The sequence below is a fragment of the Ailuropoda melanoleuca genome, chromosome 9 (genome assembly GCF_002007445.2).
Source record: "Ailuropoda melanoleuca isolate Jingjing chromosome 9, ASM200744v2, whole genome shotgun sequence".
NCBI lineage: Eukaryota > Metazoa > Chordata > Mammalia > Carnivora > Ursidae > Ailuropoda > Ailuropoda melanoleuca.
In genome coordinates this window covers 2,660,388-2,732,476 of record NC_048226.1, presented here as the reverse complement: position 1 = coordinate 2,732,476, position 72,089 = coordinate 2,660,388, and the positions used below count along the sequence as shown (strand labels likewise).

General features: G+C 44.4%; 1 long non-coding RNA gene across 2 annotated transcripts; it reads left to right on the top strand.

The window, feature by feature from the left end:
* The first annotated feature begins 43,502 nt into the window (after positions 1-43,502).
* Positions 43,503-60,033, top strand: LOC109489596. Of its 2 annotated transcripts, none has more exons than XR_002142628.1 (3): positions 43,503-43,654; positions 46,822-46,945; positions 59,731-60,033. It is a non-coding gene; the product is annotated as an uncharacterized LOC109489596 (long non-coding RNA). The 2 variants fall into 2 exon arrangements; XR_002142627.1 differs by lacking the exon at positions 59,731-60,033 and adding an exon at positions 47,041-47,075.
* Positions 60,034-72,089: the final 12,056 nt, after the last annotated feature.

The window sequence follows — 72,089 nt, the reverse complement described above, 5'->3', positions numbered from 1 at the left end:
TAATTGTTCGATAAGATGACGTACAAAGTCCTGTGTCTATCCTCATAATCTGGATTGAGATGCAGGTGTGACGTTATGACGCCCGTGCACAGTTTATAGCAGCTTAAAATATCCTACGAGCTACCTTTGCGGCTACATCAGGGATCTGAATTTTTACTTATTCAGCGTATTTACTGAAGCGGCCCGCGGTTAGTGGCGAGTGAACAAGTCCATTTCGACAATAGTCACGGATCACAGGGCAGTCATTTCCCGATGATGATGCCTCCTGGATGTTGCTCCTTGGGCCTTTACCTTTAACATGAAAAGTAACGAATTAAATTGAAAACCTCTCCCTTCCTTGCCATCCTCGGAACCAAACCAACCTCGGCCCGTGACACATGTGACCCTCTTGGAGCCGAGGTCCCTATGTTTCAATTCTGGAGTCTGGCCTCCAGGATTTAAACATCATCAGGGAAAAATCATTTAAAGTGAACCTGATTCTTCACTCTGTCACACATGAAAGGGATCCAAGTCGGGACGCCCGCTTTTGTATTCACTTTCAGTCCCCAATTCTCTCGGGTGCCATGCTCTGGGTTCTCTTCTAGACTCTCTGACAATGCCCTAGCCTTCCCGCGTCTGTGTCTCCTCTTTCTCTCCTTCTAGTCCTCTCCTTCCAGTTCTGATCAGACAGACACAGGGACATGCATATGGGCACACATGCACACACAACCCTCCAGAGAAAGTAGGAAAGGGGGAGAAGCTCAAGAGGCAAAGCCAGACTCCAGCTGGCGCGGAGGTCAGAGAGCTGCTTGTCTTCCCAGAACACTCACTGGTGTTGTCTACAGCACTCCCTTCCACCCACACTCACCCAGCTGGCCATGAATCCTGCCGGGCATCCCCCACGTGCATCTTAAGGCCATCTGCCTCCTCATCCACTTACCCAGTCCCCATCTCCAGTGCCTCCCACCTACGTGACTTCTACGAGCTCCCCCAACACGACTCCCACTCCTCTGGGTTCGCCTTCATTCAATGGACATTCTCCAAATTAATCTTCTTAGCGTACACGGCACTCTTGCACCCCCAAGTCATCAGCACTCCTCTTTGTTCTCAGAACAAGGTCCAGAACCTCAGAATGATGTTCAGCTTCTTCCAGGACCTGGTCCCACCTCTGTTTTGCCCTTAGATTCTCTTCCAACAACTTCCTGAATATATTTTTCCTCTTTGCTTCCCACCCGAGCTCCTGACTTACTTCCCCCACCTTCGCCCACCTGCGTCTCTGCCTGGGCAGGCTGTTCCCCACTCAATTTAAAGTCTTCCTCATCCTGCAAGCTCAGCTCCAAATATTACTTTTTCCATGAAGCCCTCCTGGTCCTTCCAGCCAGAGAGACCTTCGCCTTTCCTGTAATCCGATAGTCCTGTTGCTTTCAGCTTTACTTCGTTTTACCTTGGTCTAGTTACTTGTACTTTTATCTCATGTCCTTGGAGGAAAGGATATTGTGTTCATCTTGGCATCCCCAAGTCTAGCACACTGTCCTGCACACAGCGAGTGCTCAATTGTTCATCTCTGCAAAATTAAAATATAAAGAGCTGAGAAGTCTTTCTGTTTACAAGAAATATATATCCTCTGCGTATTTTCCCTCAATAATAATCTTACCTGTTTTGTCAGCAAAAGCATTCCCTTCAATGCGGCCATCTAATTTAAAAGTGAGTGTTTGGAGAACAAAAAGTGTAGAGCTCGGGTAACATGATATGATCCAGTACTGCATTTTGCCGTGAGTCCAGTTTTTCTTTCTGTTCTAATTTATCTGTTCTCTAAGCGGGGATGACGAGAGGTTGAGACCCGTTTCCCTGCCTCTAAATGCCTGACAAATGATCAATTTAGAATTAGGTTATAGCTCTCTGGAATCCGTCCATGTAATTAATTCTCTCTGGGAACCTCTAAAATTTAGACTCTTACCCTGGTCCACGGACTGTTGTTTATTATCATAAAAATATTGAAACAATTACTCTGTGTGTGTGTGTATATATATGTATTCCCCCATTACTATGTAATTATATATTCTAGTCGAAAAGCATCATTCTTATTCATCTCCAGCCTATCTTGAATTAGAACTATTGGAGATATAATTTAACTTAAATCAAAATAGATTTTAATTTTTCAGGCCCATTTAACAAAAATTAAAAAAATTATTTTTATCCCTTGTGGTATCGGGGAAACTATAATGGGTGACAGATCCGCAGGTGTGCCCGCATGGCTGGCGCATGTTGGTCTTGAGGATGTCTTTAGTATGTGATTTGAGACTGCGGTACCAGACTCCGGGGAGCAATGCGTAATTCATCAGCACCATCATTTTTACAGAGCAGTACTTAGGAAGCTTTTCCTTGGGCTTGGGGCCATCTTGGCTGTTTCAGGATTTTGGTGAGCAGATTGAGTGATAATTTTAGGCTTCTAAAATCAGTCTGTGTCCCCTCCGTCACATGATGCCAGAAGCAGCTGGTGTTGCCTTGGCAACTTTACAGAATAAAAGTGCTGCTTTTGGTAAAACTTTGAGTCATGTGACCTAGCTCTGTAGCTGGGGAAGACGACACAAAATTATTACTTACTTCCCCACCAAAACAAACCCAGATTCGCACAAGAGAAAAACAAATCCAGAACTCGAAGTCCCGCGTGAACTAATTACCCGCCCTGCCAACATCTGAAAGCCAAGTTCTCTTGACTTTGTGATCTCGACACGCTCTGCTCCGCGAGATACTTTGAGGCTTGTCTGCATCTTTCCCTGGTCCTCCCGATGACGCAGGGAGGTATGTTTCTCAGCAGTTAGCATGGCCAAGAGAACAGTGACAGAGCAAATCAATCCAGAGGGTTCTGGCGGCTGGCCTTAGGTCCAGTGTCACACCAGAGTCCCTTGCTGTGTGGAGTTCAAGCATTGCTGTCGACCTGCTGTGTGATCTGGGGACAGTAGATTTGTCTTCTTGGGTGAGGCCCTCCTCCTCTGCAGCTGATGAGGAAACTTCTGCCAAAAAATCACGGCGTCACTCACTGAAGAGCTAAACCAGTTGTCCACGAAATCCAAACAGCCAACAGGAATCCCTCAGACGTCCACCTTACATCGCTATTTAAAGTGATAAAAACACTTTATGTTTAGAGTTTTAGAAGTACCAGCTTTTAAAAGAATACTGGAAAAATGGGAAAAAATATGAAGAAACAATAAAAATGACATAATCCTGTCATTCAGAGGCCATCGCTATTAATATTTTAGAAATTTTCCTTCCATTTTAAAAGATGTTTCCTTATAAAAACATTATATATTTCAACACAAACACACACACACACAGACACACACAACATTACTGTTCTCATTCCCATAAAAAACGTTCCCCGACAACACCCGTATCTATTTATTTCCCTACTCATCGTATACGAATAATTTATTCTTATTCTGTTTCATCATTTCCATGTTGTTCGGTTTTTCTAATATTGTGCTCTTACACGTAATATGGCAGAAAGTCTTTGCGCTTAAGATAGAGAGTCAAATGTGAGAATACAATATCAAAATTTGTGTAAAAGTCTTAAGGCTGTATACACATTGAAAATTTGCTTTCCCAGAAAAATTGTGTCATTCGCTCCTTCATCGGTAATGGATGAAAGTGCCAGTTTTTTTTTTTTTTAACACATCCTTGACAGCACTGAATCATATCAGATTTGTAAAAAAAAGTAATTAACACCTGGTGTCTGGATCTTGGTTTCGAATTCAGTTCTCCAACTGCAGGAACCAAGGATCCTTCGGGAAGTGACTGATTTTAGGTCTAACACAGAAAATACAGTGAGCCTGGAAGCATCTTGTAGTGCCCGAGAGTAAGGAAGTGCTCAAAAAAGAAAGAGATGGAAAGTGTCAAAGGTCACAGGAACCACGAAAGTGCTCCCAGTGGCCAAAGTGGGAACGATTTGAGCAACTAAATAAATAGTGTTTAGATTAGAAGCCCAAGTATAAAATAAATATCCACAAGTCCGTACTGATATAAATAATGATTGAATAAATAAATACATGGAGGAGAGTAGACAGATCTCCCACGCAGAGGAATTCCAAACAAATGACGTGGGAGCAGGCAATCAGGGAGGCGGAGACTAACTCCCTGCTCCTTACACGTGGCCGCATGGAGTCACTTCCTTCCCAAGAGGACCGCATGGAGATGGGGAGAAGGAGTCACTTCACAGTGGGGACACCTGACAAACACGACCTCAGCCGGGCGATCCCAGTTAGCATGAGAAGTCCCGTTGACAGGATGCCGTAACTCCATATGGTGCAAGTGACACCTCACCTCCGTGCTCTTCCTCCCCAAACAAGAATCCCAGTCTAGTCAGGAGAGTAACAGACAAATTGAAATTGAGGGGCATTCCCCGAAACAGGTGACTAGCATCCCTCAAAGCTCTCGAAGTCCTCAAAAGCATGGAGAATCTGAGAAGGAGCCAAAAGGAGCCCAGGGAAATATGACAAGGTGGCCGTTTTCATTTTCTTGTCTGGTCCCTTTGCTTTTGTGATTTCACAAATTCAAACTCTTGCGTGTTGTTCTAAAGGACTGAAAATTCCGGTAATACATTTGTCCCCCTCCCTAAAGCAATGGCGAAGCCACACATCCCACTGACATTTTCAATTAGGTTGAATTTATTTTGGTGTAAGATTTGAGGTAGGGTCGCAACTGAATTTTTACCCAAAGGAAGAGCTTACCCTATTGAAATTATTTATGTATAAATTTATTCTTTCTTCACTAATTTGAAACACTATTATTTATCATGTAGACAATTTCTATGTACGGGTCTGTTCCAGAGAACTTTCTCCTGTCCCCTACTGCAAGTTTTTTTTTTTTTAAAGATTTTATTTATTTATTTGACAGAGAGAGCGAGAGAGGGCACACAAGCAGGGGGAGTGGGAGAGGGAGAAGCAGGCTTCCCGCTGAGCAGGGAGCCTGATGGGGGACTCTATCCCAGGACCCTGGGGTCATGACCTGAGCTGAAGGCAGTCGCTTCACCGACTGAGCCACCCTAGTTGTACTCCTTGGTGAATTTGGTGATAATCGACACATTTACAATATCAAGCCCTCCCATTCTGGGACATGATATGTCCATTTTTCAAATATTCTTTTTAAGTCATTCAATAAGGCTTATAGCTTTCTTCCTACAAGATTAGGTTTTTTTTCCTAAGTATTTTATATTTTTAACTTTATCTTAAAATCAGAATCTTCACTTTTAATACATTTTATAAGTATCATAAATTATACCTTATACATAAATTTATAAGTAATTCTTATTGGTATATGGAAAATTATTGGATTTTGTTTATTTATTTTGTAATCAGTCTCTTTATTAAACTCTAGTATGTTCTAGTAATTTTTCAGTTTATTTTCCTTTGTTTTCCAGGTATACAATTATAGCAGCTTAAGGCAGTAATTATAATTTTTCTTTTTCTATATTTAATTTCTCTTTGCATTTGTTATCGTGGTGCAATATACACAACATACAATTTGCCGTTTAAACCCTAGTTAGGTGTATAACTCATGACATGAGTATATTCACAGTGTTGTGTGACCACCACCATACATTTCCAGAACTTTTTCGTCTTCCCAAACAGAAGTGCTGAACAGTAAGTCCCCATTTCTCCTTCCCACCTACAGCTAGTAACCTCTATTTCATCTTGTGTCCTTGCACCCGCTCCCTCTGGGGAGCTCATAGAGACAAGGTCACCAGAGTTTTGACCCTTAGTGTCTGGTGTACTTTATTCCGCATTTTTTCAAGCTTCGCCTGTGTTGTAGCACGGGTGAGAATTGCATTCCTTTCTACGTCTGGAGAGTGTTTCAGGGTCTGTATGGACTGCATTTCGTTTAGTCCTTCATCAGCTGATTTATAAACACTTAGGTTGTTTCTACCTTTTGGCCTTAGAAAGTGGTGACAGGATTTGTTTGACTCTCTCTTGTGATACTTTCTGTATATATCTACAGGTAAATTGTTGAATCATATAATAATTATATTTAATTTTTTATATACTTTTTTGGCTAGTTGAATAGACAATCTCTTTGGTGGGCAGGAATGCATATTCTTGTCTTGGTTCTCACTTTTCTAGAGTGTTGCCATAAATTGTGATATTTTTTTCTTTCACGAAAGTAGGCATTTAAAAAATAATGTTAACTAACCATGTTCCTTTTCTTAATTTACTAAGGATATATATATTTTTTGATGTCAGAAGTGTAAATTTATTTTTATCAAAGTCCATCTCAGTGTGTATTTAAAAAATAAGAGATTCATTTTTCTTCATACACTCTTGATATTATGAATCATATTAATTGATTTTCTAAAATATAAGCCATTCTTGATTTCTTATTTTAATAATACCTTGATATTAATTCTTTTTTACATGGCACTCAGTCATATTTTCCCCTTTTTAAAAATTAATTTTTAATCTCACAGAAGCTTTGTATGCAAATATGGCCCATATAACTTCTGCTGTTTGAAATTTACTGAACTTATTTTTCTGGACAATGATATGATCAATTTTATGTTTCGTGAATTTTAGATAAGTTGTAGTCCAGGCATCAAATTCTCTTGTTCTTTTACATATTAATTTAAAAATTGTACTCCTATTTCTATATCCTTATTAAGTGTGCGCCTTTCTGATCTATCATGGCCTGATGCTAGGCTTTCCGTCATTTCTGTTTGTATTCATTCCTCCTTTGACTTCATACTCTCTGCAGGTCTGTGGACACACAAGGTTATTCAACACATAAAACTTCATTGTGGTTTTTTTTCATTGTAGATTTTGATTTTTATCAGGGTAAAATAACCATCTCTGTAGTTTGTCGTGTCTATTTCTTTTTTTTTCTTTTTTTTAAAATTATTTTTAAAGGTTTTATTTATTTAGTTGACACAGAGAGAGAGAGTGTGTACGAGCAGGGGGAGTGGCAGAGGGAGAGGGAGAAGCAGGCTCCCACTGAGCAGAGAGCCCCATGGGGGGCTGAATCCCAAGACCCTGGGATCATGACCCAAGCCAAAGGCAGACGCTTAACCGACTGAGCCACCCAGGCACCCCTATTTTCTTGAACTTTATTTTGTGTAAAGTAAATTGATAGCTTGACTTTGTTTTTGCTTGATATACTTTGCTTCTCATTTTGCTTTTAGTTTTTTCTACCATGTTTTAAGAATGACTTATAAACAGCACGTTTAATTTCCCATTAGAGAATCACTCCCATTTCAGAAAAGTTTGGTTTCAAACATCATCATAGTTGATAATATCTGGCCCTCCCCCATTTTTTTTCTGTTTCAAAATTTTCTTTTGTTTCCTTAGAAATGGCTTTATTATTTTTGTCTTTTATATTATTTGGAAAAATATATGGTTATAGGTCTATGAATATCTGCATTTATATCTGTAATTTTGGTTTCTATGACTAATTAATATTAAATTTTTAGGAACTTTCAACCTGTATTTCACCAAATGCCAGACTCAAGAAGGAAGTAATATCTGATTTCAGAAATAGAAATTGAAAAACTTAACTGTACTTCATTGTATTCCCACTTGCTAATCTTTGTTTCTATTATCTGAAATTTTACATCTCGATTGAGATTATTGAAGTTTTACTTCCTAGATACTATTTCCTCTGCAAGAATCATTTTTGTTCTTTGCCTTCCTTTTTGTGACCGGATTTATGACAAGTCTTTAGTCTCATCTTCAGTAAGTGGTTTTAGGGTTCACCACCCTTTCATTTACAACATGGTTTTCCCATTTCTCTGCTCTTCCTGTTGCCCCTTTCTCGGTCAGTTGGGAAATGCCTTTGAGATTGCAGTCAAGGCTGGTGGATTTTGGAGCCCTTAAACACCTCAGGGGGTTTTCTGTTGCCTTGAAATCTGACCAAGATAATTCTTGGGTCACATCATTTAATCCTCACATCTCTGTGGTTTTTCATCCATTGTCTTTTGGCATTCAGAGTTGCAGAAAAGATCGAAGCCAGGATGACTTTGTTTCTTTTTTTGGGGGGGGTAACCTTTTCTCTCTCTCTGCATTTGTACTGGCCTGATTTTCTTGATTCCTGACGTTAAAGCCATATATGTAGGGTGTGGATTCCTCCACTTGACATTTGTCTGAGATGTGGGGTCATGTACTCTATCCCGACTCTTGTATCTGGTGCCCATGCAGGAAGAAGTGTCTGCCTTTCTTCAGGCCAGGTGTGTCCCTGTGACCTACCTCACTCAAGGACACGTTTTCCTTCCAGGTGGGAGCTGTGAGACCCACTCACGCTTTGCCAGGCCCTCCTTTCCCTTGGCCGTGATGACTGGAACTTTCCTACGTAGCTGCTGGGTCATCAGGAACCTACATTGTGAGCAAGAAATAAACCTTTCTTGCAGTAAGCCACTGTGATCTTGGAGGCTTTTGTTCCCATGGTGCAACCCAACCGATTCTGAGTCACAGAAAGGTGACCCCTTCAGCCAGGCACACATGTCTTCTTCCACATGTAAGGCGGTTCCCAAACTTTTTGGTCTCAGATTTAACAATTATTATTATTATTTTTTAAAGATTTTATTATTTATTTGACAGAGATAGAGACAGCCAGCGAGAGAGGGAACACAAGCAGGGGGAGTGGGAGAGGAAGAAGCAGGCCCATAGCGGAGGAGCCTGATGTGGGGCTCGATCCCATAACGCCGGGATCACGCCCTGAGCTGAAGGCAGACACTTAACCGCTGTGCCACCCAGGCGCCCCTCAGATTTAACAATTTTTGAGGACCTTCTCCTGTAAACTTTTGTTCATGTGGTACATATTTACCAATTATTTGCCGTATAACAAATTAAAACCTGAGAATTAAAAAATATTTATTAATCAAAACTGTAATAATAAACCCATTCAATCTTGGCATAAATAGTACCTTTTTTATGAAGACAATCTATATTCTCCAGAGCAAAATAAAATTCAGTGAGAAGAGAGGCATTGCCTCATATTTTTTGCAAATCTCTTTAAGCGGGCATAACTAAAACTTGGTAAATTCTCAGATTTGCTTCTTGCCCACTTGCTGCATCGTGTTGTTTCGATTGAAGTAGACAAAGAGACCCCAGTGACGTGTGGGTCTGCGCTTGGCGGAGACGGGAGCAGTGTTAGGGACTTTCTGTTTATTTGTGGGTGTTTTTCTTTGACACTATACCGAAACTTGGCAAGTGGTAGTTCCTTACAGGTGAGCTCCAACATGGAGTCTGAAACTACATCCACGAGCTCTTCCCCCCCAGTTACATTACAATCCACTGGTCTATCTTGCATTTCAAATGGATCTTTTGTGATGTCATGCGTTGGTCATTTGGAAAATGGTAATTTGCTGAGCATTATAGGTCTTCCAAACGCTGACACATTTCATTATACCATATTAAAAATCACATTAATTAGTTAGCTACTATCTCATCAGAAAAGACTTCATGTGTCAGCAAACTGTCAGACTTACGGTGGCAGATATAAATCTCTCAAAATTCGAATTTCCTCCGAAGAGTCCAAATTTTATCACTGGCAGCAAATGCTGTCAGTTGTCCTTGAAGTGACAGGTTCACTTTGCTCATTTTTGAGAAAAAGTCTGCCACGTGCCTGCTTCTGAGTAATTCTAGCGTATCAGTTACTTATTCAGTAAAAATGCTATTCTATGAAAAGACGTGACTAGTCCTGCCAGCAGCTCTCTTGGAGCAATCATTGTGCTTCTCCAGGGGGCACAGGGCTTCCTGCCTATGTCTGAGGGTACAACAAATTATCCCCAAACTTAGCAGCTTAACACAAACATAAACATTTATTATGTCACACAGTTGCTGTGGGTCAGGAATCTAGGACAAGCCTCACTCGGTGATTCTAGCTCAGGGGCTCTCGTGAAGTTCCAGTCGAGATGTTGGCTGGGGCTTCATCATCTGAAGGCTTGACTGGGGCTGGAAGATCCACTTCCAAGACAGCGCGCTCACATGCCTGGCCAGTCAGTGCTGGTTACTGGCAGTAGAATTCCATTTCTCTCCATGACGACCTCTTTCGAGGGCTTCTTGTGTGTCTTCGCACCATGGTAGCTGCCTCCCTAGAGGGAATGATCTGGGACAGCAAGGAGGAAGACATGATATCTTCATGATTTAGCCTCGGAAGTTACATACCGTTATTTTGCAATATCCTCTTGGTTGCAAGGTTGTCCCTATTCGATGTGGGAGACTACATGAGAGTGTGAATACTGGGAGGTGCACGCCGCAGGGATGTCTTGGAGGCTCAGTACCATAGTGTTGAGCTCAGAATAGAAAAGGGCCAGGATTTCATAACATTTCTACTTGTACTGTTACAGCAACAACATTCTTAAATGAAACTGGCATTAAAAAAAAGTGCACGGGGGCAGAGAATCTGACGGCTAGTTATACAGTTTGGTGCCACTCTGCTGCTTTCTCAATCTTGGGCACTAGAGTTTTACCCACCATTGCTTTTGTGCTGTCAGTGCGAATAGCAACTCCATGAAAAGGAGCAAATAATGTCGTTGTATTGTTATGAGAATTGTTTCAAATTTGTGGATTCTCTAAAAATGTTCTGGAACCCCCCAAAAGTTTGCAGACCACATTTTGAGGATGACTGACCTAAGAGAAACTTCCTTTTACTATATTTAAGGTAATTATTTTCTTATTTAGTGTGGTGTGTTATTCAGGAATCTCAATCATGTATATGTCAGAGTGCCGTTCCACTATCTTCTATGCGTCATTTTATCTATTATCCTTTTAGTCTATTCATATCCCTTCCTTTTAAATCTGAGAATAATCCTCTAGTTTTTTTCCACTATACTAATTCAATTTTCTGCACCATCAATTTTGCCACTTACTCTCTCCAATGAGGATTTTTACTCTTCTTCTATTTTTTTCCCCTTTATTTCTCCTCTTTCCCCTTTATTTGCCTGTTTCAACTCTCCTCTATTCAAACACAATGACGTCTACTCTCTGATATGCTGGACTAGTAGAGGGATTAAGAAGCACAACACCCAGCATGTACTTCTGGGCTTTCTCTGTCTTTCCCGAGGAAGTGCTCCTCACGGGGACTCCTCCACGCCAGCTCGGGTGGTGGTGGTGCTCACGCTGTGGTAACCACCAAGAAAATGCCCCCATAGCACTGCCCAGTGTTGAGTTTGGTATAGACCCTGTCTCTTTGAAGCAGACAATGGGAGAAATAAGACATCCCATCTGTGTTTCCCAGGAGGGAGCCCCTGAGGAGATAAAGTGGGGTTCATCACTGGGTTTCCTCCAAGGTACGGTGGTATTTTTCTCAGCTCACCTCCCTCTGCCTCATGGATGCTGAGACCCCTCTCATGTTCCAGCCTGGGTGTGCTCGTTAGACCTTGGTTTTGGGTGTTGAGCAATTGTATGTGTTTCTTTACAGAGGTTATAGTGCAGATGAGAACTATTATAAACAGGTGTCAAATTCCATTTTTAAAACATTTTGCTCCTCAAAGAACTCAGAAGATGATCAAGATCTATTTGAATTATAAAAGTGACCTCCCACAATTGCAGGGTGTTTTAAAGGGACGATGTAACCGTCAGAAGCCTGCAGCACAGTCTGTTTTGGGTCTTTGGGGGCATTTCATTGCTCTTGTTTTCTTTGATATCAGTTTGTAAAACTTCATTGTAATGGCTGTGCACATGCAGTGTTGGGTTGATTTTTAATAGAAATGTAACTTGAGGCTACAACCCTTGCCCTCCATTGTCAGCTTATGCTCTGTGCCGGGGTTTTGAAGTTTTAAATCCCTTGAACACTTTATAATAAAAAGGTTCACAGAATGCTGGAAGAAAACGTATTCAAATATTAATTGTAGATATTTCTTTTTTTTTTTTTAAAAGATTTTATTTTTTTATTCGACAGAGATAGAGACAGCCAGCGAGAGAGGGAACACAAGCAGGGGGAGTGAGAGGAAGAAGCAGGCTCATAGCGGAAGAGCCTTGATGTGGGGCTCGATCCCATAACGCCGGGATCACGCCCTGAGCCGAAGGCAGACGCTTAACCGCTGTGCCAACCAGGCGCCCCTAAATATTAATTGTAGATATTTCTGAGCAAGAGGATTAAAGTCAATTTAATTTTCTTCTTTATGTGTTTTGTCTTTTTTAAAATTTTTGCTAAGTCATTGGGTTACTTTTTTTTTTTTAATTACACAGGTAATACAGAAAGCCATGTTGGTTTAAAAAAATTCAAACAATAAAGAAGAAATAAAACACTTAAATTTCAATTATTTTCCCAATCTCTTTACCCTTAGCAACCATTATCAATGGGGTATGAATCCTTTCATTCCTTTCCTGGTAAATTTATATTCTTATATGAATAGAGGTGTGTTTTGAATAAACATCTCACTGCACACATGTTTCTGCAGCTTGATTTTTTTCCTTTGTGGATAAGTCTTGGAAAGCTTTCGTGTGAGTATATGTAGATCCAGATCATTCTTTTTAAATGCCATGTTGTACTTCATAGTATGGATGTGTCACAACTTGGCCAATCATCTCCATAGTAATGGGCATTTAGTTTTTTCTGTTTTTGTGCAAACAGTGGTGCAACAGACATATTCATATATGAATTATTTTGCACAGGCACTGATATTTTTCTAAGACAAATATCTAGAATAGGAATTGTGGGTCAAAGGACATGCGCATTTTAACAGGTGTAAGTTGTACACTCTTGGATTTGGGTGTGTAAGAATGCACCTCTAAGGTCCCGTTTCAGCCCTTGGCAGACAATCTTAACGCTCCCAGTGTGATAGCATGCGTAATGAAAATGACAATAGGACGATTGCATAACGCTTTCTACAATGATTATGTCGTCTACCCCTGCTGATGGATGGAGGCGGCAGTTCTGGATGAATTTGCTGTTGTCTCTCAGCACCTGGTGCCACAGAACTCTGCTAAGGCCTTGACCTGTAGTTACCCTCTGATGCAGGGGGATGGTGCTGAGCTCTGAGGTCTTCCCACACACATGGGATTTGGAAATTCCTTCCTTCCTTCCTTCCTTCCTTCCTTCCTTCCTTCCTTCCTTCCTTCTTTCAGGTAGATCAAAAGTATGGAGGGCAAGAAGGCTGGACAAGGAGGAAGGGAGGAATTGGGAGAGAATCAGAGGCATCTGGTTTCATATTTACAGTTTTTCTCTAAAGTGTAACATGTGATAGAAAACATTGAACAAGGATAATCATCACTTTTGATGTTCACTACAATACCCTTACACACAAAGACAATGCTTGGTTTAGAGTTTTGCCTATTCTTTTCCTTCCTTATTTAAGTGAGTAATAGAGCAGTTGTTAAATGTCGTTGCAATTTTTAGTAGTGGAGATTGACATGCTTACATTTACAAAGACCTGCCTCATCTATGAAGTCCCACACTTCGACCTGACACACATACAGCCCAGGGAATCTTTACGCCTTTGCTCTCTTAGTTCTTTCTGTCCTTTTCAAATGTCCTTGATTCTCATCAAATGAAGTCAGCAAATCTTTGCAACTTATACTGAGTTACCTTTTCACCTTGAATCCTCCCCTGTCCATCTTTTTGAGGGGAACGTTTTGTCGATCCCTTTTGTATGCTGGTGATTATGCTCTTCCTTATAGTGAGTTATTGAATGACTATTATTTTTTTAACAGATGTAATATCTGCACATAGTACAAACAACAAGCAGCACAAAAGAGCATAGAATGAAAAGTTGGATGCCTTCCCACCTCTATCAGTATCTATCGGTATCTATCTTTACACGCGTGGCATAGACTCTTCACTTTGCTTCTTTCCTTTCTTATGTGTGTTCTGAAAATTATGTAGAAATGGCTTCTTCTTCTTTTTTTTTTTTTGGTAAATAACAGCTTTGTTGAGAAATAACCCATATACCATAGAGCTCACTCTTTTCACATGTTCAGTCCAGTGGCTTCATGTATAGTCACCGAGTTGGGCAGCCATCGACACGCTCTACTTCCAGAACATTTTCATCACCCTAAAAAGAACCCCCATTCCTTTCAGCACTCACTCCCTATTCTTCCTCCTCCCAAGCTGCAGCAATGACGAATATTCTTTCTGTCTCTCTGGATTTGCCTGTTCCGGGCACTTCATAGAAATGGAATCCCACAGTACGTGGCTTTTTTGTGTCGAGCTTCTTTCATTCATCATAATGTTTTCAAGGTTTACCCACATTGTAGTGCCTATAAATTCTTCATTTGTTTGTCTGTCTGGGTAACAGTGCACTGTATGGACGTGGCACAAACTGCCAGTTCATCAGGTGATGGGAATTTGAGTCATTTCCACTTGTTGACTGTTAGGAATAATGCCACTATTAACATTTCTGTACAAGTTTTGGTAGGACCTATGTTTTTGTTTCTCTGGGATTATATACCTAGGAGTAGAACTGCTAGGTCAAGTGATAACTCTATATTTAACTTTTTGAGGACCTGCCAAACTCTTTTTCAAAGTGGCTGCACCATTTTACATTCCCACCAGCAATGTTAGGAGGGTTCCAATTTCCCCACATCCTTGCCAACAGTTGTTATTGTCAATCTTTTTGATTAAAGCCATCCCAGGGGCATGAAGTGGTTTCTCGTTGTGGCTTTGATTTGCATTTCTCCAATGACTCATGACACAGAGCATTTTTTTATGTGCTTTTGGGCCATTTGTAGATCTTCTTCAAAGAAATCTCTACTCAAATCTCAAATCATTTGCCCATTTAAAAATGTGGGTTGTCATGAGAGACTATGGACTATGAGAAACAAACTGAAGACTTCAGAGGGGAGGGGGTGGGGGAAGGGGATAGGCTGGTGATGGGTAGTAAGGAGGGCACGTATTGCATGGTGCACTGGGTGTTATACGCAACTAATGAAGCATCGAACTTTACATCGGAATCTGGGGATGTACTGTATGGTGATTAACATAATATAATAAAATAAAATTAAAAAAAATGTGGGTTGTCTTTTTATCTTTCAGTTGTAAGAGTTCCTTATAAATTCTTGATACAAGTCCCTTAATAGATGTTTACAGACATTTGCAAATACTTTCTCCCATTCTGTGGATTACCTTTTCACTTGCTTAAAGTTGTCCCGTGAAGCACAATGTCTTGTCACTTTGATGAAGTCAAATTTATTTATTTTTCTTTTGTTTCTCATGTTTTTAGTGTCATATATAAGAAACCACTGCTTAATCTGAGATCACAAAGATTTATTCCTATGTTTCTTTCTCAGAGAGTTTATTGTTTTAACTCTTACATTTAGGTCTGACCCATTTGCAGCTAACTTTCGTCTATGGTGTGAGGTAGGGGTCCACCTTCATTTATTTGCTTGTGGATATGCAGTTGGTCCCAGCACCATTTGTTGAAAAGATTATTCTTTTCCCATTGAATTGTCTTGGCACCCATTCCAAAAATCAATTGACCGTAAAACTGACCAATGACGGGTGATTTCTGGACTGTCAGCTTTATTCCATTGATCTTTATTTCTATCTTTATGCCAGTATCATACTCTGTTGATTATAATAAGTGTTGATATCAGGAACTGTGAGTCCTTTAATTTTTTTTTTCAAGATTGGTTTCATTATTCTAGGTCCTTTGCATTCCCATATCAATTTTAGGGTCAGGTAGTCAATTTTTGCAAAAAAGAGCAGCTGGAATTGTGAGAGTGCTTTGTTCTTTTTAACCATTATGCAAATGCTTGTTTAGATTTTTTCTTTGAATAATTTCACCACATCATTACTAATATGACAGATAGGCAGACTTTGACTTGTTCTGTCATAATATTATATATTAATTTCTGTTTTAAATGCTTTTTGAAAAAACTTTTTTTTAAAAGATTTTATTTATTCATTTGACAGAGACAGACAGACAGCGAGAAAGGGAACACAAGCAGGGAGAGTGGGAGACGAAGAAGCAGGCCTCCAGCGGAGGAGCCTGATGTGGGGCTCGATCCCAGAATGCTGGGATCATGACCTGAGCCAAAGGCAGACGCTTAACGACTGTGCCACCCAAGTGCCCCTGAAAAACTTTTTCTATATAAGCTCTGTGGGTAATAATTTATAGTTATTGTTTTTATTCGGTGTTTGTATTTTTTCCTCATAATTTGGAAGTTTTATACTTGTGTTCTCTAGTTGTTACTTTCCAGTGATAATCTTCAATTTTCAGTTTTTATGAGCAATTTTGAAATCTGTGTATTTCTTCCTTCTTTTCCATCCTCTTCCTCATTTAGTTTTATTGGCTTATGTTATTTTGCATAGCGTTGACTTTTATAGCTTTTATACTTATAACTCTTTAGCACCATTTCTTGATTTTCCAGCTTATAACTGATGAGGAAATTAGTATAGCCTGTAACTTCCTTTCTTTTTCCTTCTCCAAATCTCATTATTTTATATTGTCAGGGTGTATACCATTTACCTTTGCTTTTGGAGCCATAATCTCTATATTTTCTTTAGTTGTAGTCAGACAGTTAAATGGACTAAATGTCCAACACCTGTTATTTCAATGTAGTTTCTCCATTTTTCACTTGGCTCTTCCAGTAGTTTCCTCAGGAAGGTCTCATAGGAAATCAATTCGTCTGTAGCTTTTATATGTGGATGACAGCTTGGCTGGGTTTCACTTCCTTGCCCCACATTGCATTCTTCGAGAACTTCATAGGTATTCATAGGTATTGTGTGACTAGGGCTCCTCTTTGGTTGAGTATTGCTGTGGGGAAATCTGAGGCCACCTGATTTTTTTCTCTCTCCTTAATAGGTGACTTGATCTTTTTTATCAGGCCTGCAAATTAATGATTTGTCTATAAAATCAAGTAATTTTACTAGAATATGTATTGATGTTCATTTTGTATCACTTAACTCCTGCTCCTACTCCCTTCTCTGGGCGAGGAAATAATACGCCTTTCCAGTTGTAGTAGATTCAAGGCTTTTTCTGTTTATATTTTTAAATATACTTTTAATGTAGTCCCTTATTTAAGTTCTCTGCTTCTGTGACAATTTTAAGTATATAGCATGTGATTTGTCTGCTTTTCAGTTAAAATAGAAATATTGTTTTAAATTTTTGATTATTTGCATTTCTCAGACTGAATGTTTTTCTCACTGTTGTGCTTTATATGCATTTACTGAGTTTCCAGCAGTTTCTTTTCTCCCTTCTGCTGTTTCTACTATAATCCTCATGTAGGTCATCATTTCCTTCTCCGTTTTACTTCTTTCCTGAGTTCTGCCAGTTACGATGTTATTTCCTTGTACGATTTTCTCGTGGCTTTCCTAGTTCTTTGTCCCTGCTTTGGGCTCTTGTTTGATGGTTTCGACTGTTCTAGTTTTGAAACTTCATGACGATACCCCGGGTCACAATTACCACCTGCTAACAGCAACAGTTTTTCAAGGGAGCATTTTGTTTGTTCTTTAGGGGCCATTTATCTTTCCAGTTCTTTTACTCACGTTTTGTGACATCTTTGTGTACATTTTTTAGAAAATTCCTGTTCAGTTTTGAATATGACAAGCTTTTTCCTGGGCCAGCTATTTTCAGAAAATTTCATTGGGGGAGGATCCAGGATGGTTTCAGGCTAGCGGGAACTCTCCCTAGGTCCTCATTTCTCAGGTTTGTACACGTGAATGAGTTCGTTGAGGATTCAAACTTTTACCTCGTCCCCAGAGCTTGGCAGAAGTAGGCTGCTTCCAACGCAGATGGTCTTCGCTTCACTCTTCTTCAACAAGAACCTTATTTCCTGCAAATACGTTGCATGTGTGTACGTGTGTGTGTGTGTGTCTGTGTATCTGTGTGATTACCGATTTATTCTTGCCACTTTAACTTCTCTTTTGTCCTAAATCCAGAAGGGCGCCTTGCGCTGGCTCCTGCCCTTGACCCATCATTTCAGTCAAGAGTGTCTACTCATGCCATTTATCTAGGAGGGTTATGTTTGAATGGCTTTTGTCTGAGATGTGCAGGTTTTGGTTTCTCTCTGTAACTTTGGACTTTGCCTTTATGTTTATATTTTCTTTTTTGTTTTGGATGATTTCAAAGAGATCGAAGGGGCAAAGCTATCATTACTCTGAACGAAACTGAACGTCTATGGTACTTATTTATGTCACTATCTTCCCTCGCCTGTTAAATGCTGGAGGGTCGGATCATATTTAGGCATAGCTAATCCTCCGCTTTGTACGTAACACCCATACTCATGTTTGCTTTGTAATTACATAAATATAGAATCCATACAGAGTTAAGTAAATCCCATTTGTATTACTTCACTCCCCCAGTGTTGCAGGGGAGAATCACCCGTCATTTTAAAATAAGTAAATCTCTGCGATACCTTACCTGTATCGGGCTACCTTGAGCTACTCACCGAGAAAGAGCTACCTTGTAAATCAGTTCCTGAAGTTTGGAATGAATACTTGAAACTGGTATTTGTTTCTCGAGTAGCAGGTACTAGGACGTCCTGTTAAACCTCAGGTTTGGCCGGCTCAGCAGAGGACCTACCTCTCAGACATACTCGCAGGCCACACTAGTACATTCCAAGGGTGCCATGTACTCTATAATGTGAGTTGACCATTCCCAACATGGTCTCTTCAATTTGTTGAAAGTCTGTCCAGTCTGGTATAATTAAAAAAAAGGCACAGACAGATAGAAAATTATTTTAGGTATAGATTAATACTGGAAAGAAAACACCGATGCAGTTAGAAACAGTGAACTGGAGAGAGTTGTTGGGAGCACCTGCTGGACAGAGAGGGCCTCCCCGGGGGCCAAGTTCCAGCGAGAGCATCCCACCCCTAACTTCCTTTTCAGTCAGGTAGCTCCTGACACTTGCTAACCACGGGATGTATGGCACTCAGTAAGCGTTTGGATTAATGATTGAACGCCGTAAAGTAGGTCAAGGGGTCTGCAGTGACGTTCAGCCACCAAACTTACGAGGTGCCCATGTACAAACCAGAAGGCAAATTGTCATTTATGAAAATTCAGGCACAGAAAAAAGAAACCTCAACTCATGCTTCTTTGAAATTATGAGGGTGATCTTACAGCATCCTAGAATATTCCAGCCACAGGGACTTTGGAGGACTTCCATCTTCACATAAAGTGTATAGCTAGGAAAACCGCGGGCAGAGAGGGGAAGGGACTTGCCCAAGACCTCCCAGCTGATGCTTGTAAAACTGCCCCCCAGCCTGCCAGCTTGCCTGAGCCCTAACCAAAGCGTGGTTACCTCTTTTTTCTCTCTTTTTCTCCCCCTTAGATAAAATCCCTTATTTACTTTCTGGATATAAACACATAGGCTTGAAAAAAACTATACTTCTTGAGTTAACCCTTATATAAAAGAGGATTGTGTTTATTTAAATCTCCAACTTGGCTTCTCCTCAACCATGTTCACCCACCCCCTGACGAAGGAACACTGTATCTACCATTCATAAGCAGCGCTTCCCTCCTACATTTAAAATACCAAATCTAAAATAAACCTGAAAGTCTTGGTGGAGAATGAGTCTATGGAACTCACACATTTGAAGCTCAGCATTCCTGTGAAACTTACAGCTTCTTCCCTCACCGGCTGGAAATTCACGTGCACTTTGGACCCACATATTCCAGGTCTGCCTCTCGTAACTGGGGCATTTGGTCATTAAGTATTCATAACTTCATCTTTATTCACGTTGGCCAAGGTTTTTAGTGCCCTTCCACTGCTGTTATTAACGGCAAAGTGGACGTGTTTATTTACACTTCGACAGAAAATGTACTGACGTGTCCTGGGGGTCTGGGTCTCACGCCATCGCATCCGCTATACTTACCTTAGTGAGAACAGATCTGAAGCTTCCTTTTCTTCCCTTTCAGAGCTAATGTCTGCGAAGTGCACAAATAGAATTCGGGGATTATAAAAAGAAGATAAAGCTCAATTTGTTGTGCTTATAGTTCACTTTTCCCCCAAAGAAACTGTGTTCTGGTGATTGACACCTAGATGATATGCTGCAGCCCCGAACTGCAGTGCATAAAATGAGTTTCCTCGGCGGCATTCATGATAAGGAGAAATTAATAATTCTACTAATGAAATAAACATGACTTCTTCAATGTTCGTTTAAAGTCCTACAGAGCGGCAAATAAATGACCACGGTGAATAAAAGGAGCAGAACATTTAAATTGCTATTTTAAAATGCAGCAAAACACTAGTACCTGGTCTGGAAACAATGCCAAGTTGAATTTAAAAGCCATACTTAGTTCTTATATGGATTTTCTAATTTTAAACCTCCCTTTTGCATCTTATGTGAAATCCTCCTGTATGTGAAGAATTCAAATACTATAATTGAAATAAACCGAGAGCAATTAATAAGCCGGTAAGGATCCCGAGAGATAAAGACAGCATCGTATCTCTGACTAATTTTTTTAAATAGCATTTGGAGAAACAAAGAAAGCAAAGTGATTTCTCCAGGGTCACATGGCCAACGTGTGACAGAGCTGTGACTGGAAGCACATCTCCAGACGTCGGGTTCATGCCCTCTGCACTGTCTCCTGCTGCGATTAGAACTCTGCTTTCCTCTCCAGTTTTATTCACTGTCTCATGAGTCTGGCAGCTGGCCTCTTTTTAGGTTTATAGGAATCACTTGACTTCTGGTACTTAACACCCACGCAGCATGCTGAAGGCATGGCTGGGTGTGCAAAGAAAAAAAAAAAGATCATCTTTTAGATAAATGTGGAGAACAAAAAACAGGTGCAGGTAGGTTGGGCTTCTGATTGTCCCTTTTCATTCAGTCATCCGTCTGTCCATCCATGTGTCCGTTGTCCATCCATCTGTACACTCATCCAACAATCCAACCATCCATATGTCTAACCATCCATCCATCCATCCATCCATCCATCCATCCATCCACCCACCCATCTCTCCATCCATCTACCCAACACACATCCATGAGTGCCAGTTACTTGCCAAGCTTCACACTGGTCAAAGAAGGATGCGGGGGTGAACAGAACAGATGTGATTGTTGTCTTCAAGGAACTTGCTGACCAGTGAGTGACACAGACATCTATCAAATCATGAATCAGATGCCCAAGCGAGATTCCTGCTGTGAGAAGAAAACACACGGCTCTGGGGCAGGGAGTTTTCTCTGAAACAGTGAATTTGGCCTGAGATCTGAAGAATGGGTTGGTGTTAACTAGGTAGGGTGAGGGTGGTAAAGATCCTTCTAGGCTCAGGGAAGAGCCTGGGTAAAAGAAGGAGGAAGCAGGATGCCAAGGACCTGATAGAACAGGGTGACTGTAGCCCTTGGGACAAAAAGGGAGGACAGGCGGCTGGTAGCAGACCACAGACCTGGAAGAGTGTTGCGGGGGCTCATTAGGAATTCGGTCTTGATTCTAAAAGCAGTGGGAAGATATTAAGGGCTTAGGTGATGGGATTTTGAAAGTATCATTTTGGCTGCTGCATGGGGAATGTGTTAGAGATGAGCAGGGTTGGGGGAGGGACGGGCCATTGCAGGCATGTCAGTGAGGAACAGTGGCAGGTGGAAAAGCGAGGTGGCCGCAGAGATGGAGGCTGGGGAAAATAAACATCTATTTAGAAGCAAAAATGCACAGAACTGGGTGATGGGTTGGCCAGGGGGTTCTCGGTGCAGGGGAGGGGTGATGTTTCCCTGGTTTCTGGTGTGACAACGACATAGACCTTGACTCCACCACTTACTCACAGTGAAATAATCCGCCTTCTCAGTTCCTTAGTTTCTCTATTTGCAAAGTAGAGCTAATAAAGTGCCAACCCTTAGCGTCCTGTGCAAAGTAAGAGATTGACAAACGTCATTTATAAAAAGCCAAGGGCATGGGAAACGGAGCGTGTGTTTGCTTTCATTCTTGTTATTTTTGATATTTACTGAGAGGAGGAATGTTTGAAGGGGACATAATGTGTCCAGTTTGGGACATACTGAATATGAATGATCTCTGAGATATGTGGGTGGAGATTTAAAACGTTATAATCAGGCTCTTCTGAGCTCCGAGAGGAGCTCCGACAGTTTGGATGGTAGCGGAGCCTTGGGCACTGATGTGACTGCTCAGGGAGGCACACAGGGTCATAAGTGGAGAGTCCAGCATTGAGTCCTGGAGGAAAAATGAAGAGGCATGGAGGCCTGTCCAGTGGGACCGAAGGCACACCAGGGCGCCGGGACGGGCACTGAGGGCAGAGTGTCCTCATGGAAGCCAAGGGGTGCAGGCAAGGAGTGTCGCCCATCCTGACGGCTGCTGCAGAGCCTTTTAGAGGAGGACCCAGTATCCGCGGGGTTTGTGGACGTCATTGTTGAAATGATGGGCCCCCCAATCCCGTCTAGGGGGCTTGGGAGTGCAGGGAAGCTGGGAAATGCTGTGAAGGAGAGGAGAGCTACGTCATTCGATCCCTCCGAGTGATGGAAGAAATGCGTGGTCCGTGGGGCAGCCCTTCCCCGTGACTTAAAATCACAGCGTGCTCTTGTATCTTGTAAGTGGCATTGTCTTATTGTCCGACGAATAGTCGTCTTTTCCTGGCCGCGGAGTATAAGACATCTATAATAACAGTAACCAAAGAGAGCCAAGTGGGTCTGGACCCACGTGGTTTTGCTGGAAGCCCACTGTTTCCTGACAAATGCGGGGGATTCGTGCACGTCCTAACCCTTTACCCGATGCAGTCGCTTTCCAGGCCATTCCTAATGCTGGTCGTGGGCACCCCAAAGTCGAAAAGGAACATTCTTCTTACAGGCGCTTGACACAAACACTATTGCTTACCTAACATTTGCTGGATCTTGTGTTCTCAGGACTATGGAATCCCAGGGTCAAGGTTCTCCTGAAGCTGGTGTGTTTTTTACATATAATCTCAGTATAACTGGGCTCTCTGTGACCCCATCTTTGTATAGTATCAATGAAAAGAATTCAAAGTTCCTCAGAATAATAACATTGAAAGCACTGCCAGTTTTGAATTAGTCTCTTGAAAAATCTCCGAGGGCAGGGTGGGAGGTGGGGGAGGGGCGTTCTTAAAAATCCTATCTCCGTGGCTCCCTCTCTGAGCAGCCCCCACAAACACTGCAACTGCTCTCATGAGCCAAGGCTCAGCCAAAACTCTCCTTGACGTCACATCTCTTGCTCCTCTCCCTTTCAATCCCCTGAACGGTACTCTGTTCCTTACAAATATGCTTTCTACTTTTGACCCCCCAGCTGCCAGAAATTCCTTATCTCATCATCCACTTGAACCACTCTTCCCTCAATAAGCAACACTTCTCACTTCACTCCCTTCGTTCTGACACATGAAAGCTTCCTCTTTGGTAATTTCTGCAAAGATATATACGGGGAGTTCCTGTGTGTGAAGACCTTCAACCTGTTGTCTCAAGGAGTTGAACTCCTATGCTACCCTCAGCAGCCCTGTGCATCCTCTCATTTGTAGGGAAGAACATGTGGGGTGAAGAAGGAATAAAAGAACAAAGATTTTATTCATGCGTTGATGCTTCCATTTGCGGGTCAAGAGCGAAAGCTAGATTTTGGCTCGTGGGGCTTGATGGACTATTTACAAGGTTGCTGTAGGGATTACAGAGAAAGGGGAAGGGTGTCTCATGACCGGGCCTAACTGGTACCAGCAGCATGGAATTCTGCATGAACTATGGTGACTTCTGCCCTACAGTGAGCGTGACCTTCGTTGCAGTGCACTTGGCGGGCTTCCCTACCATTCCCTGCAGTGTCTCCAGCTGCAGACTGAGTCGGCGGGAAGCTCTGCTCTGTCCTCCAGGTAGGTGGGCTTGCTGGGGCAGCCCTGAGGCTCTTTGCCCCTTTCTGCCTCCGGTGGGAGACTCTAGAGACACATTCGGACAGAGGCCATTCATGAAAAAAGATGTTTTTCTCTCCCTGGCTAATCAAGGATCTATTTCCCAGTCCCCCTCTTTTTCCCAGGAAAGGCCTGGTTCAACCCGGACCAGACTGTTTGACCAAACTTACTATGCACCAAGCTACCACCTTACTCAGTTCATAGTAACAAGCGCATTAAGTAGGTGGGTACTGCGATGACCCACATATTCCAGGTGGGAAAAACTAAAGCACAGAGGGGCTAAGTAGTCAGCCGGAGATCGCTCAGCTGGCAAAGGACAGAGCCAGCTTCTGGACCTCTCTTCCCACGCAGATGCTGTTTCCCACAACCCTTCATCGGCTCTCAGAGGACAGCTTTGTCCATCATCAGATGAGGCATGAATGAGCGAGATGACCACAGGACCTGTCTCACGGGAGCAAGTGGGGACCGGGTGTGTCATCTGTGTAAAGCATTTCGCACACTCCTTGGGGCACGTCGTTTTGCTCCATACCTATTGTATCGGTCTATTATCGATCTAACAACCTGGGGCCCACAGCAGCGGATTGGCTTATTCCAAGTCACAGGAATAGCTGGTGACCGACTGGGATAAAAAGCCATTTCCCCAGACTGGCCTCGTGGACACTTACGTCATCGCTTCCCCTCTCGGGATGTGGAAGTAAAGTCATTCGGCAAAACGCCACCCGGGCTCCGAGCCCGCCTCTCAAGTTGTAAGCGCAAATTGCAGCGGGCGGGTGATTCTTGTGGTCGCCAACTGCAAACATACGGTTGGGTTTGTGGGTACAAACAGCCAGCAGGGCACGAGCACACTTGCATGCTTTTTAATATGTAAAGAATTTTCTGGGCCTTCACGCCGCCAGAATGTCAGAAGAGTTAATGGCAGATGTGGTTGGGGAAACGTTCTGTATTTTTAGACAACCTTTAATTAAAACACTTTGTACGTCTCGGGGACCAAATCATATGCTGCCACTTGAAGGCTGTCAGAAGGGGAAAAAGTATACAAAGCTTCTAAAAGCAGCTTTGCTTATTTTTATCTGTGATGGAGTTCGGGGAGCCTTTGAAGGGACAAAGCTATCTCTTGCTAGAAAATTATATGAATTTAATACACAGGGCCAATAGGTAAACCGTTGACACATTGTGTTGGATTTGCTACAGTCGTTGCAGCCTTGGGGTCAGTCTGAGGGCAGTGAACTTAGCTCCCCCTCCCGCCCCCCGAATGCCCATGACCTGTAAGACCTTCCCAATAAGTTGATACAATTGCTCCCTGGCGTTGAGCGCCCAGACATAAGGTGATTTGCAAGCCTGCGCTCATGCAGAAGCAAGCAGATTGCTGGAGTTGTGAGCGATCGCAAACGCGTCTGAAGGAGCCGGCACTGGGACCTGGCAACATGTTTGCAAGCAAGGGCACTGGAATGTAGAAATCGTGTTTTTATGGCCAAGTCATGGGCACCGCACAATTCGCCGCCGTCGCTCCGTTCCTGAGCCCCCCGCTTGAGTGGGGGTTTGACAGCGCAGACGCCCTCTTTGATCCCAGCCCCCTCCGTCCGAGGGTGGGCTGCACTTGCCCCCTCCACTTGAAGAGCAGGAGGAGGAGACGACGGTCTCCGTTTCTGAGACCAGCTCATAAAAGGCGTTAGCACTTCCTTCTTGCTTTGTCTTCGGGATCTCTCCTTCTGGCAGGGGTCAGCGGCCCTGTCCCCCGGACACTCCGGGCGCCCTCGGAGAGGCCCATGTGGCGCGGAGCGGAGGCCCCCACCGTGGACAGCGCTTTTGGTCACTGAGTTCCAGGGCCCCGTTTCACGCAGTGCTAGGCGGCCAACGTGCGTCCCTAACCTCCAGCCTCCCTCGCTTGGACGTGGCTCTCACCCCGCACCCCGCACCTTCTTCCTCGTCTCCCTGCGAGCACCGGCGTGTCCCGGGGCCTCACCCGCGCTCTAGAACATAAAGCTGGAGCTAGCCGGCCTTTGGGAGCGAGGGTCTTCATGTCACACAGACTTGGGCAATAATAACTTTTCTGGTGAACTGCAAGTCTGAGCTTTGTAACCCCGGTGGCGTCAAGCCTCCTGCTTTTCTCCTCATGTGGGTAGGTTAAGCAGGACGTGCTCAGCACATCATAGGAGCTCGAAGAATTTTAGTCCTTCCCTCTTGGTTACATTTTTCTGGTGCCTACGGCTTTTTTGGGCAGCGTGTCCCAGCTTTAATGGCAGCAAGTGGCCGTTCTCCACCCTGAGCTACAAAATGAGCAGCCTTCCCCAGGGGCCCGGAATGTCTGCTGATGCGTACGCCAGAATCCTAAAATATTTGGTGTCCTCTTCCCCAGTGCTGAGGGTGCAGCAAGGAGAGGATGAACGGCAGCCCTTCCACTGTGACTATTTCTCACCCTCACATCGATCCCCCGAAGACGGGTGGGAGCCAGTGTATCAAATGTCCGCGCAGAGAGCAGGGCTTTTCCGTGGCTCACGGTACTCCACCGGGCAGATGTTCCTTGGGAAGGTTTTGTTCCCAAGACGAAGTAAGATCACACTCGATAAGAGATAGTATTTAAAAAGAGCACATAAAGAAAATTGGGAATTCTTTGACAAGCTGCTTATAATACTAAAGTCAAGTAGCGAAGGATTTCAGACTCTTTTAATTTTTTTGCAAAGTATTTACATCAGGAAAAACAGAGGCAGCTGAACTGAACCAGGTATGGGGCTTGGAGTAAACTCAGTTGATCACCGATTTCCTTATAGAAATGAACGACAGGGTCAGAGGCATTTATTGGCTTAGAGCCGTCATTCCTGGCGTCTAATAGACGCAGGTAGAGTTTTAAAAAACATGGATAGATCGATCTTCAAGGAAGGAGAGGTGTCAGAAGTAGGAGTCTGGAATACAATAGTAAAGAAATAACTTGAGAAAAATAGAGTGAAAGGATCTAAAGGCTTCGTTTTGATTTGTGGATTTAGTTCATTGAATTTAGTTTCAACGACTCGTGTCCCTTTGTCAACTTTCAGCTTAGTTCTCAAGGTAGAGCAGAGTTCATTTTGATTGCTAATTCAGGGAGCATTATAAGACATGGTGATGCCCGTTCCTACCGGGCAAGCCACATGAAGAGGATTCTGGAATTCCTCAAGCTTCGAGGGGACGGAGCTGATCATGCCCTCTAAGCTCCCGTGGAGGCTTCACAAGTCGGGTGGGGCAGCTCCAGGAAAAGGGTGAGTCTGTGACAATCACAAGCATGGGGAGGATTCCGGGTTCATAAGTGTCAGTGTTGGGGGGAAGCATCTCCAAGGGAGAGGGGCTACGTATCAGTCAGTAGGAGAGTTACTGTTGTAATTCAAGACATGGTTATGGGACCACTGTCCTCAGGCCAACCTGGAAATCAGGCAGCCCCAAAATATACAAAGCACAGATGCCTGGTCCTGGAGGTTATGATGGGATGTGTCTGGGGTGGGACCCAGAATTTCAGTGCTGGCACAGCTCCATGGGTACTGGACTGGAAGGGGCAGCAGGAGAGCCAGCCAAGAGACGGGGCATGGGAGAGGTTTCTAAAACCAGACACCCTTAGTGGTGCCTGATGGAGGCGGAGCTGTGAGCATTTGGGGTGGGAGAAAGGGGAGGACTCGCCACCTCGTTAAGGACTCGCTTTCCAGATTGAGGAGGGGAGCTAGACATTGCTTCTCTTTCCTCTAAATCAGCAAGCAGATCCCCAAAGAAAGCACAGACTCACAGGGTGGGGCTGTGGATATGGGAGAAGCTTAATGCCACCTCCCTTCTTCCCTGTCCCTGGTGGGGAAGAAAGAAGAGGATCCTGGTGGTGTTTCCCCAGCCCAGGGGACCCCCCCACCCCAGGAAATTGGCTCTTTCTCATCGAGTCAGGGAAGAGGTGATACTTCTGTCACTAGATCTGGGTGGGGGCCGGAGAAGTGGCTGCCACTGTGTGAGCCACTGCCCCCACCCACCCCTCCCGGTTTTACAGAGTAAGTGGGTGCGGTCCTAACTCCCCTGAGAAGAGCCAGGGACTGCGGGGCTGGGTTGCGGGCACAAGCCCCTGTTCTTTACGAACACACAACTGAAGCCATTTTACAGTTTACATATTTGTATTTCAAATAAAGCTTTGAGGGCTACACTCAAAGTTATGTCTCACAGCCATCAGCTTGATACTGACGACCTACGGATGCCGAGGACTGAAATGAGCAGTGTGCCGGCTACCGAGAAAGGAAACTTCTTACAGGAGGGACTCACCTGGACGGCGCGAGGGCCTGGGCAGGGGACATCCTCTGGGGATGTCTTCTCAAGACCCAGGGTGATCTTGTGGAAGGAAGGGCATATGCAGGGGGTGGAGCCAGGCAGCCGTGGTGGGGGCGGGAGGCCGACAGTGGACCTTGGGTAATTCAGCTGGAGTTCAGGATGTGGTAAGAAGGGGTAGGAAAGGGGAACACAGGGAAGCTACTGGGAGCTTGCAAAGCATTTGAGGATGAGCCCAAGGGGTCTGGATGTCACTCCGAAGGCACTCAGAACAGTGAGGGTAGTTGTCACGTAGTAACCGGGGTGGAAAGCTGGAGGCGGGCGGCCATGGGTATGCCACCTGTGTGGGGTGTAAGAATGAGGTGTCACCGAGGCAGGGACTGTTCCTTTAGGGGAAAAAGTGAGTCAAAGAAGTCTCCCAAGTTACTGGCCTGGGTGAATGGTGGAAGTTGGGTGTGTATCATGCACAGAAACAGAGAACACTTGAGAAAAGCAGATTTGGGAAGAGAGGAGGGTTCCACTTGGGATGTGGTGAGTCTGTGTTGCTGGGGGGTGATGCTTGGCGAGCCACAGCAAGTCAGGACCAGAAAGAGGCCTGGGAGTGGGAGTGCAGGAGGCATCTGCATCCGGTGAGAGAGGGAGGCTGGTGATTGGCTGGCTTTGCAAAGGTAGCAGCCAGAGAGGGTTCCCATCGTCAGCCACTTACCTCGGCCCCGGAAACAGCTCCGAGACAGACCCGATTGCCCTCATTTCAGAGAGAAGCAAACAGAGGCTGGGCGCTGGTCAGTAGGGCAGCAGTGCTAACACCAGGGGTCAGGTGGCTACGACCCCAAGAGACCTTATTTTCCACATCCAGCATTCTCCAAACCAGAAATCATTTTAAAACCAAAAGATAGGAAGATCGAAAGCCCAGAAGAGAGGATAGTCTTTTGAATGGAGTATACATTCAGCCATATCACTCCCTTATTTACATTTTGAAAATTCATCAGGAACACACGTAAGTCAAGGGCCCATCGGTTGGGAAAGACTAACATAGGCACGAGAACTTCAAGTCTGGGCTGTTCTGGTGCACATGGATTTGAATTTCTACCACACCGCTTACTAGCCATGTTCATTCGATGACCCGAATCTGGGTTTTGTCCTATGAAAGTGCTAACGTATGGGATGCCGTAATGAAACATGTAACAAGCAGCTCATGTGCCCCTTTCTCACCTTTCCCACGATCAGGGGGTTCGGAAGTCCGAGTATTTCTCCCTTATTCCAATGGCACGCACCCCTCGGCCCTAGGTAGGTTAAGGGGAGGTGATGTGCAAGAAAAGGGATTATTATAGAAAGGGCATTTTGTGTTATTGGTGGTAGCAGAATAATGACTGCCCCCACCCCGTCCCCCAAAATGCCTGTGTCCTAATCCCCAGAATCTGCGATGTGATGAGTTAAGTGGCAAAGGGGAATTAAGGTTAGAAGTAAGGTGACCTTAATGGAATCAGATGACCTTGTGACAGGGAGATTGTCCCGGATTATAGGGGTGGGGCCAACTTAATCACAAGAGGCCGCAGAAATGGGAAAGGAAATGCAAGGAGAGAACCCAAGGGATGGCTGTGTGAGAAGGACCAGCCTGACTTTGCTGGAAGAAGGAGGAAGAGTAAGGACTGGGGGGGGGGGCTTTTGGAAGCTGGAAAAGGGAAGGAAGAGGGTCCTCCCCTAAAGCCTCCAGAAGGGATGCAGCTCAGCCAACAAGTTGACTGTAGCCCAATGAGGCCCATTTTGGAACCTCGAACAAATGGCCTGTGGGAAGCGATCACGCAGCAATGTCGTCCAGCCCGTTGGTTGTATAAATGAGGACATGGAGGCTCAGAGCAGTGGAGGTGCCCTGTGCAGACACGCAGGAAAGAACGAGCCTCGTGGCGGGAGGATGGACTTACCTGCGCTTACCTGTGCTTACCGGCACCATGCGGTCAGAGCGAGGCTAGGTGTGTCTGTCTTCCCCACAGCGGAATCGCGGAACTTCTGTAGGGAACGGCGGCAGGGGCCAAGGCCTCTCCAGGGCTGCTGTGTTTTCCCATCTCTCTGAATCATCCTGGTTCTGATTCACTCCCACACCCCTTCCACCTGTCACCCGTTCCCATGGATCATGTGTCCCGATTCAGAATGGTGCCGCCTTATACCTGAGCTCAAGACTCAGCTTTTGAGCTGTTTACCTGTAATAGCGCCAGCTTTCTTTCACTTACAGTCTTTACTAGCCGTACATGTGCATCTTATAAATGTAGCTATTTGGCTTCTGATACGCTACTCCTGGATCTGTGCGGGCCTGAAATTTTGAAGATGTAGGGACGTTTTCCTCTCTCTCAGCCAGTGCTCTGCAAAACACTCGGCCTGCGTGTGCTCGGGAGAGGCTTATCCCCTTTGGGGACCCCAAGCTTAAGGCCCACCTCAACCCCTGTCCTGGCACGGGACCAACTTCCTGAGCTGTCCGGGGAGCTGTCCGCCCTGGCTGCACCCCCCTGGGCGCCCGTCGTGTGGCGGACAGCTCCGTGGCAGGATCGTGGACCCTACCTACGGAAGGAGCTGCTTAAGCTTCCGCGGAACCCTGATTCCTAATCCGTGGAACCCTGATTGCTAAGGCCTCTTCAAGTTTGGAAATGCCTCATTTGATTCCACTGCCATCCTGCTTTCTCACTGGACACCTGCCTTCTTACAAGAGGGGACGACCCCGCAATGTCACGTCCAGCTGAGGAAAGGGCCTTAAACGTTCCGAGGCCGTGTGGTCGAACTCACTCCTGAGAGCTGTTCTGACGGACATGTTGTGAAAAGTCGGTGCTTCCTCGTGTCCTCACCATCGCAAGATTTCAAGCACTAAAATTCTCACCAACAATGGCCTAACACCTCCTGTCCCCAAAAAGCCCAAATGGTTTTACTTAAAAAAAAAAAAAGAGCAAAAGGAAGTGAAGGAATTTAATCAGATGTCAGAAATACGAGGAGTTTCATTATATGCGATTTTAACAACAAATGCGATGTTAGAATATCAGTTTTAAAGGTGTTAAGCCAAAAACCCTAAAGAGTTTTCCACTTGCTTGCTTTCTTACAAAAAAAAAAAGTCATTGTGTTTGCATCAATATTACGTGGTTTTGATGTGAATTGTTTTTCATCCTGAAGACGCTGTCTTTCATTTCATTTTTGACCCTGTGTCCGTGTGCTTCTTGGGTGCTCCCAGCCGGCTTTGGTGATACAAATCTGGGCTACAATTCGGTGTGGCAGCTAACGTCAGTTTACTGCCTCTCGGGAATAGATTTTCTTCCCTCCCTTTGGTGTTCAGCACGGACAGCCACCCTCCGTGCATGGCTGGGCTGGGGGTGGGGAGCCCGGTGGGCTTCTTCCTCACTCTGAACCCCACGGCCGTAGTTTCTCATTGTCGTGGCACAATGTGGGGTGTGCAAGGGCTCCAGCAAGCTCCTCATGTCTCGTGGCCCTTGGCTGTCACTTCTGTCCCGTGGCTCTTGGCCCAGAAGGCCCCGAAATGAATAGCTCCGTTTCCCCGCAAGGGCAAGTGTCCAGTGGTGCTGGATCACCTCCCTGGGTCCTCGTCATCGTCTCAGTTTTGGCCTGTTAATTACTGGGTGAGGAAGTGCCTAAAGCTTCATGGGGGGAGGTGTTTATGGGGTATTATTCGAAACGGAAAGAAGAAAGGGTATTTGACATAGTTATGGCTATTGTGGGTTGAATAACGTCTCCCCAGAATATGTTGCAGTCCTAACCCACAGAACCTGTGAACATGACCTGATTTGGAATGAGGGTCTTTGCAGATTGTCAGGTGAAAATGACATGTTAAGGTCACCAGGGGTGGGCCCTGATCCAATATGACCGTGTCCTTATAATAGGGGACACAGAGAGACACGTGCACAGGGGAAGAGCCCATGGCGACACAGCCGGCTATCTCCAAGCCGGGAAAGCTGAGGCTGCCAGAGGCGAGGACAGAGGAACCAGACTCCGCCATCCCATTCCTGCCGACCCCTTCACTTTGGACTTCCAGCCTCTAGAATTGAGAGACTGTCGATTTCAGGTGTTTGAGCCACCCACCTAGGGGCACTCTGTCGTGGCCGTCCCAGGACACTAATATAATCTTCAGATTGAGACTTGAAAGGTTAAGTAGGAACATTCTAGGCAAACAAGGAGGAAAACACCTGTCAAGGGAAGCATCTCAGACCACGTGGTGGAGGTGGGACTGCGGCCACAGCGGGGCAGCCCCACAGAGCAGGTGAGGCTGGATGGTGAGAGCGTGGAAGGGGGAGGGGCTGGGGGAGCCGGCATGGGCCAGATGACAGATGTTTTTCTCCTGCACTTTGTGCTGAGGACAGTTGGTAGCACTTTGAGAGTTTAAGCGGGGGCGGGTGAGTAACACGATCACAATTGTGCTATATTTTGGATTGTGCTTGAAGGAGTTTTGAGATCGGACTGAAAAGAGGTGGGAAGGGGAGACTGGAGGCAAGTGCCATTATTTAGAGGCTATTTTTGTGGTGCTTCAGGGGAAAAGGACAGGGGCCTGAGCTACGGCAGTGGCAGTGGTGTTGGGGGGTGCGAATATAATCTAGAAATGACTAGGACCGGGGTGGGGGTAACTGACTTGGGAGCAGAGGGTGTTTATCAGTAGCTTGGGATCTCAAGGGAAGAATGGTGTCATTCAGAAAAAAGGGGGAACAAGCTTTAGGGGAATAGGGTAGATGCTGAGTTCAGTTTGGACATGTGGGATTCCAGGTGCCTTTGGGTATTGGGAAAAAAATAGTTAGAGATCTGGAATTCAAAGGAAAGATCTGGGTTGGAAATAGAGTCATCACTTAAAGGTGGTCATGAAAGCTAAGAATGTGACTATGTCAACCCAAGAGAATAGGGTGGGAACGGAAGAGAGCTGAGGATGTAAGCTTGGGAAAGAACAAAATTTTAGAGATGGATCAGAGGAAAGGAAGCCAAGTGAAGGACCCCAAGAAGGGGCTGCCAGGGAGGGAGAAAGAGACCAGCCCAAAAGGCCTGAGACTCAAAGTGCGGTCAGGTTGGACAAGTCAGAGGTTGTTGGTGACTGGAAGGAGAGCGTTTTTTGGAATGCAGTGGTAGGACGAGTCTGGGGCGGTTGGGGGAGAGAGTGGGAGAAGAGACCATGGAGCCGTCTTGTGTAGACGACGTTGTGAAGGAATTTGACTAGAAATTAAGAGAGGGAATTCAGATGGTAGCTGGAGAGGGCACAGGAGGAACGCCACCTGGAGAAGGAGAAGGTGAGGTCTGTGCCCAGGGAGAAGCAGAATCCAGATGTGTGGAGAAGGTGCAGTCTCCACGCTCCACTTGGGCCAGCTCTATCGCGTGGGTGCACACAACCCTACCAAGCCTGTTGTATCCATCTTCTTACGCCTATGCAAGTTTAGATCTCTGTCCCAGGAAGTGTGCAAACAGGGTCAGTGGAAGGCGCATGGCAGTGAGTTCTCTGAGAGTTCCATGCACTGGCTTGTCCATGCCTGCTGCAAGAGGAGACCCAGCATGGCAGGGCAAGGCCGCCAGGGACACGCGGAAGGCGGAAGCGCCATCAGGATCGGCAGACGTTTTATAAATAATTACAGAGACACAGTGTGGCCGTCAAGGACCTTGACTTATAAGAGAATTGCACTGTTCTGGTAAGTCCTTGACTCTGTGAGGTCATGGGACCTGTATGTTGCCTGCATAGACCACCATCCCGCTCTCTCCTGGATTACAGGGTTTTATGGACTGAGGGTTGACCCTGTGAAACAAAGGTTTCACACGGAAAGCTTGACTTTTTCAAAGTCATCTTCCAATGAGTTATTTAAATACCAAACTAATTTTTAGAATTTGATAGCATTAAACCTTGGAGGGAGGGGCTATTTGGCCTTCCCCCCCCCCCACATTTTAGGTTCCAGTGGAGGAGGGAGTCAAGCACATGTGGAAGGCCTAAAGTTTGCTCTGTGCATATGAAGTGCATTCACACGGCTTGTCTCATTCAGTCGTCACACTGTGTCTGCAATAGAGAGAGCCTCATCCCATTGGTTTTTCCAGGCAAGGAAGTGGCATCTTAGAAAAATTAATGACTTGTAAGTGAGGGAGCTTGGATTCAAACTCAGCTCAGTCTCCATCCGTCTCCACCACCCCCAACCTTGCTCAGCAGCTTGGAAGTCAAGATTGGTGCACAGAGTCAAGGGAAAAAACCACATCAGAAATGCAAAACATTTCTTGTGCACGAAGAGCAACCCCATGCAAACTACTCAGACTTCCTTTGAAAGAGAGGAGCTCCGGGGCCTGTTGTGCTGGGGGAGCAAACCGTGTGGGCCCCGTTGCAAATCCTGCAGACATTCAGGGAAAGGAGAGATCCCTGTAGGCTCCTAGAGTCAAATGACTTCCTGAGGAAAGCAAACCTGGAACTTGGCTTGGGAGGATAGCTGGAGAAGGTAAATAGCAAGATTAAAATGGGCAGAGAGGCATTCTAAAGAGGAGCCCTCAGGCCACACTTGGAGGCATCAACACTTGGGTCTGTTGGATGCATGCACAGTTTTGCCTTCTCACTGCGTTTCTGTCCCTTCCTCTGTGAACACGTCCATATGGCCCTTTGCCTGCCGGGGAGGAAGTGGGGGATGAGTTTGTTGCTTTAGTCCCGTCAAGGCTCTAGTCCCTTGATTTTTTGCAATGCTCTGTTAGTTTTGAAAGCATCAGTGAGTGGTATTCCCTAAGATGTTTAGTCTCTGAATTTATTCTTAGCTTACACACTGGCAAATTCCTGTTTAATGACTGAAAAACAGCAGGAGCATCTCTGCAGAGATAGAATAGGTAAGACAGGACAAAAGAGCATCTCTCCGGGGCGCCGTTCTCATTGTGCAATGCCTTACCTCGATTATTTTATTCATTTAAGGTTAGCTATTGAAATCATAATGGGAAGAACCCGGTTTCCCATTCACTAACAGTCTGTCACAGTTGTAAATTCTAAAATCGACATCATAGGATTGAAATCTGCTAGAAAGTATGCATCGAACGTATTATAGGTATGTGACGATTTAGAAATACTTCAAGAAATTTATGTGACCTGGAAAGTTACTTCTTGAATTTGCATGAACCAATGTGCCTTTTTTTTTTTTTTTTTTTTTTTTGAAAAATAGGCATGTTGAATTGGAGGGCGCATGTCTCACCATTTAAATGCCAGGCCGGTTCATGTATTAGTCTTAGACGTTGCTAATCCTATAGGTATTTCACATCATCAGATTCATAAATGCACTTCTGCCCAATGAATATATTAACTCACGTTGCATATAAAGCCCCTTTATCTGACAGTTGCACCTGTCACAGGGTGTCCTCAATTTGCTTAATTGAAGAGATTTTTCTGAGGTCATTTGGTTTTTTTTTCTAGGGTTAAAGGTTCTGCACAATTTTCCTTTTTATTCACATCTGCAGAGGTTCTCAGAATGCCGGAAAGTGAACACTGCCTGCTCTGTTTTACAGTCTTAGCTGATTTTCCCCGTGGGGCGTATACATTTACTTCTTAAGGTCTTGTAATTCACTTGAAAATGTACATTTACTCACACTAATAAAATTTTCTTCCAGCTATATATTTTCCTGCATTACATCATCTCATTAAGCACTAGAATCCCTCAAGCCTGGATTTCCCCCAAAGATTGTGAGAAATTTGTGACTGGCTCCATGAAATGAGCTCTTATTCTGTGATGGTCTAAAAATAAACCAAACTGCAAAAACATATTGCAAGTGACTTAAACTAATGCCTTTCTTCTGTGTTCGGGAGCTATTAGGTGATGGGGTGGGAAGAAGCCTTAGAGATCATCTGGGCAAGGCTTTTCGTTTGCAGATAAGAAAACAGAGTTCCTGAGAAATAAAGTGATTTGCTCATGGTCCATGAGCCCTGGAATACTCATCTCTGGATTCCCTACTGCGAGGAGAAAATGTCCAATTTGTGTGGTTGGAAAATAGGAGAGCAGGACATCTGGAATCCTACAGACTTGGATTACAGTTCCAAGTTGATTATTTCGTATCTCTGTTGACCCCTGGGAAATCTCAGCATGTCTCAGTTTACCCATTTCTAAAATGGGTAATACTAGTAGACTCTTCATTGAATTGCTATACCAAGTTAATGACATGTGTCCATGTAAAGAGACTGATACAAAAATATCTGGCATGTAGAAACTGTCCAACAATTGATACGTAACATTCTTATTATTCTTATGAGTATAGGATAAAGATGGAATATTTATATTACTAGGATGAAGTGATATGAAAAAAGTGATTGGTTTCCATAAATAATTGCTTGAGGAAGAAATACTGGGTATGTGCGAGGAGACTGAACAGCTTTTTGCCCTCATCCTGCTGTTTTGAATTGGCACGCTTGGAGGTGGAGTCATGTCCAAAATAGCTGATCCTGCAATTAGGGCAAGGGTCCACCAGGTGGCAGTGGGTTCCCAGTCATGGTTCTATGATCTCTGTCACCAAAGGATGATACAAGGAGAGATCATTTAAACATTTTCCTCCTCCTCTTTTGAAGGAGACCTCCTTATCACCACCACATATGCACGTGTATTAAAATAGTGTAATTGACAGTACACTGAAGTCGGATATACGCGGGTTTGAAATCCTTTTCCACTTCCTGGACCAATTTGGGCATGCCCTTGTGTAACCAGCACCCAGATCAAGACATAGAACACTCGCAGTGACCAGATGCCTTCCTTGTGCCTTCGTCAAGATATTATACCCCTCAAGGTAAACGCCATTCTGACTTCTCTCACCATACATTTTGGTTTTGCCTCTTTCTGAGCTTATTATAAGTGGAGTCATGTAGTAGGCACTCTCGTGTTCCTGTTCGAGACTGTTGTCTGGGGTGGACTGTTGTCTCTCTCTTTTAACATCGATAGATAAGTGTTCTTTATATATGCTGGTTAAAATCCCTCTTCTCCCACTCATTGGCTTGCCTCTCATTCTTCAACAGTGTCTTTTGATAAATAGGAATTCTTAATTTAATGAAGTTCAGTTATCATTCTTTTTCTTTATGTTTGTGGTTTTTTTTGGGGGGGGGCTGTCTGTGGAGCTTGTGTTCATCTATGTTACTGTCTAGAAGCTTTACTGTCTAGAAGCTTTACTGTTTTACCATTACATTTAGGTCCATGATCCCTGTGGAACTGATTTTCTTTATGGTAAGAGTTAAGAATTCAGATATTCTTTATTTTTCTGGATAGCATAGTGACCTAGCACCATTTATTGAAAAACATCACCCTTTCCTCAACGTGCTCCAAGATTGTCTTTTTGTCATAATTTACATGGACATATATATGTATTTCTGGACTCTCGATCCACTTCCATTAGTTCTTTTTTCTATTTTTGTGCCAGCACAACGCAGCCTTCTGGAAGTACAAGTCATTTAAAATTGTTCTTTGTCTTTAAGTTTGATGACGGTGACCCTTTTACAGGTCCGTGCAGATTTTAGAATCAGCTCATCAATGTCTACAAGATCTTCAGGAAGTTGATTAAGACTACATTGGCCACTGACTCTATAGATAAATTTGGGTGAACTGACATCGTTATAAAATTGAGCCTTCAAATTGTTGGACATGGTGTATTCCTCCAATTAACTAGGTCTTTCTGAAATTCCGCTCAGTAACATTTTATTGTTTTCTGTATAAAAGTCTTTCAATTCTTATCTGTAGATCATTTGGATGTTACATCACGTGTGCATAATGATAATTATTTCCAAATGTTCTCCAATACTTTGAACTTTTATTTATTTTTTCTTGCTTTATTTATTGTATTAACTAGGATTCCAGTGCAACGTTGAATGAAAGTGGTGATAGTGGCATCTATCTCATTCCCAAACTTAGGTACATGCGTTGCCATATTTCGCCATTAGTTATGTTTGCTGTTTATTTATTTTGTAGGTTCCTTTTATCATATTTTAAAAGTTCCCTTTTATTCCCAATTTGCTATAGTCTTTTTTTTTAATCACGAATGATTACTTTCCCAAATGTGTTTTTTTCCATTTATTTGAGAAAAATGGTTTTCTCCATATTTATGTTAATCTGGCGATTAAGTTTTACATGTTAAACCAAGGTACCTTCTTGAAATAAATCCAACTTGGTTGATCCTTATTAATTTTCTTCCTAATATATCCTGGATTTTATTAACTAATATTTTGTTTTTGATTTTTTTGATTTTTAACTTTTGATGTATGTTCATGAGGGAGATTGGACTAGACTTCTCTTTTTGTATATATATTTCTTAAGGGTTTGGAACTAAAGATATCCTGGATAGAGAATAAAAGAGATGGAAAGTGTTCCTGCTTTTTCTTATTCTCTGTAAAAGTTTGTGTAAAATAGAAGTTCTTTTAAAAATATTTGGGAGAACTTACTGTTGAAGCTGAGCTTGGAGCTTTCTTTGTGGGAGGGGTTTAAAATTACGGATTCAGTTTCTTTCATAGATACAGGAATATCCTAATTTTCTATTTCTTCTTGGCGTCAGGTCTGGAAGTTGTATTTTTTCAAAGAATCTAAGGCTTTTCATTGATATCTGTAGTTTCCCATACAGTATCATCCTCTGTACCATCAAAGCCAATCGGTGATGTTACAGTTTAAAAAAAACATAGACCACAACTATCTTCATGATTTTCTTCCAAGTTGTTATCCACCCTCTGCTGAAACTGCAAGTTTTTATATTGTCACTTTTCTGTTTGAATTAACTCATGACTTCATGTTTTCTTTAATTGAATCATATTACTAAAGTTAAGCAGATTCTTTTTATTTATTATTATTACAATTATTATTATGATTTTAGAGAGAGCAAGAGCGGGGAGGACAGAGGGACAGGGAGAGAGAGAAGTTTTTTTAAAGAGAGAACTTTAGGTTTGTTATTAATGATTTTATTTATTTATTTATTTTTAGGGGGACAGAGAGACACAGAGAGAGAGAGAGAGAGAGAGTACATGGGGGCAGAGGGAGAGGGAGAGAGAATCTTAAGCAGACTCCATGCTGAGTGCAGAGCTCAAGGCAGGGTTTGATGTCACAACCCTGAGATCATGACCTGAGCTGAAATCGAGAGTCGAGGTTTAACCAACCCAGCCACCCAGGTGCCCTAAAGTTTGCAGGAGGTCTCAAGTGTTCAACACCTCAACTGTAGTCCTGCTGGATGTATTGACTGGTCATACCAGCCTTACTGTGCTTTGAAATTTTTTCTTCTACCATCCATTCCACTACTTGGGCACATAGTACAAATAATGAACACACTCCGTTGAAGCAAAGATGATACGAACAGTTATAACCAAACCTGGGCGTGGGTAAGGCGTGAGACCTACTTCGAAACGCCTACATGTCTGAAAATGTTCCCATGATGCCATCAATCCCAAGTTTAGAGCCATTTAAAAGTTACTATCGTAGAAGAAACGTAATAGTTCTCTTTGAACATACTGGTACTTATCAGTCTTTTCTTTTTCTCTTAGCAAATCTTTATTTTCGGTAATGTTTAAAGTAACATTTATCTGTTATAAGAATGGAAAAATGTATGTCTACATTTTCTCCGATTTGTTCATTTAATTTATTATAAGGTATTTTGTATAATGTAAATCTGTAATTGATTTTGAAGAATGATTCAAGGTCAGGACCTCATATTATGTTTTCCCAAGTAGTTGTAATAGTGTTTATCACAAAACACTGAGCTGTCACTGTTCCACATGTTGAAGATACCTCCTTAAATTTGTTTCCCATTTGTTATTTTAGTAGGAATCTAGCTGGGCAAGGTGTATGGAAAAGGAAAGTGCTGTTCGTTGAAATTTCCATATCACCAGGAAGTTTCTGAATGGTCATTTCTTCTGACTGAGAGTTCCCATCAGGGTTTTATTCACCCTGTCTGTCCCCAGAACCTAGAATTGAGTCCAACTCATGTTGCCATCGAAACTTTCTTCCATATTCCATATGGTTCTTTGGAAACTCCTGCGTGGAGAAAGAGTAGAAATTGTTACCATCCACAACCACACCAGCTAGAAAATGGTTAGGCGAGACCATGGCTGAACCAAGTCTCCTGACCACGCGTCTCCTGAGATCTACCGCGAGGCCATCCTTGGTGGCCACTTCACCGGTTTGTGTTACTTCTGATCGAGTTGGCCATTTCTTGTTCTTTTCTTCTCACAATACCTGTGCGATAAGGCCTGCACTTTGTGGACAATTAAATCAATGAACTTTTATTAGGTAACTGTGGGCATTGAAAGAGGGGATATTTACATAGTTAGGCAGGGTTCAGTGATTTTCCAGAAGGCCATGTTTCCTGCGCCATCCTTCATAGAACACTGGAATGCAGTGTCCAATCAGGAAGTTTTCACTTATCAGAACACTTAACTCATTTTCTATGAGGCAACCCGATTTCCCACCGATGACGCTCTGGAGGGAACTGTCAAAACTAAAGCAGGCGCTCTTGCTCTCAAAATGACTATGGTCTCAACTGATGGTGACATTTGTGCCATAAAATAAAAGGCCACCATGATTTCATTGATCATGAGGCTGTCCTCCGAGCGGGGCAGGTGGCATGGTTCAGCCCAGCACAGATGACTGAAAACCTGGTGCTGACTTCCACCACTGGCTTCTGCGAGCCATTCCGGCATTTGCTTCCTTGTAAGGCTCACCATTTGGGGGAAACTGAGAGAGTAGAACAGGTGATGTCATGTTTGAGGTAAGAGATACAGAGGGGAACATGACCCCTGGTCCCCGAGTTGGGATTCTTTGTTTGGAGATGATGGAAAAACCAACTCAAACTGGCTTGAAATACATCAAGCCATGGTTTATGGTTCATGAATGGAAGATTTTTAAGGTAGGGTGATCTGAGGGTGGGATTACTTCAGTCACTACAGTTCCCAAGGGCCCAGTCCCTTTTCTTGTTTCTGCTCAGCTTTATGCAATGTCACATTTAGCTTTGGGGTGACTTCTTTGTTTTTGCAAAGTTGTGGTCACCGTTCCAGGTTTGATATTGGTGATTGTAGGAGAAAGCATCTCTTTCCTAGAATTTCTCAGCAAACCTTCCCTCATCTCACTGGGTTGTCTGCTAAGTTTAGACCAGTCGCTGAGGCTGGGGAATGCCAGGTGCAGGTTGGTTTCGGCCACTTATCTGAATTAACCATGTGGCAGGTGGTATGACTCTGACTGAATTAGACCAATCGAGATCCACCCAGGGCACCAAGTGTGGGGTCAACTTCCCCCAAAGTACAAGGGCTTTGTAAAGATGTTCAGAGCTTTGCTAAAATTGGGTACTGTTAGGATGGGAGTGGATACTGAGTAGCTAACCCTCAAAAGCCCCTGGCTAGGCTATGCACCAAGTAGATTAGAGTCCAGAGGGGAGATAAAATAAATGACCTTTAACTGTTGCCATGAGGAACATTCCAGAAATTGGTATACAGACTCTCCTATTTTAAATTCTGCTACACTTTTCTGCTTCTGTTTTAACTTTATATGTGTCCATCCCTTAATTAGTTTACCACCCCATGTCACATATACACATGCACGTGTCTACAGTCCATGCACAGGCACACACACACATACACGCCCAAATATACACACAAGTTCTCCACCGCCTTCCTCATGCTGACGGGTCAAATTTCACTCTGGGTACTAGCAGTCATTGTGAACGATTTCAGGGAAGATTGCAGGCGGGATCAGTGGCCTCATGGACTTGAGTTACCATGCTAGTTTGTGGGTTATGACGGCAGGAAACTAGACACTCTTCATTTGCCCTCCCCCACCTTCCCTCTGACATAATTGTGAAAATATAGAAGGGGATTCAGATTTCCACCAAAGCTGGAAACCAGAAATATTATTTAATGGCTTACTAGAAGCCAGGAGAAATGTCTTTACTTCACAGAACTGAGAGGAAGCTCCGAGGAACAGAGTAAGGCCATATAGGGGAAAAGAGGTCACAGGAAATTCTTTGTCCATTATAGCCTCTGTCTTCCTCTCCAACCCACTCCTGGACTGCAATCCCAATATGCTAACAGGGAAATATGAATTCAGCAACTGGGAAAACTGTGGGATTATTGCAAACAGAAGTCTCTGTTCTTCATTTGGTGTCTTGGATGAGGAAATAAGTGTGTGCCACTTGAGACCAGAAAGCTGACCGGGCAGACCCTTCCTTAGGTTGAGTAGATTGCAGATGGCGGGAGAGTTGGCTGGCGTGGGTGGAGATGGGAAGCTCCCCAGGAAGCAGATAGATGGGGATGGGGAACCAAAGCAAAACCACACGCTCTGTTTATGAACAAATATCAAGGCCGAGATCTCCCCCTCCCCCCATCAAAGGATTGAACGAAGAAGAGAGAGAACCAGGGACTCAAGAGTCCGAGGAACAGTGTACTTTGGAAAAAATTTATTATGGGAAAGAGCAGAAAAATTTTAGAAAATATCTGACTTGAGCTCAATAAACTTCAGGAAGTCACAGATGAGAAGAGCGCACAATAGGCTTTCATGAAAAGGGAGATTATTGTCATAAGGAAAGCTTTTAAGAAAACTAGAATTTAAATACTTTTTAAAATGGTTGATAACAGATCTGCATGCAAAAACCAACAAAAAATGCAGAGAATATTGCATTCCTTTTCAATTTATGTGGTTCCCAGGGCGGACTCCACATCCTGCACCCCTCCCACCCCGAGACAGATGTTTTCGGGAGTTTTAAAATTTGTTTTTTAAATGTATACTTAGCCTTTTCTAGTGAAAAGAAAATGATAAATTAAGTTCCTTCTTTAGCCTTACGGCTTTTCAAAGACACCCACTGTCAATGAATGCCAAATGTGCTATTAAAACTGCCCCAGATGTTAATAGATCTGACTTCTTTTAAAATTTTTGGCCTGTGTTGCCAATTAAATGTGGAGTGGAAGCTTTGTAAGGCTACAGGTGTACGGAGGAATTGGGTACACAGCTTTGGGACGTTTAGAATGAACCTAATACACAAAATACAGTATTTTGCATTAAAAATGAAATCGCTGAATCCAAATCAACAGTCGAAGTGGTAAAGAAGCAAGCTGACACTGCAGAAAATTTCATGAGAAACGCAGAGCGGCGTTTTTCAAACCGCGCGCTACAGCCACCAGGGAGTGTCCCGGCCTCTGGCGTGGGGGGGCCAAGGGGTTATAGGGCGTGGGGCCCAGGGCCCTCTAGGCTCACACCAACTGGAGCAGCTAATTTTGATCCTTTTCTTTCTTTAAAATAATTCTTTCTAATTTGGGCATCTGAGATTTTGTTTGCAGTTGTTTTCCATGACTGGAACCATTTGGAAAGTGATACCGAATCGGATTGAAAAGAGCTCTCAAAGTTTGGAAAAGAGGTTAAAAGAAAGAGAGCAGTGAGAATGGCGTGGAGCGCCACATGGCGGGGGGCCGCAGGTGGGTAACAGGAGCCCTGCGGAAGAGCGCGGCCACAGGGAGGGAAAGCAGCAAGGAACATGCGCAAGAAAGGCTCAGAACCCAAAGAAGCGCACGTTCGGTACAAGTCAACAAAGGAGAGGCGGGCACACCTGTGCGGTGGCGCCCCCGGCCCCTGTGTATTCCGGTCCTCTAGGTGGGGGTAAGAACACAGACAGAAGTGGATTCCATTTGTATTCAGGCTCACCGTTGGCTTTTCCAGATTAGCGTTTGAAAGAACAACATTTAGCCTCCAAATTTTATACCATCAAAAGTTTTCATAGAGGAAGGTGAGGCATTGGTGAGGCCTTATCTTTTCTCTTTCTTTTCTCTTTTTTGGGGGACGGGGGAGGGAGACTGAAAAACGCCATAAGGTAAAATACCTTTTTGAGGACAATGACTCCACAGAGCAGTTAAGTTGGCCAAGAAATGAATCAAAATGAGTAAAAGTGGGGTTGTTCCAGGATGGGAGGACCAACTGGGAGAATTAAAGGAGGGAGATGGAATTGTTTTTGTCTTATGTATACTTTCTAAGCTAAGTGCACGAAAACAGAGCAAATATGATGTAAAAGTTAATGATTTAATTATAACACGTTTTGAAAATCCCAAATACAAGGTAACAAAACTGGGGAAAATGTAGGCGAAAGGGACAAGGAAGTGCACACTGGGTATGTCATTTCACACAGGGGTGGGACAGAGAGATTTTATTTTTGATTTTGATCATGAGAGAAACGTATTTTCAAGTATGATTTTATAAGACTTCAGGGTAATCGCTAGTCTAAGTTTTAAAAAGGACCAATTTTATTATCACCACAGAGGACAAAATAAATGAAACCTGGTATGAAAGTATAAGAAAGTATAACAAAAAACAATAAAAAATTATCTCAAACCCCAAAAGCATGAAACCAGATGAACATAATTAAGATCGAACATATTACCCATGACAGCACACTAAGAACATTAAGATATTCAAACAGAAAATTAATCTTAGTCTGGGATAAAAAGATAGCAAAGAAAATCTTATTATATGTCATTCGTAAAAGACTATCAAAAGAAAGAAAAGAAAATGAAAAGAAAAACGGGAAGATTAAAACAAAAATCTTGAGCTAATAAGTGCAGCAAAAAAGCAAAAATCTTGAATAAAAGTCTCCTATATTAGTACTATGTAATTAAGAATTAAAAGTATAAAAGCATTAAAATTGATGGAGATCACTTTATTTTGACAAAAAGTAGAGGGCACCCTGTAGACATAAAGGTCAGAATATACCTGTGCTGAAGTAGCATGTCATTGACATGCACGATAAGAATGTTTGTACAAGGTCCCCAAGAAGGAAAACCGGGAAGGTCAGCAGAAGAGACTTTGGCGTCGTTTCTTACACCTCTGAAAGATCAAGCAGCTCCAGCTAGGTAAGAATACAGAGAACCTGGATAACAACATTACTGAGTTTAATTAAGTAGACTAAATTGAAATTTGTACTTGCTCATAGTTGAGTGCCCTTCGCTAAGAGTGCATTGAACAACTCTAAAATGTAATTAGATCACAAAGAAAGTCTTCATACATTTCAAAGGGGAGGATTTATATAGTACATTTTCTGTGATCACAAACTTCAATCACATGGGAGATAATTGAAATCCCTAAAAAAATACTGAACCTAAATTTGTGATTTCACACATCCTAGAAAACAGTGAAAATGAGAGTTCCCCCATATCTGCTGCAGGTACAGCCTGAGAGCAGGAATGACAAGATGGCTCAGAAGCAGAGTGAAGTGGGTTTGAGGATGAGGGAATCTATTAAAGATGGAATCCAGGTTAGGAAAGGAAAGGCAGATTAAATCTCATGGAAGCAGGAGGAAAGAATAATATTAGTCCCAAATTAACAATGAAAAGACAATAAAAAATGGAGATTATAAAGAAATCTAATCTCTCTTTAATTTTTTTTTTGTGAAGGGGAAGTTAAAGAATATAGAGAATTTTTCTGTGAAATTAAGGAAATAAAAATATGGACTAAGTTTAAGGAAAACATAGCAATAAAAATTTACATTAGAAGTGGCAAATCTTGAAAGATAGAATAACTGAGGTCTGACTTCCAGAGATGCCAACGTATACACTTAAAAAAGGACGTGGGCAACTGAGTAGATGGTCTCATTGGTTAGATTTGTTTGAATGTATAAGAAACAGAGAAAGGAAATATATGGAAATTTCCCTTATTCATTTGTTAATAACTTTTGTAACAGAATGGACATCACCCACTCCTTCTATACCCAAAAAAATTATAGTTCAATTTGAGTTATGAAAATAGGCAAGAAGTCCAGAATGTAACACTAGCAAACTGAGGCCAGCATTCTGTTAAATTAAGATGACTTCAAGACCCAATTAACAATATTCCTGGAATGCAATAATTTGATGTTAGAAAAAATTTACTGTGATATATATCCATAGGTCCAAAGAAAAATCTCAATAGTCGCCAAAATGGCATTTGTTAAAATTTAAATTCAATTACAGAAGAATAATAAAGAAGTAGAAACGGAAAATTCCTCGTCGACATTATCAAGTTTCTATCTCAATTTCTCTTTTAAGCCAAGAGTCTTAACTAGTCCTCCAATGCAGAGCCACTTAGTGATAATTACAATGAACTAAGCTGGTGGGGAGTAGAAAGTGCAGGGTGAGTACAGGACACAATTCTGAATTTTGGAGTGGCACGGAGCATCTCACCAGCAGGGGCTGGTCTGTGGCTGATGGGTTCCCTCTCGCCCGTGAGGGCTGAGCAGGAAGGGGGCAGCAATGGATGAGCAGCTGAGCTCCCACTTCCTGCAGGAATGACAGGAAGGAGGAAATAGGGCAGGCTGCTCTTCCAGATCCCTTTGAACAGCAGTGATGTGATTCTGTTGACTGACTTCAGTAAAAACAGAGGAACCTTCTCCTAGAAGAACTTGACCAGATGCGGGCTGGTGCTGAAGACTTCCAGGAGGGCAGGGAGGAGAAGAGCTCTGAGTTGTCGAGCTAGGGGGCTTCACATTCACGATCTCTGAAGCTGACAGCAGCCAAGTGGAGAGGCTTTATCCTTGCAGCATGGCTGAATAGTCACACATCACTACCTCGATATGCGAAATCTATTTTTCGATAAAAATTATTGGGTGACATGTCATACATACAAAAGAATAGATAAAACATCCACGTGCAGGTAGTGACTAATAATAAAATGTATACCCATGTGCCCTCCATCCGGTCCAGTGGCCTTAATGCTGAGTAATTCCCCACTTACTCACCACCCCCTGCCCGGAGTGGAGGGCAAATCACTATCCTGAGTTCTGTTGATCATTCTTTTGTCTGTCTTCGTGTTTCAGTACCTATGAGTAAATCGACAAACCACACTGTTTAGTTTCACCTGTTTTAGAATTCCATGTAACTGGGATGCGTGCTTTGTGTGATAATGGCGGCCATGACAATGCCTTGGGTGTCTTTCTGCAGGGATCACGACTGGCCAGTGATTTCTCTGGCGGCGTCTGAAATTCAGGAGTGTTAGTGCCCAGACCGCCTTCCCCATGCTCCTCACCGGCAATGACTCACCGCCCATACTAAGGACTGACCTCAGGTAAGGGTGCCAAGGTAGACCTGTTCTGGGAGACAGGACCTTTGTGGGCCATCTCTGGCTGCAGGGCTCCCTGAAGCTCCTTTTCATGACTGCAGGGCCGTCTGGGATGCCTCCACCCAACCTCCCCGCCCATTCCCTCACTGCAGTTTGGTGGCTCTTCCCGACTTCTTCCAGGTCCCCTCTACATCCTTCCACAGAGGTATTTCCCCATCTGTTGTTACGTGTTGTGATTTATTCTGCTATTTGTCTTTGATGAACAACTGTATTGTCTCTTTTTCTTTCCTTTCCTTTTCTTTCCTTTCCCTTCCTTCCTCCCTCCCTCCCTCCCTCCCTCCCTCCCTCTCTCTCTCTCTCTCTTTCTTTTCTTTTCTTTCTTTCTTTCTTTCTTTCTTTCTTTCTTTCTTTCTTTCTTTCTTTCTTTCTTTCTTTCTTCCTTCCTTTCTTTCTTTTTCTTTTTCTTTTCTTCACATTAGAAACCAAAGGTAGGGAAAAATTTATCCTGTGGGTCACATCTACCTGATTCTGTAGGGCCTTCAACATAAAAAAGTTTTTATATTTTTAAATAGTAAGAAAAGAAGCATAGTATTTCATGGCACATGAATATATGAAATTAAAATTTCAGTGTTGGGCGCCTGGGTGGCTCAGTCGGTTAAATATCTGCCTTAGGCTCAGGTCGTGGTCCCAGGGTCCTGGGATCAAGTCCCACATCGGGCTTCCTGCTTGTCAGGGAGTCTGCTTCTCCTTCTACCCCTGCCCCCTGCTTGTGCTCTCTCTCTCTCTGTCTCTCATATAAATAAATAAAATATTAAAAAAACCAAAAAGCATCTGCCTTGGGCTCGGGTCATGGTCCCAGAGTCCTGGGATCGAGTCCCACATGAGGCTCCCTGCTCAGCGGGGAGTCTGCTTCTCCCTCTGCCCCTCACCCTGCTCATGCTCTCTCTCTCTCTCTCTCTCTCTCTCTCTCTCTCGTGCACTCTCTCTCTCTCAAATAAATAAATAAAATCATTTTTAAAAAGTCAGTATCCATCAAAAACATTCGATCGGAATGCAGCCACGTTCGTTTGTTTACGTATTGTCTAATAACTGCTTTCTTGCTGCTCGGATGGAGTCCAGAAGTTGTTGGATGCACTGCAAAGAATAAAATATTTACCATTTGGCCCTCCGCAGAAAAAGTGTGGTGACCCCTGCTGTCAACAGTGGCTGTTAAGAACGACCTTCTGATGTGTATGTGTAAGGATCACTCAATCTATGGTCCTGGCAGACGAATGTGTGGGTCACAGGATACCTACATCTTTAACTTTGTTGGGGGATGCCAAACTGTTTCCTAAAGTGTTTGCAGTAGTTTTCTCTTCTACCAAGAGTGAATATAGCATCGGTCGGTTGCATCATGTCCTCGCCAACAGTTGATATTGTTCAGCTTTTCAATTTTCACCAGTTGGATGGATATGAAAAGGTTTCTTATTGTGGTTTTAATCATCATTTCCCTAATGCCTAATGAAACCAATGGAGTTGAACATACGCTTATGGTCCACTAGCATTTTCTCATTCTGACATTACTTTTTTTACTCATTTTCTCTTGGATTCTTTGTCTTTTTATTAATTGGTTCAGGAAAGTTCTTTATGTGTTTTGTATATTAATCCTTTATTATTTAATTCATTTAACTAAATTAAATGTCTCATTTAATTCAGAGCATTTTTTGCTATCTTTATTGTGGTTTTTGATTAGTACAAGTTCTTCTATTAAAAATATTTTGTTATAGAAAATTTCAATCACATAAAAAATACAAGTCCTTAATTTTAATATAGCCGAATTTTAAATATTTTACCCTTCTATTTGTGAGTTTTAAGTTTTATGTTTCCTTTCATAATCACCTGGAATTTTTTTAATCCACTTGGAGGTGATTTTTATGTATGATGTGGTATGAGTATCCAATTTGATTTTTTCCCCACATGGATACCCATTATCTCTGTACCATTCTTTGAAGAGTACACCTCTTTTTCCCTCCTGATAGGCAATGCCAACTCGGTCTTATAGTAAGTTTCACATAGATGTGAGTCTGTATCTAGACTCTCTAGGATTTTCTATTCATTTACTTGACTACTCTGACGGATTCCCTACTGGTTTTGTTACTCAGGTTAATAATACATCTTGACACAAGCCTCTTGGCTTCAGTTTCTTCTTCAGGTCTGTTTTGCCTCTTCTTTGATCTTTAACTTTTCCATGTAAGTTTTAGAATCAGCTGTCAACTTATTGAAAAAAAATCTGCTTGGATTTTGGTTGTGGATTGCATTGACTTTATAGATAATTTGGGGGAGAACTGATATTTAAAATAATATCTTCTCATTCAAGAATATGGTGTATTTCTGCAATCGTTAAGCTTTAGAAAAAACCTTCCATTAAAGCCCTGCAATTTATCCCTTCCAGGGCTTGTCCATCTTTTGCTAGAATCGTTCCTATGTTCTTCTATTTTTAGCTGCTATTGTAAGTGTCATCTTTTTACTTTCAGTCTTACTGTATCTTCAGTGTTGGACATCTCCTATGGAGAGCCATGATAGTTGGATGTTTTAAATCAATAATCTTTGTCCCTTTCCTTATATGCCCAGTTGTCTTTGACTGGCATGGTCATCTCCCTTGCCATGTCATTGGTGGGGTTCCCGAGGCTTCGCATGGGTGTTTTCTGCTCTGGGGCTTCCATGCATCTGCAAAGCAGTGAGGGCACTGAAATTTAAATATCTTACTGGTGAACAGAATCTTTAATCATCTATGGCTTTCTTAATCTTTAGTGCTGCTTTTTGTTTTGAAGTCAATTTTGTCAATCTTTTTTTGGTTAACACCTTCTTTTGTCTTTTTTTCATCTTTTATTTTCAAATTTTCTGAGCCCTCATGTTTAAGACATATGTCTTTTAAACAATATGCAGCTGAATTTTTTTATCCTTCCTTTCTGAGTTTAGCCCATTTATACTGTTTGTGATTACTGACGTGTGCGTTTAATCATATCAATCACTTTATTATATATTTACCGTGCGTCTTTCTTTATCTGTTTTTCTCCCCTTTCCTTCTCTTCTATTAGTTAGGAAGTTATAACCTCTTTGTTCCTTAGCCAAGAGGTGATCCACAATACAAGTCAGATCACATCATTCCTCTGCTTGAAACCTGTCAATTGCTTCCCTTTTCTCTCAGAATAAAAGCCAAAGTTCTTATGAAAGCGTATAAGGCCTATATAACTTGGCGCCTTACTCTTTTCTGACCACCGTCCTTCCTGCCCTGTTTGTTCTAGATACAACTGGCCTCCCTGATTTTTTTTTTTAAACCCCCGTAACATACTCCTAGTGCAGGACCTTGGCATCTGCTGCCCCCTCTATCCAGAGCCTTCTTCTCTCAGGCATTCTTGTGGCTCACTGCTTATAATATCAGATATCTCTTCATTTTCCACCTTATAATTGAGGTCTCTCTTGGTCACTCTACATAAAACAGCAACCCCACGTACTCCCCATGCTCTTCCTCAGCATTTGGGGTTCAGCATGCCCTTCTGCTATAGGACATATTCTCCTATTTATTTGCATTTTTTTTTTTGAGAGAGAGAGAGAGAAAGAGAAAGAATGAGCTGGGAGGGGAGAGAGAGAATTTTAAGTAGCCTCCATGGAGCCCGATGTGGGGCTCAATCTCGCGACCCTGAGATCGTGACCTGAGCTGAAATCAGGAGTCACACGCTTAACTGACTGAGCCACCCAGATGCCCCATCATTTGTATGTCTTATCTAATAGACTGCAAGACCTGTGAGTGCAGGATTTTTGCCTGTGTGGTTCACTGCTGTATTTCCAGTGTCTACGGCATTGATTTACATGGGGTAGGAACTTAGTATTTGTAGAATGAATGGATTAATCCCTTTTGGAAAGCATGCAGTCATTCAGATTTTGTCTCTCTCCCCTTACTTGTTCCCAAAAGATTTGGGCCACCCTACAGTGAGGGTGTTACAAATCTGATGGCCCTGGGGAAGTGAAGCGCCATCTTATGTCCGTGTGAGTGCAGGACGTTCTGCTGACTTTTGTGTCCTGACTGGTTTCTCTGCTGGGTGGCTGGCCTTGTCCTCTACCTGGATCACCACATCATGTCCACTCAGATGTGCTGGCTCAGTCCTGTGGGACTCTGAAAACTTGCACGAGTACTCAATGCTGAAGACTGTGGTCTGGGCCATTTTTCATTGACCCTGAGGCCCGTCTTCTGCAGTCTCTCTGTCCTGGATCCCTCTGGGAACTTCTCTGAGGAACAAAGAACTTCCAGATCCCCTTCATGTTTGGGGACTTAGAGGGCTTGTCAGCTGCCCTGCTCAGTGCTGCCTTCCCATTCTCTGCCATTTAAGGTGTGTTGTCTGGCTAAGTGTAGGGCTTTTCCTAATGCTGCAACTTTCCTCAAGCTGTGTTCAGGGAAATGGGCCACGACGTGCAGTATTCTTGAATTCCTCCAAACCCATCTGAAGACTTTGGCCCTCTGCCTCCAGGTTTCATCCTGGAAGAGGTGAGTTTGCCAGCATCCATGACTCACCTCTTGACCCATCTCTCTCCTTCCCACCTTCCACGGGCAAGAAGGAGTGGACTTCCCCTCTTTCCTTGTGGCAGAGATTTCCCTGACTTCATATCTGAGTTCCATGGTTTCTGCTAAAACGCTATGGTCTGTAAGTTGGCTGCACTTGCCTCTGGTAAGTAAGTAAGTGTTTGGAGTTAAGATTCCCTTTCCTCCTGTTTTATTTATTTAAAGCTTGCATTTTGAAACCATTGTCTTGTTGAGGCATCAAAGACTATTTTAACTCTTTTTTTCCCCTCTTTGCATTCCTTCTGGGACAGGGTCAATAAATACAAAGTGACACATACATACATGAGCAGAAAATGAATGGAGTAACTGAGAACTTCCTGGTGTAAACTCAATGAGCTGCAATAGAAGTATCTGATTTCTACCTGCTTAAACTGATGCTTTAATCAATTAATGAGGCTGAAATGACATAACGCCTTTAACCCAATTATCATGGTCCTTGACAGGCAATAGGTGTGCTCCGTAGATACTGGCTGCTATTTTAATGTTTCTGAAGCCTCCCCAAGTGATGACCTCATTTTGAAGGTGAGACTTGATCTGCAGCCCTTATGAGACATTTAGCTGCCCGTTGGTTGGAGTCTGTCCTGCACTATTGGCTGGTGTTACTTCTAATCTTAATAAGTCCAAGTTCCTTGAGAGCAGACATACCACGACTTACGTCTCCTTGCCTGCTGGTGCACAGTAGGTCCATTCATTCCATATTGCTTGTCTATGCTGAGCCAGGAGCATGCTGGGTACTGGGAACATGAAGGGGAATAAACACCAGCCTCTGCCAGATGGAGACAAGTAGGTACACTCGAGTGTTATGGCTGCTGTGGTCCAATGCCAAGGTGGCCAGGAAGCACTTCATGCAAAAGTGACTGTAAAGCTGGGCTTGAAAAGACGAGTGGGTTTGCCAGGTGGACCAAGCATGGAAGGACTTCCCAGGAGGGGGAGCTGTGTGGACAAAACACCGCGGTGTGAAATAACAAAAGCAAATTCAGGGAACCACAAGCAGGTCAGTGCAATCGGAGTGTGGGTGAAGCCTTGCAAAATAGCAAAAGCGTTCAGGGAGCTGGCAGGGGCTAGATCGTGGCCGCGACACCTGAACAGCTTTAGGCAGGGGAGAGGCGTGGTCAGATGTGTCTTTCAGAAAGAGTCCCTTAGCTTGGAGGTGGAAAATGGGTTGGAAGGAACCAAGACTGAAGAAGGGGGACAACTGAAAAGACTATGAAACAAAGGTAGGTACAGTGAAAAACAAAAGAATATAGAATCCTTGGGCCTGATTGATTTCCTAGAAAATGCTTGTTTTAATGGAATGATGGTCACAGTAATAATGGAGCGCCTAACATGGGCTGGGAATTCTGGTCGGCTTTGTACATACAGTTTGACGTTTAATCCTTACAACTACTCTCTTAGATAAGAACTGTTATGATCTCCATTTTACAAATAGAAAAACTGTGGCCACAGAGAGGATAAATAAATTACTTAACATCACCCAGCTAGTGAGTTGCAGAGCTGGGATTCAAACCAAGGCAGCCCAGCTCCAAGAGCCAGTTCTCTTAGCTCCCGAACAACACATTTCACAGAGAATGGACCTTGGTAAAATGGGGGGAATGTCTTTCAGGTGCAATACTTCTAGGTAATGAAATCCAGTGTAAGACTAAACATAGAATGAGAAGAAAATGGCATTGTGGGAGAATATGGAATTAGGTTCATAAGCTCTGTGAGTTTGGCCAACACCATTTTTTTTTAATTGTGGTAAAGTACATGTAACCAAAATTTTACCACCTTACCTGTTTTTAAATATGCAGGCCAGTGGAATTAAGTACATTCAGATTGTCATGCAACCAAACTGAAACTCTACACCCATTAAACAACAACTCCCCACTCCTTCTCCCCCAGACTTGGGCAGTCACCATCCTACTTTCTGTGTGTGTGCATTTGATGACTCTATGTACTTCTGATAAATGGAGTCATACAGTATTTGCTTTTTTGTGACTGCCTTATTTCACTTAAGCAGAATGTCCTCAAGGTTCATCCGTGTTGGACTATGTGTAGTATTTCCTTCCTTTTTAAGGCTGAAAATATTCTATTGTATGTATGCACCATATTTTGTTTATCCCCTCATCTGCTGGTGGACACTTGAGTGGCTTCCACCTTTCGGCTCTCGTGAAAATGCTGCTGGGAACACAGGCGTGCAACAACACTCCGAGATCCTGCTTCAGTTCTTCCGGGTGCACATCCAGAGTGCAATCCCTGCACCATCTGGTAATTCGATTTCTAGCCTTGTGAGGTTCCTACTCTTGCTTGTGATTTCTTCTTTGATCCATTTGTTGTTTAAGAGTATGTTGTTTAATTTGCACAAATTTGTGAATTTTCCAGTTGCCCTTCTGTTATTGATTTTTAAATTCATCTTATTGTGGTTGGAGAAAATACTTTGTATAATGTCTCTCTTTTTAACCCTATTGAGACTTATTTTGTGGCTTAACGCATAACCTCTCCTGGAGAATGTCCCATGTGCACCTGAGAAGAATGTGTGTGTTGCTCTTGGGTGAAGTGTTGTGCACATGTCTGTTTGATATAGTTGGTTTATGTGTTGTGTAAGTTCTCTGTTTCCTTTCTTCTGTCTGGTTGTTCTGTCTATCTTTGTGAGTGGGGTCTTGATCTCCAACTGTTTCTGTAAAATTGTCTGTTTCTCCCTTTGATTCTGTCCATTTTTCCTTCAAATATTTTGATGGTCTGTTACTAGGTGTGTAAATAACTGTTTTATTGTTTCACTATTGAAACTTCTGTTGATATATAATGTCTTTCATTGTTTCTCATCACCTTTTTTGATTTAAAGTCTATTAGTGTCATGTTAATATAGCTATCTCTGCTCTCTTTAGATTATTATCTGCATGGAATATCTTTTTCCATCCTTTCAGTTTCAACCTGAACTTCAGAGACCTAAAATTAGTGTCTCTTATAGACAGCATATAGTTGGATCTTTTTTTTCCTATTCATTGTGCCAATCTCTGCCTTTTGATTAGAGAGTTTAACCCATTTAGATTTAAAGTAATTGCTAATAAGGAGAGACTTTTGTCATTTTGCTATTTGTTTTCTGTATGCCTTATCACTTTTTTGTCCTTTCCCCTCTGCATTTTTTTTGTCTTCTTTCGTGCATAGTTGATTTTTTTAAATAGTGAAAACATTTTAATTCTCTTATCATTTCCTTTTGTGTATATTCTATAACTATGTTCTTTGTGGTCACAGTGGGAATTATAGTTAACATCCTAAAGTTATAGTACTCTAATTTGAATTTATACAAGCTTAACTTCAATAACATACAAAAACTCTGCTCCTCTAAGCTCTATCCCAACCCCTTTGAGTTATTGATGTCATAAAGTTACATCTCTATACATTGCGTCCCAAGACACAAACTAATAATTTGTTTAATATGGAGTGTCTTCAATCACATAGAAAACAAAAACTGAAGTTACAAATCATTGTTACAACAATACTAGTTTTTATCATTGCCCATGTATTTACCTTGACAAAAATCTTTATTTCCTCATATGACTTTGTGTTACTGTCTAGTGTCCTTTGATTTCAACTTGCTGAACTACCTTTAGTATTTCTTGCAGGGCAGACCTAGTGGTACCAAACTCTTTCAGCATTTGTGAGTTATGTATAAATGTTTTAATTTCTCCCTCACTTTTGAAGGAAAGTTTTGCCAGATGAGATTCTTGGTTGACAGTTTTTTTTTCCTTTTAGTACTTGGAAAACATTGACCCACTGCCTTCTACCTCCAAAATTTCTGATGAGAAATCTGCTCACAATCTTATTCAGTATCCCTTGTATGTGATGAGTTGCTTCTCTCTTGCTGCTTTCAAGATTTTTATTTTGTTTTTGTCTTTTGATAGTTTGATTATAATATGTCTTGATCTGGGTCTCTTTGATTCATCCTACTTGGAATTTACTGAGCTTTTTGATTGTACATTCATGTCTTTAATGAAGCTTGGGAATTTTTTGGCTATTATTTTCAAATAATCTCTCTGCCCTTTTCTCTCTTGTCTCCAGCTGGAACTCCTGCAATGAATATGTTGGTCCACTTGATGGTGTCCCGCAGGTCCCTTAGGTTCTGTTTACTTTTCTCCAATCCTTCCTCTTTCTCTTCCTCAGACTCAGTAATTTCCATTGTTCTAAGTTCACTGATTCTTTCTTCTGCCTACTCAGCTCTGACTTTGAATCCCTCTAGTGAGTTTATCATTTCAGTTACTGTACTTTTCAGCTCTGGAATTTCCAGAATTTCTTTTTCATTTCCTTGTAGATTTTCTATCTCTATTACTATTTGCATCTTTTCATTCATTTTCTTGATTTTCTCCATATTTCCCTGTAGTTCTCTAAGACAGCTGTTTTAAATCTTTGTCTGCTGGTGAGTCACCTGGTCTTTCTCTGAAATGGTTTCTTTCTTTCTTTCTTTAGGTTTTATTCATTTTAGGGAGAGAGTGCACATGCACGTATGCATGAATGGTGGGGGGGAGGGGCAGAAGGAGAAGGAGAAGGAGAGAGAATCTCAAGGAGACTTTGCACTGAGCACAGAGCCTGAAGCAGGGCTCAATCTCATGACCCTGAGATCATGACCAGAGCTGAAACCAAGAGTCAATGCTTAACCAACTGAGCCACCATGTGTCTCTGTCTGAAAGTTTCTGATGGTTTATTTTTTTCCTTTGGATGGACCACAGTTTCCTTTTTTTTTTTTCTTCTTGGTATCCCTTTTGATTTTTTGTTGAAAACTGGACATTTGAATCTAATAATGTGATAAGTCTGGAAGTCAGTTAGATGCTTTCTCTTCCCCAGAATTTGCTGGGGTCTTTCTTTTTTCTTTCTTTCTTTCTTTCTTTCTTTCTTTCTTTCTTTCTTTCTTTCTTTTTTTTTTGTCTTTTTTTGTTTATTTTTTTATTGTTGTGTGCTCTGTGCTAAGGATCAGCCTGATGTATAAACTCAAGGTCGTCTTGAGTCTTTTCTAGTCTAACCCTTCCCCTGGCCATGCACAGTGAGTTTCCTCTGTATATGCAGTTGCTTTTGAATGACCTAGTCTTTAATGCCAGATCCCTAAAGGGGAAAAAGAGAACAGAATGGGGAAAAAGTATGCTAGCCTTTTAAATCCCCTGGAAGTCACTTCAACTGCAGGGGGAGGAGGTTGCAACAATGATTGGGTTAGGGGGGAGTGTCAAAATGACCATCTGCTTCTGCGTCTGCACCTCCATGATCAGAAGCAGCAATCAGTGATCAGAACATAGGTACCTGATTTTTGGAGGACCAGGTCCTTATTGTCCACTCTGGCTCACACATACTTCATGCCAACTGCTCCAGGAACAAGTGCATAGCTGCCTGCCATGGGACTGGGGTGGGCCGGGTAACTGCTGGTGTACTAAGAGCTGAAATTGGCAGAAATTAACCACATATTACTGCCTAAACCTTCCTCTGGAAGTTGCAAGACATCAATAAATTCCAGAGTTCCAAAATAGTTCAGACAGATTCTGCCAGTACAATTGTCTAGGTGGAGAGACAGGTCCCTGGGGCTTCCTACTCCGCCATCATCCTAGGCTCCAGTAAACCTGTTCTGATGCATTTTTGTCCATCAATTTTGAATACCATGTGGAGGAAGATGACGAGGGTGCTAGCAGATGTCTAGGCTGTAATATGGGCAGGCTCATTCATTCCAGGAGAAGAGGATGTCTGAAGGGTTGTTATTTTTTTAAACACATCCTGTTGACACATTAGTGTTTCATTTCAAACTTATTTGAAGTTTGCATCATTGTTTTGTGACATTGGGAAAATTTTGATTTGTTGCCATAAAAAGCAGACTGAGATGAAAAACATGCTTAATCTCAATGGATACTGCAAAAGTCCTTTTTTTCTAGCTGGTATTTTTCCAACAGTATATATATATATATATATATATATATATATATGTGTGTGTGTGTGTGTGTGTTTCCAACAGAAAATATATATATATGAACATGTTTCTGAATGCATATTTTTCCTCCCTCTTCTTTATAGTCATCATGTTTAAAACCTACTTCTGAATTCTTAAAAAAGTCAGTGAGCCAATTACCTCAAATTACTTATTTTTTTTTAAAAAAGGAATTGCTTCCTCCCTTGGAGGTGAAATGAGCCCCAAGCCTCTGTGCACGGTTCTGCTTTCCCTCCTCGGAGCTCGAATGCAGGTTCTTGGTCCCTGGGAAGCTCCTGCTGTGGCATTTGTACTTTGAGCTCAGCCAGCTTGGCTCAGGAGTGGCAGAGAGAAGGTTTTGAGACTCAAGGTACCTTTAAAAGCTTCATACCTTGTAAAATCCAATTACTATTTAGAGGGAATGGTGGTGTTAAATATAGTCGTTCCTCTATAAAAGGTCTAAAAGCATCCCTTAATTGGAATTGAATGCAGGCTCCAAAAAATGCATCTTGATTAGAGCGAAAAAAGCGAATGAGACTGGTTTCTTTAGTCTGTTGATGTATGTTTATATCTATAGCTGGAGCTGCACGTGCACGTACACGTACGTATTGTATGTATTGTTTATGTGGCTCAGAGGAAGGATGTTTCTGATGGCGTTACAATGGGCTGCTTTCTTGCAATTTCTAATGAGAGAGAAGGTACTAACGCAGATTCAGATTCTGTATTTTGCTCTGCTGTGAACATTAGGGTCTCTAAACCCAAATTTGAACAGGACCCAGGCTCTGTGGAGGTGGAAGGGAACTTCCCTGTGACAAAGGTCCCAAGCTCCCTTCTGGGGAAGGGTGGTACCCTGAACCACTTACTGCTCCAGCTCCCACGGCGCTCCTGGCCCCTCCCCTCCTTTCGTCCAGGTCGGATGCCGTCTCCAAGATGCTGTCTCCAAGAACGGTAGCTGGCCCGTGTTGCTGGAGGGATGGGTTTTCTTGGGATGAATGTCTTCCCGGTGATGTCATCTAATTTTAGACTGCTGGAGATGGAAATGAGGCACCAGACCCACACTCAGGAAGCAGATGTCGGGGAATCTGCTCACTCACACCCTGAGATGAAGCTCAGAGCGCCACTGGGAGGGATTTCTGAGGGACAAGGAAGGGCTGGAAAGGTGCAAAAGGCAGAGACCTCTGCCGGAGGGAATTTGGCGCTCAGCAGAACTGACCTGGGGCGGCCTTCGCCAGCCCGGTCACCCAGGACACGCTCGAGGAAGCGTCGGGGCGTTGTTGTTCCGATCCCACAGAGCCACAGATCAGTCAGTCAGTCAACAAGTATTTTTTTGAGCATTTATATTACTAGGTACAGGCAAAAAAAAAAAAAAAAGGCAGTGGAAAGGAAAATTTTACTTAATTTCAATGACTTTGTTAAGTTTAAATACGAAAGACTCCAAACTGGAAACTGCATTGGGTGATTCTGATAAACAGAACAGGAACAACAGTACAATTTTTGGGGGAAGGTATTTTTGTTACAAAATGGCATTCTCACTTACTTTGAGATGAGAAGCCCCCTATAGTTTGTCACCAGCTTTAAAAAGGTGTGTTAGTGGGTTTTTTCTGTCCTGCCCCTCCTGCGGCTCTCCCTCCTTCCCCCTCTCCTGTCCTTGCAGAATCACGCCACGCCCTGAGACACCGGTGGCATCCACTCTGTTTCCTCCCAAATGTTAACCCTCCTTCCAAACACTGCAAGTGTGAAAGAGAATCAAAAAGAAAAATAATCATCTACTGTCTTCACTTTCCCATTTTTCTTTCTCTGGAAGACATATTCTAAAAAAAATTCATCTGTCCTGATTCTTTAGCCTCCTAACGAAACAATACAAGTGTATTAGACAAAACCTGGAAGTTATGAGCAAGAAGAAGAATGAAACGTTTACTTGGAATACCACCGTCATGATTTCTGTGCTGATATGACCTGGGATCCGGGTAGTCCGTCTTGACCTCGGACTCCCCTAGGTCCTGAGACCCTCCATGGATTCAGTCTGAGTGACATCAAGTGTCTCCACGTGGGGGAAGAAGAGTTGTGCCACTCCCGCTGTGAGCATCCCCCTTCCTTGTGCATGACCCCCCTAGATCCCGCATCTTCACGTCTCCGCACTGTTGCCCTGGGAACCAGGGCCCGTGGGACGCAGATGCCTGGCACTGAGGTCTCAAACCTATTCTAATCTAACTCGTCCAAAACTGAACCTTTGGCTTTTCTCCCAAGCATCCTCTTCTGTTTCCTGTCTCCCTGCAGAACCCACCACCGTTCCGGTTACACAAGCTTGACACCTGCCAGTAATTCCTGACACTCTTGTCTCCCTCACCTCTGAGCCCACGACGACCCATGGCCATGAGCTGTTCCCTCAGCTGTTGCACGTCTCTCCAGTGTATCCACTCCTGTCCGTTTTCATCCCAACCTTGGTCATCACCTTGCGCCTGGACTGCCGTGCTAGAAGCCTTTGTAATGGGTCTGCCCACATCCACCGCAGCTGAAATCCCATCCACTCTCCCTCCGGTAGCAGAATGATCTTTCTGAACGCACATCCCAGCATGTCACCCTCTGGTATGTACCCTTTGTGTCCAATTGAATTCGTTGTCCAATTCTCCTTGGGGTGAAGTCAAAACTCCACAACGTGGCCTTTGAGGTCCTCCATGGTCGGCCTCAGCTCTCAGCTCATAGCGTGCCCCCCGCCCCCATTCTCCTGTTGCAACTTTTCTTCTTCTAGTACGTAAATTATCCTACAACTTAGCTCTCTCTGTTTTTTCATATGAAGTTTTAATTTTTACAGTGGCTAAATTGGTCTTATACGTTATGGCTTATGGATCCCTTTGTCTTCTGAAGAAGGCCTTCCCCGTCCCAAAAGTACACACATGTTCTTGTATCTTTTCTTTCAGAGCTTTGATTTTTGCATTTGATTTATTGCTCTATCTCTAGTCTTATGTGTAGAATGAGGTAGGGATGAATCCGTATGGTTTCCATAGGGCATTGATGATCTCATCTGCCACCTCTAACCCCTCGCTCTCCAGTGAATGTCATACACCGAGCTCCTATATTCTTGTGTCACTGGAATCATCATTTTGTTCCACTAATCTCTTTGTCTTTTGCTGCTGACACAAAAAGACACACATTACTCGGGGCGCCTGGGTTGCACAGCGGTTAAGCGTCTGCCTTCGGCTTAGGGCGTGATCCTGGCGTTATGGGATCGAGCCCCACATGAGGCTGCTCCGCTATGAGCCTGCTTTCCTCTCCCACTCCCCCTGCTTGTGTTCCCTCTCTCGCTGGCTGTCTCTATCTCTGTCAAATAAATAAATAAAATCTTTAAAAAAAAAAAAGACACACATTACTCTAACTTTCCAATGTATTTCAAATTCTAATAGAATTACTCCTGCCAAATTGTTCTTATTTTCAGGATTTTCTTCATTATTCGTGCATATTCGTTCTTCACTATGAATTTTAGGTTTATATGGCCTTTCACAGAATTGTCGAATAAAACCCAATTCTATGATAAATTTTGGTGGTGATTTTTATTGGGATTAGATTGAACTCATGGATTAGTTTAGGGGACAAATTATCATCTTTACACGGCTTCCTCCTACCTAAGAACAACATTGTTTTCTTTTATTTCTTCAAAGTGGTCAGTTTTCATCTGAGTCTTGTGTGCTTTTTGTTTTATATTAATTCCTAATTATTTATATTTTTGTTGCGTTTGGGGAAGCAATGTCTTTGCTATGTTTTCTACTTGACTATTGCCTGTTGATGGGACAGATTCGGAATTTTTTGTTTCTTTGTTTTGTGTCTGGCATATTCCTGAACCCTCTTAGTAGGGGAATGGCTAAGTGTCTGGCTTTGGACTTAGAGTAAGCAATCCTATTATATGAGAACCACGACTTTTTTTCTCTTCCTTTCCAATATTAATGTATTTTAATATCTGATTTCTTGTTCCATTTGTTTTGGTTTCTCGTATTGGAGGTTGGAGAGAGCAGTAACTAATAGTGTGTGCAAGAAAAAAAAGTACGTGGGCTATGTTGATGGATGAAGGGTGGAACGTGGTAGGAATTGGTAGAGGAAGAGAAGTTGCCAGATGACTGTCATAGTTTGGAAGCTCATGCAGTGACTTCCCTTACAGGAAAGGGAGAAGGGAAGTGGGATACTCCGGTTCTGAGAAAATGAACCGAGAAGGGAGTGGAGCCAGAATGTAAAGGGAGGAAGACTTCATTCCAATGATGGGAGAGAAAAGAATGAGTTCAGTTCTAAACAGGAGGAGTTGGTGACCCATGGGACCTGCAAGTGGAGAGTCCATCGGGCATCTGGGCATTTAGACATTAGCATGAACCCTTATTCCAGATGAACAGCGGCTCCTGCTGAAACCATTTGGGTTTGCCCCTCTCAGTACCAAGTCTGCTGGTGGACGGCATGTGAGGTCATGGGGTGCAGGCAATGTTGTTGGTGCTGGGAAGAGGGAGCACCTGCTCGCTTGCAAGTTAGCACAGGGCAGTGTGCGTGCCAGCTAGACCCTGACCGTGTCAGCCCAGGGGACAATTGTGGGATTTAGATTCTGGATAGGAGCTGGGCAGTGAGGGTGACGACAAAGTTTGCAGCACACGAATCTGTATTTGTTATTTCCAAACATCCATGATGTTCTAAAGCTGCATTTTTAAAAAAGCTAGATGATTGTTTTCAAGTCTAGGAGAGGGCGGTAGATGGCAAAGCAGAGGAGGGGAAGGAGTGCCTAAGTCCCCTGTGTGTTTGGAGATGGGACAAACTTGAATTTCGACAGGAACTGGTCCCATCCCCTGTGACACCAGCCAACGATTTGTCTGCTCGGCTGTGTTTGGACCTCAGGCTGTCATTGTCTCTGACGTGGCTCTTGCAGATCAAAGAGGGAGCCAGCGTACAGCCATGTCATCCCCTGTTGTCGCCTGCACAGGGACCCTTACGCTGACTTCCCGGGTACCGGGCTGGGGTTCTGCACATCATTACCCAGATTAATGAGGACAGATGGGTTTTGTATAATTAGCCTTCCTCCGCTGCCAGTCTGATTGGGTCGCCAGGTGGAATAGTTCAGTAATGAACTCTTACAAATATAGCAACCAGTTCTGACTTAGGAAGAACAAAGCGATGGGGTGCTAAAGTAAGGGTGAGAAGATCCCTCACGGTTCTGCATGAGGTTTGCCCGAGGGTGGGCAGGCAAGGGGGCAGCCTACGTTTGAGTTACCTTACCAACAGGTAACAAGGGGAAAACGTGGGGCCTCGCCCTTCCCTTTCCTTACCACCCCTCCTCAACTTGACACCTCGCTCAGCATCCCAGGCTGCACGGTGGTGAAAGAGCGGTCACTCCGGGGTACCTCCGTGGACTCGTTCATAGAGAAAACAGGAGGTACCCAAGCATTGGGGATGTGAGATGCGGGGAATGGATGGAGGACTGGGCTGAGAGAGATGGGGATGGCAGACGGCGACGAGTGGTGGTGGGCAGGGATGGCTGCCTGCTCTAATAGCTGCGCCATGGACTTGGTGGCCAGGGCAGCCAAAGGCTCACAGGTGCACATGTCAATTCCATGTCATCTGACAATCACCAATTGTAGGTGGTTTTTTGTTTTGTTTTGTTTGTTTTGTTTTGTTCTTTTTTTAAATTAATTTTTTTGTTAAGAAATGAGGCCAGGGATATCAAGAGAAGCTACCATATTTCCAAACTGGGTGATAATAGCATTTAACCTCATCTTTACCTTTCCCAGTTGCTGGCAAAGTCATCCCTTCTCAGCTTGCCCGCCCTTCCTTCCTTCCTTCCTTCCTTCCTTCCTTCCTTCCTTCCTTTCTTTTTTCTTAAATATTTTATTTATTTATTTGACACACAGATAGAGAGAGCACAAGCAGGAGGAGCGTGCGCGAGAGAGAAAAGCAGGCTCCCCGCTGATCAGGGAGCCCAGTTCGGGGCTTGATCCCAGGACCCTGGGGTCATGACCAGAGCTGAAGGCAGACGCTTCGCTGACTGAGCCACCTAGGCGCCCCAGCTGTTTCTTTTTTCTATGAATTTGCCTCATTCAAAATAAAAGGCGGCTTCTCCCTGACATAAAGCACATCTCCTCATTGCATTTGGCAAGCTTACAATGCACTTACTTTTCTTCCCAGCCGCCTGTATGTGCTGATATGCAAAGATCTCTAACGTGGATTTTTAAGTGACAAATGAACTGTGAAGAAGGGTAGGATTGAACCCCTTTCTGATTTTTTTTTTTAAAAAGCTTGTGCTTTTGAATGTTCCTTGCAGGATTATTCATAAGAGCTCCAGATAGAAATAATCCAAACGTGCATGAACTGGAATACCATTCAGCAATAAAGAGGAACGGAGTACGGATACATGCAGTGAGCTGGGTGAATCTTGGAAACATGCTCAGTGAAAGAAGCCAGACACAAAGGGCCACATATTGTGTGATCCATCTATATGAAAGATCCGTAGTAGGCAGATCCCCAGGGACAGAATGTAGAGTAGTGGTTGTCAGGGTCTGTGGGGAGGGAGTCTGCAGCATGACTGCTCTGGGTATGGGGGTTTTGGGGGGCAATGAATAGGTATGAGGTTTTTTTTAGGGGGGAGGACAATGAAAACATTTTAAAACTGCAGCCTAAGTTGCACAGTTTTGTGAGTATATTTTGAATCATATATTTTAAATGGGTGAATTGTAGGACATGTGAATTAGATCTCAGTAAAACTCATAAACATCTGTAGGTTGAAATGTTGGTACATGCATCATTTTTTTCCCTGATCAGATATATAAGAAATTGTAAACAGTGGTGACCCTTGGCCAAGAAGAATAGCAGAAAAGCACTCATACTTTTCATTTTATATTTTTCCTTAGTGTTAAAGTTTTTTTTTTTTTAAACTATACTTTTTTTTTTTTTTAAGATTTTATCCATTCGACAGAGATAGAGACAGCCAGCGAGAGAGGGAACACAAGCAGGGGGAGTGGGAGAGGAAGAAGCAGGCTCACAGCGGAGGAGCCTGATGTGGGGCTCGATCCCACAACGCCGGGATCACGCCCTGAGCCGAAGGCAGACGCCCAACCGCTGTGCCACCCAGGCGCCCCTAGTGTTAAAGTTTTTAAGCTACTTACTTATATTACTTTTATTTATACATAAAAATTAAAAGATAGCTACACTGTTTCTCTTAGGACTGTGCATAATAGATTATAGGACTCAACTTTCCCCCCTAAATGTAAACTTGTTTCCCCTCACTAGACTATAATACCCTTAAGGACGGGACTCTGTATGCATCTTGTGTCATGTCCTCAAGGGTAAAAGTGGTAGCGTGGGTACTTGGTACATGTATGCTGCCTCTCAAAATAGGTCCTTGACTTAGAGCTTTTACTGAAAATGAGAGAAGGTATTGGGATTTTTATCACTTCCCAGAACTAATATTTACTGAGTATACACTATGACCAGACACTGTGCAAAGATGTGTTTCAGATGTACCATCTGATAGAATCGCATCTACCATGTAGTAAATGCAGTAAGTGCTCCTCAGTGTGGCCTGTTATGAACAAGAATCCAGAAATTAATGGACCTAGGGTTGGCTCAGAGCTGAAAGATCCCCTCAAGAACCCCGGTCCTTTCTGTCTTTCCATTCTGCCATCTTCAGTGAGCTGGTGGTGGATGGCCTCATGGCTGCAGAGTGGCTGCCACAGCTCCAGCATATATCCCTACAGGAAGGCATCCCAAGCAGGAAAGAAGAGGAAAAAGGGGCAGGGAAATAGAACATTCATTTGAGAAGTTCTCATCACTGATTGGGGATGAACGTCTTTCCTAGAAGTCCCCAGCAGACTTTCTCTTTATGGAATTGTGTCCTGTGCTCTCCATCCCCAGCAGTTTCTGGCAAAAGAGAGTGTAACCGACTCTGACCGCTTATGATCCATATTGTGGGATGGGGCACAAAACTGATGTCCTATTGTGGGGTCCCAAGGGGACAACCATCAGTCTCCACCACAAATTATGTAAGGCAGGGTACTATTATTGTCCCCATGTTACAGATTAGAAAACCGTAGCAAGGGGGTGAGTCCTTTTTCCACAGGCACACATACGTATCTCTGGAAGCGGCCAGAATTCCAAAAGCTGTTGAACTCCCACTGTCAGCTCTTCATCAGTATGTCACGGTGCCTTCCTGGAAAACCTACTTAAATCCTAAAAAAGCATAAAATAGAAATATTTAAAATATAATTAGAGGAAATATAAATACATAAAACATAAAACATTTGAATTGGAAAGGACATGAAGATTCAGGAATTAAAATATGTCCTCAACCGGCAGCATCAGCAGCACCTGGGAATGTCTCAGAAATGCAGATTCCCAGGCCCCGGCCCAGACCATCTGAAGTAAAAACTCTGTGGGTGGGCCCAGAAATCTATGTTTTAAAGCTGACACTTGCTGAAGTTTGAGAGCCCTGGACCTACTCCAGTCCCTTCGTTTTAGAGACTGATCGAGGACATTCAGCTCATAAGGGACAGACATGGAATGGTAGGTGGACTAGGTCATGAGGTCACGGGAATTCTGTGATCAACGTCTCAATTATCAATTCTTCCCCAGCATGCACGTGACTAGAGGCACGCATCTCGTTAACAAGTGTGGTACTAAGAAAGCCATGCCGTGTGCAGGCTCTGTCTGGGCTCCAACAGGGGCTCATGAGACCCTCGGGCAGCGCAGTGAGGTGGGCGTTCTGGCCTCCACCTCAGATGACGGGACGGAAGGCGGCGAGACGACGCGAATTCTCAGGGCCCTCTAGCTGCCAAGCGGGAGAACCAAGATTCCAATGCATCCCGTCCGAACGCAGGTCTGCTTGGGGCCAAGCGGGTGAGCAGGTCTCTGATTCCAAGCCGCACCCCCCCGCCCCCCAGGAGAGAAGCCGCCAGTAGGCGCCCCTGTCCGCAGCCAGGCTTCGAACCAGGCTGAGGACAGCAGGGAGCGAGTGTGGCCGTGGAGAAGGGTTTCCCGGGGCTGTCCGGCCGTGCGCGGCTGCAGCTGCGAGCAGGGTGCCGCTCCAGGTCCCCCCCGCCCCCCCGGGCTGCGGTGGCTATTTCCGGCCACCTCAGGGAGCTTCCTGGCTTCTCGAGCTTTGCCGAGGCTCCCTAGGCCATACGAATTTGGCCTTGGCTCCGTGGCCTGGGTGACTGGAGGGGGCAGGGGAAAGGAGGAGCCACCAGGACCATGACATTGCCGCCCGCATCTGGCCAGCTGTTGTCCGTCAGCTGGCTCGCTAGCCGGAGGGTCCCTCGGGGCTGCGCCCGCCGTGTCACGGTGCAGAGGCTGTGCCCGGCTCCTGGCGGGGGGCCAGAGGGAAATCGATCGGAGCCGGCCTGAGTCCGCGGGGCCCCCACACCTGGTGCCAGCAGTTACTGATTGGAGGGAGTTGTCACAGAATGACGGGCAGCCGCAGCTGGAAGGGACTGGAGTGGCCATATGGCCCAGTGGCTTTCAAACTCTTTGACGCCGTAGAGACCTTTCTTCAGATGAAATCACAGGCAGTAAAAACCGATACAGAAGGCTGGGGAGGGGGCGGAAGTCCCTCGGAGCCCCAGGAGCGCTGCGGGGCCCGGCGGCAGCTGGGACAGTGTGCGGGGCCTTGAGCTCCCGGGCCGCATAGATGGAAACTGAGGACAGAGGGTGGGGGAAGCCCAACCTCTGAGGCAGGGCCAGGGCCCGGAGCCTGGGATCTCTGACTCCGAGTGTGGTCCACAGGCTGGAGCCACTTGGGGACGGTATACAGCTGTGCTGGCCACGAGAGCTGCTCATCTGTCCCGAGAGGCTGTGGGGGAGCCATGTCCAGTCGCAATGGAGAATCCCTGACACTCAGGGGACAGGGAGCACAGCACCTCCCTCCCAAAGGCTGGACAGATTGGAGCCAGGACCTCGGAGGCCATCGCAGGTCACGGAGCCAGGAGGCCTGAGGTTAGCTGGGGTCAGTGTTCCATAGAAAGGAACTGGGGGAACAGAGGGATGGCTTCTTACAGCCATGCCCTTGGAAGAGGACAGATGCAACCCTTTTAAAGACCGGTTGAAGAGTCTTGGGAGCAAATCGCTAGATGGGAGCCCCAGGCATGGACTGGTCCCCTTGGCCCCTCCTGAGAAAGTTGTCAGAGGAACAGGGTTTGTTCCTGCCTTGGGGCCGGGGGTGGGGGTGGGGTGGGACGTAGCTTAAGATGTTGCGGCTGGCCGGCCAAGGAGAGGGGGCAGGGAGACCGGGGCCTGGTGGGGACCGTGGTCCTCCGGAAATGCCCCCCAGCTGCTCCCCACAGAGAAGAGCAGAGCTGGGCTCGAGTCTAGACACCCCCAGCCCCGCACTTTACCCAGCCTCGCCGGTGCCTGCACTGCGGCCGAGGCCCGGGCTTTCCAAGGAGCCCAGACGGCCGACCCGCAGACCAGAGCTTCACCTCACTTGAGACTCCGAGCCCAGCCCTGTTTCTTGGAGGATTCCGAGTCTCAAACGTCGTCCACATCCCGAGTGCTACCCAGCACACAGACCTTATTCCGCCGCCACAGCCTTTGCAGCTGTGCGTCCGTTCGTCCATCTGCAGACTGAAGACTTCACCAGGCTAAGCTCGGAGAGCTGAGCCCGGCCGCGCGGCTCGCGCCCGGAGTCTGCATCAGCGTGCCAAGTGCCTGGGCGCCCTGAGGCGGCTCTGCACAAACCCGTGTAATGTAGTCCTATCGTGATACACCTTCACTTAACTATTTAAATCACCCTCGTGTGTGCTTTGTTTATGGACTGTATCAACGGCACACCTGTTTCTACATTTCCTGCCTTGACTCTTAGGAACCAGCAGAGGGTCGGTACTCCCCAGCATGGGCTCTGGGGTCAGCCAGCCTTGAGTTCTGGGTAAAATAATAGCTGCTGTGTGACCACGGGGCGAGTAACTTAACCTCTCTGAGCCTGGTTTCATCCTGCGTAAACGCACGAGAAGGGGAGTGCAGAGAACATGCCCGGCACGGTGCGGAGCACGCGGTAAGCATGCAGTCGACTTTCCCAAGGCCTTTAGGGTGAGCCTGACCACACACACAGCATGGAAAAGCAGGGCTAAGGGCTAGCCCTGGGCGGCTGATGAAGGGAAAAAGAAAAAGGTGGCTAACTTAAAAGCAAGAAATCGCTTTTTTTTTTCTAAGATGGAATTAAACATCTAGCTGTTAACTTGCGTGAACCCCCACAGTGGGCACCTAGGAGGCAAATCTAGTAGGGATGGTAGCGGAGAGACCCACCGAACGCTGCTTTATCTCGTCACAGCTCCTGGTGGGGATTGCAGGGGTTAGAAATGTTGTGGGGGGGGGCAGCAATAACTCAGCGGGGCCTCCTTCCGAGGATGCTGCCTCGGCCGGTCCCAAGGGTCCTGAGGATCGTTCAGAGTGCCCCTCTCCTTCCAGCTGCACGCCTGCCCTGAGCTGAGCCAGGTCTTCGGTTTCTTCTCACTCACGTGTGCACAGAGTCGCTGCTCTGGAGCTTGGAGCTGGCTGGAGGGGCCTCAGGAGTGAGAGGAGGGTGTGGGGCTGGTGGGCATGGGTGTCAGTGTAGGAGGCCGTGGGTCCTGGGAAGCTTCCGGAATGCAGAGAGCCAGTACTGGGTGGTTATATCCACATCCACATAGGGGCTGCATGAGGTCGTGTCTCCGAAGCAAAGAAGAGCCTTCCTGAAGTAGTTGTGCATGTGCGTGCTAATGTGTGTGTGCACGTGCATGTATGTGTGTGCGTGTGCCCGTGTATATGTGCATGCGTGTGCCTGTGTATGTGTATACTTACGTGTGTGCATGCGTGTGCATGCATGTGTGCATGTATGTATATGTGTGGATGCATGTGAATGTGTGTGCTGATGCACATGGGTGTGTGCATGCGTGTGCATGTGTGTATATGTGTGGATGCATGTGAATGTGTGTGCGTGTGCCCAAGTATATGTGCATGTGTGTGCCTGTGTATGTGTATACTTACGTGTGTGCATGCATGTGCACATGTGTGTGCATGCGTGTGTGCATGCGTGTACATGTGTGGATGCATGTGAATGTGTGTGCGGATGCACATGGGTGTGTGCATGCGTGTGCATGCGTGTATGTGTGTTCATGCGTGTGTGCGTGTGTGTATATGTGTGGATGCATGTGAATGTGTGTGCTGATGCACATGGGTGTGTGTGTGTGCGCGTGCACGTACATGTGTGTCTGAGTGACAGAGAAATAGAGGGACAGAACAATCACTAAACCCAGTGGATCCTCACCAATCCCATTCTCTTCCAATCCCCTAAATCTTAGAAACACAGCTCTTCAGAGGGAGCCCCTCAGAGCCAAAGCTTAGCTCGGCCACGCCGTGTCTCCGTAACCCTCCCCGGAGCTGCGTAAAAACCCTCACCGTGCTGTATTAAGATTCATGACACTAATGACGGCAAACCATCCGTGAGTTCGTATTCTAAGTAGGTAGTGTCCACACGTGCTGTCCCTTTATCTCCACGACAAGCCTGAAAAGCATGCCGTTACTTGGTTTGAATTTGACAGGTTTGGAAACAGAGGCACCGGGAGCTGAGTTGACTCGCCCAAGGTCAGCCGGCGACCTTGGATGGTGCTGAAAGCCCGCCTGTTCCAGGGCCCCCGGCAATGCTTCTCACCCCCTGGCCGCCCCCCGGTCCCCCGGCCCAGGCAGGGGAGTCGCACGTGCAGCGCCCACTTCCTTCAGAAGACTGTCCATGCTCTGCTTTGGCGCAATAACGCGCAGGGCGGGGACCGAGCTCCCGGGTCCGCCCCGGCATCCGGCCGCCCCCCCCCCCCCCCCCCCCCCCGCCTTCTCTTGCTTTGTCCCTTCCTCTCGCCGTGTTTCTCCTTAATTTTGATCTTCCATGGCTGACCCCTCGTTCTTGAAGGGGGTCTTCCGAGACCTCCAACTTGCTTGGTGTGTTAGACATGGATCGAGCCGCCAGCCATAAGAAAGCCCCGACTGTGACGCTAGGCGGCTGGGCTGCTTCCCTCGTGGGGCCCGGGTCACACATTTATTTTATTTTTATAATGAGCCTCCCCTGTGCACTAACTGCCTGCTCCCCTAGAAAGAATGTCAGCCACGCTTTGCTGAAACCAAGCAAAATCACACAATAACGATCTGCTAATTTCTTCCAACGATGATTTATTTATATGCTTACTTTTCTCTTCATGATGGTGAAGGGATGGAGGGGCGAAGAAGAGGGAGAGTGTAATTCAAATTTATTTACTGTTTCTGTAATCATGTTCCTCCCTTGAGACCCTAAAAGCTCCCACAGAATCTATGTTCAACTTTCCTCCCTCCAATATTTCAAAACTAGGTGCCTCTTTTAGGACGTTTGCACCAAACTTGGGGTCAGCGCAGGGACGTGCCTGTTCCAGAAGGAGCCGGCCGTGGATACGGGGCAGAGACAGGTGGGCTAGGGGCCGCCTTCCCCATCTGGCAGGGGCAGGCACAGCGACCAGGCAGGTGAGGCTTCTAGGGGCTGTTGCAAATGTCTTAACTTACTTAAACTTAGAATAAAGGCAATGAATAGAATCAAAAGCAGATTATATTTGTCTTTATGTCAATGCAGTTGTAAAATATAATTTTTAAGATCTGTTTATGGTGGAAGGGACCCATGGAAGTCATGATACAGCCTGTGTTCTCCCACTGCAAAGACTCCCAGGCTCGTTCCTCCCCCTCCCTCCCCCCCCCTCCATTCTCATTTTTTACTGTTCTTCTCAGGAATCCACGTTTAACACCCAAACAGCAGGTGCTAGGCTTCCTAAGGAGACAGTTGGTGGAGCGCTGGGCTGACCCCAGCAGGGTGCTGGGTGGTGTCACCGCCTTGCCCTAGGCGGTCTACCCGTGCCCTGTTGAGTTTCTCTGTTGCTGCTCGGCTGATAAAAAACAATCAGCAAATGATGGGAGGGAAAGGCCATGCAAACATCAAGTGCATAGTTTCTGTTTTAGCTGTAGAACATTGAAGAAATGACAACGAAGGCATTCACAAAGTCACGCACGTGCGGTGCCAACCGGCAGGAGCCTGAGTGTCCAACAGCCCCCTGAGTGTCCCCCGGGGGTCCCCGGAGATCTGGGCTTATCCAGGGCTTCCTGCCGCTGACCCTGACAGGCATGGTGCAGCCCGGCCTGGACCTCTTCACGTCAGAGGACACTGGGTCGGCGGAAAGCTGATGTCTTCCCCGAAGCCCCCATGGCTTGGTGGTGGCCGAGTCCATCTGAGCCCCCGGAGTGCCCTCCCAGCCTTCATTTCCCAGGACCACACTTCAGAGACCTTTGCTTCGGTTTGGCCAAGAGTATCTGTTAACACAGAGTGAGATGAATTTGGGGACACAGACACTAGATGTCCAAAAGGACACTCCTGTGAAGTCACCAGGATCCAAGCCCCGGCCCTTCCGTGTATTTCGCTCCTTCTTTAGGGAGAAGTGACCCCCAGACTCGCTCTGCGCCCCCTCCTCAGTCCAGGTTGTCCTGTCTGATGGAGCCCTGCTGCCTGCCCACCCTTCCCTCCTCCTTGGAAGCCCAGACTCAGGCCCATCCTCAATACGAACTGAGGAACAGAAGGCCTCACGACGCCTTTAAGGCCCCCGAAGAATGTTCTCAAGGATGATTCACGGGACTTGGGCCCT